The 72,089-nt window shown below is 36.5% G+C and overlaps 3 protein-coding genes across 3 annotated transcripts; 1 reads left to right on the plus strand and 2 right to left on the minus strand.

Moving 5' to 3' along the window:
• Positions 1–12,484: 12,484 nt before the first annotated feature.
• On the plus strand, positions 12,485–14,031 carry LOC145162314 (epoxide hydrolase 1-like). The gene is made up of 3 exons (XM_079081494.1): positions 12,485–13,152; positions 13,336–13,580; positions 13,688–14,031. Exons 1-3 carry the CDS (start codon positions 12,634–12,636, stop codon positions 13,932–13,934), a joined length of 1,011 nt encoding a protein of 336 aa, XP_078937620.1. The 5' UTR covers positions 12,485–12,633; the 3' UTR covers positions 13,935–14,031.
• An 18,313-nt stretch (positions 14,032–32,344) lies between these two features.
• LOC145165650 (epoxide hydrolase 1-like) lies at positions 32,345–33,905 on the minus strand. The gene is made up of 3 exons (XM_079084430.1): positions 33,325–33,905; positions 32,927–33,168; positions 32,345–32,837 (listed from the first exon to the last, which is right to left on the minus strand). Exons 1-3 carry the CDS (start codon positions 33,793–33,795, stop codon positions 32,591–32,593), a joined length of 960 nt encoding a protein of 319 aa, XP_078940556.1. The 5' UTR covers positions 33,796–33,905; the 3' UTR covers positions 32,345–32,590.
• Positions 33,906–40,609: 6,704 nt separating this feature from the next.
• Positions 40,610–42,413, minus strand: LOC145165651 (epoxide hydrolase 2-like). Its single transcript, XM_079084431.1, has 3 exons — positions 41,693–42,413; positions 41,219–41,460; positions 40,610–41,127 (listed from the first exon to the last, which is right to left on the minus strand). The coding sequence occupies exons 1-3, from the start codon at positions 42,161–42,163 to the stop codon at positions 40,893–40,895; spliced, it is 948 nt and encodes a 315-aa protein (XP_078940557.1). The 5' UTR covers positions 42,164–42,413; the 3' UTR covers positions 40,610–40,892.
• Positions 42,414–72,089: the final 29,676 nt, after the last annotated feature.

Genomic DNA, 72,089 nt, shown 5'->3' on the forward strand with positions numbered 1-72,089 from the left:
AATGAGTTCAGTTCGGGTGTTCGGTCGAGTGCGTGCTCGGCTTTGTATGCGTTTCGAATCGATAGATTAGGGGTAAGGCATTGGGTTGCGTTTGTGTTGGGATGAAAGTGTTGTAAGACTACGGGGGATCCGTAGCATTCATTAATGGTCAGTTAGGATGAAAGTGTTGTAAGACTACGGGGGAGCCGTAGTATTCACTAATGGTCAGTTGGAGTGAAAGTGTTGTAAGACTACGGGGGAGCTGTAGCATTCACTAATGGTCAGTTAGGATGAGGGTGTTGTAAAACTACGGGGGAGCCGTAGCATCCACAAGCGGTCAGATAGTGTGGGAAGTGCAGAAAGACTGCAGGTAGCATTCACGGATTTGTTCGGATGGTTTAGGCCAGTGTGGGACAGTTTGCAAGGTTATGAGTAGGTCACAACATAATTGGAATCAGGAAACGGTAGGTCGAAGGAGACCCGGTATGATGTAAGACTACAATTATTCTGGTAGCATTCACCTTTTGCGCCGGATTCAGTGGCGACAGGTTGTCAGCCTATCATGATCGGATGGATCAAATGGATTGAATGAGCCATGAGTGGCAGTATAGATAGTGTAGTTATTGTTAGACGATGTATCCTTCGGAGATCGCATGGGACTGCTACGTGTGTTTTTGGGCCCAACAATCGGTTATGTGTCCGATGCTTCGAGCAGTTGACAGATAAGGTGAGATCAGGGAGGTATCGGCTACCTCTAGAAAGTAGCAAGTGGTGGCAAGAAGAGTTGAGGTGAGTTTAGTGACTTGGGATTCGTGTGTGGAGTCGCTTATATTTAGGATATATTCTAAGTTGTTTGTAGTTGGATTAAATAATCTCAGAGTGGTTGATCTGACTCTGTTACGCAGCTCTCGTCTGAGTCTAACCGTTACAGGGGTGGGTCTCCTACTCGAAGGATTATCTGAGCCTACTGACAAGTGTAGTGATCTGCAGGGATAGTTGGTCGGTGATTCTGTTCCTAACATGAAATCCCTAATATCAGAGGCCGAGTAGTCAGTTGGGACATTTATGGGATGGATTCAACTTGGGTTCAGTATGGGCATCTATCAGGGAGACAGACCATCTCGAGACTTCAGGTCTCAGATTGAGTAAACGGAACTATGTTGCAAGGAATTTGTTTCATCTTTGGGTTTTAGAACCCTACGGGTTTGGTCTTAGTTGCCTTGGAAATGTTGGGTATGCTTGTAGGTGTAGCCGTGTTGCTTAAGTTATTTAGCTTGTCAGGAGTGGTAAGGAATGATTTCGTGGATGAAATCTAATTTAAGTGGGGAGAGTTGTAACATTCCGTTTAAATTAATTAAAATAAATAGTAAACCCGGAGCCCCAAGATGTAAATTTATAATTTATATTATTTTATAATGGCCCTAAAACCAATAATATTTAGTAGAGAGTGGTTTTGGGGAGCCAAATGATATATTTTAGACTTTCGGGGGGTCAAAGTGTAATTTCAGGATGTATTTTGTAAGGATTTTTAGAAGTTAGGGTGTGTTTGGTAAGTATTGGACTTGATTTGAAAGAGATTTCAGAAGGCAGGGGCTAAATCGTAAATTTCAGATTCATTTTGAAAAGATTAATAGAGGGAGGGGCCATTGTTGTTATTATGGGGAGAAGTTTGTAGGGCTTGGGTATATAACCCATACAAATCCTAACCCTAAAGGAGGAAGTCCAGCCGCCACCCACCCTTATGCCTCCCTCACCGGCGCCGTCACCACCCCGTTTCCGATCAGCCAACGACCACAGCAACCACCGGACTTCCACTCTTCTCCTCCTTCTCCTTCTTCAGTCGCTGCCATGAGAGGTCTCATCCACCACCGCTACTTCGCAATCGGAGCACCGCCATCTGTCGTCGTGGGTGCCGCTACCGTCGTCACCCCTGTCGCCGTTCGGCTGCCGATGAAGTCGAGAACGCCAAGGACCATCGTCGTAGCTGTGGGCCGCCATGTCCGGACACGCCTCATCTTCTTCTTCTGTTTTTTTTGTTCGCCATCATTCACGTCGCAGGTGTCAAGAAACATCTGCCAAGGAATCACGTCGTCCGTCGCTGCTGCCATGTGGCTAGCTGTTGTCGTCGCCGTCTTGCGGCTGGTTCATCCGGTCAAGTTCTCCGACGTCTTTCTGCCGCCGTTGGTGGCAATAGTTCATATCAAAAGAAGTCGAGTGTCGCTGCTGCTAAGGGTGTGTGCGCCTTTTCTGTTGACCGGAAGTGGAAGAGAACCACCATGGCCGCCAACCATGGTGGCTGCCACCACGTACCACCGTCGGCCACCACAAGGGTGGCTGTGTGTGTGTGTTTATTTATTGTGTGTGTGTGTGTGTTTGTGTTAGGATTTGGTGTTGTATATTGTAATCGGGATGAAATAATGAAAAGAAAACTCATAACCACCATCGTGAGGTGGTGGCTGCCGCCTCCTGCCGCCACCAGCCGCCGTGTTGGGTGACGGTGTGCTTTGTTTGTGTTTAGACCTCGTTTGGGATGCTTGGACAAAATGGACTAGGACCATAACCACCACCGTGAGGTGGTGGCCGCCGCCGTGAGCCGTCGTGTGCCGTCGTTGACCACCACTACCCGAGGTGTTAGTGGGTGGTGCCCGACTTAGGAAAACCCTAATTGTCCTAATGAAACCCTAATGGGCCTAAGGACTTAGCTTTTGGGCTTAATTGGATTGTAATGGGTTGGAAACCCTAATTAGGGTTTAGAAAACCCTAATTTTGGAATTATTGGTTTGGACTTATCGGAACCCGCATTTTGGACCATTGGAGTGAAGATATGACTCAAGCCCGATTTCATTGTATGTTTGGACTTAATGGATTAAGTCCTTAATGGATTAAGTCCTTAATGGGTTAAGTAGGAACACTTAACCCTAATCGTCATTTTATGTGAAAAACCTTAATTGGATTTGGGTTCTTATTGGGCCATTTACTGGACTAAGCTGTTGTGGGCCTTTGTGGGCTAATGGGGAACACATTTATGGACTAAGGAGATTATTGGGCTTTTGGATAAGACACATTAGAAAGGCTTGGGCCCAATTTGGAAAATTGGGCCATAATTGGGCCTTGAAGATTATGAGCTATTGGACCATCAGAATGCCAATTGTTTGGACTAGAATAAATTGTTGGGCCTTAAAATAAGTCCATGTAGAGGTTTGGGCCCAATTTGGAAATTTGGGCCATATGTTGGGCCTTGGTTGATTATTGGGCTTTTGGGCATTAAGAGTGTGAGTTTGGGCCTTGGTTTTGAACCAAGCTAGGTTAGGGGTAAAATGGTCCATTTACCCCAAGTGTAGATTTATGGTTATGTATTGGAGCCCAATTATTAATTGGGTGTCGTTTTGATGATTGACAGTTCGGGAACCTGTCAACCAGCAACTAGAGTTTTATCCGCGAGACTTCAGCAGTGTCAGGTGAGTCTCCTCACCATACCAATGGGTCTAAGGCACCAAGGCCGGCCTATTCAGTTAATTGTAATGTTTATTGTAGATTCACTACTGATATGTCTGGTATGCATGTATATGTGGTATGCTAGTGATTATGTGGTATACTATTGACTATGTGGTTTGTGGTATGCTAGTTGTCTTTGTGATACTTGCATGGAAGACCATGGGGGAGTCCATGGCACCCGGATGTAAGACCATGTGGAGAGCCCATGGCTTTCCTATTAAAGACCATGGGGGAGCCCATGACACTTGGATGTAAGACCATGTGGAGAGCCCATGGCTTTCCTATTGAAGACCATGGGGGAGCCCATGGCACTTAGGTGTAAGACCATGTGAGGAGCCCATGGCACCCTGGAGTAAGACCCTGGGGGGAGCCCACAGCATCCGTATATGTTTATATGCATGGTTATGTGATTGATATGGATATATGATTGATATGGTTTATGTAGCTGTTATAGCTGATGTGGATTATGTGGTTTTGTGGATTGTGTGGGGTATGCTCTGGGGAACTCACTAAGCTTCGTGCTTACAGTTTTGTTTATTGGTTTCAGGTATCATCGATTTGGAAAAGAAGGGCTCGGATTGATCGCAGTGCACACACCCATGTTTTCCGCATTGAATGATTTTGGGATGAACTCTGGTAAATGTTTTAATTAACGATGTTTTGGATGTTTGGAATAAATGATATCTATGTTTTGACTATATTAAAAATGAAATTTTTACCCTCGATTTTTGGGTCGTTATAATCTAAACATCATTTGGTTTCAGATCTGAAGGTTGGAGACTTGTACTTAATGGATTAGGTTGAAAAAGATGCACTTTTGGGTCCCTTTGAGACTTAAAGACTAGATCTTGTTTGTTGGGACCAATCTAATGGATAAAGTTGGAAACTTTATCCATTATGGAACTATTATGAACCACAAAAATTTGATATTGTCCCTTCTATCCCTTCCACACAAGAGTTATGATGTTTTATTGGGTTAAGAACTTAGGATTTTGGACATTAAGCACTTTATAGCCATGCAAAGTCATAAAGTTGGAAACTTTATGACTTAGGACATCATTTTGGGCTTGGATCTGAGTTTTGGACGTAAGGGCTTAATGGAATAAGCTCTTAATGGAGTTATGGGACTGGGTTGTGTACGTTGGGCGTACCTGGTGGTACGTTGCGTGTACGCGGTCAGCGCCCCGCTGTTGGTCAACATCAGAGTACGATGGGCATACTTTCTTGGTATGCAGGGCGTACTCCGCTAGGAAGGAATATTGACTTTTGGACCTTGACCGTTGACTTTGACCAAGTTTGACCTAATGGCATTTTGGGTAATTTGATTTATAGTTTGAGATTTGGGTTCCTGTTAATTGTATAGGTGACCGGTAGAGATAACTTTTAGAGCAGTGATCGGTGCAACTATTCTTTCAGGCTGTGAGGTGAGTTTTCTCATTGTATCAATGGGTCGAAGGCACCAATTCCGGCCCATTACTTTGTTATGTATAATGCTAGTTGTCTCTGTGATACTTGCATGAAAGACGAGGATGTGGCCCTTCGCAAATTGTATGAAAGACCATAGGGGTAGCCCATGACACTTGTATGTAAGACCGGGATTTGGCCCTCTACATTGCAAAGAAAGACCATGGGGGTAGCCCATGACACTTGTATGTAAGACCGGGATTTGGCCCTCGGCATTGCAAGAAAAGACAACGGGGTTAACCTATGTCACTTGTATGTTATGGTATGTAGTACTTTGGGGAACTCACTAAACTTTGTGCTTATGGTTTTCACTTTATGTTTCAGGTACATCCGGTAATAAGGACAATGGCCCGACGTGATGGCACAGCATCCCCAGAGTTTTCCGCATTGGCAATTAATGATATTACTCAGATGTTTAAATAATATATTCATTTTGATCGGTTTTGGAAAACTCGTTTGTATGACTTATTGTTTTAAAAAACGAAAATTTTACTTTATACTTTCGGGACGTTACACTGTTCAAAGCCTCCAACTACAATTTCCACCACGAACTCTCCCACCTAAATAAATTATAACTACATCTTGCACTAAATTACCAGAAAAAACACTCATCCATCTTCACATCCAGAAAAAACACAAGCAAGAAATCCATTCAAGTTCAAAATCAAAAGCCACTCAAACACAAAAATCAAATCCAAAAATCAAACATAGATATCAAATCAGAAATCAAAAGCCAAATATTTTTTCTTAACTCGGACCAAGAGATCATTCCAATCCAGAAATCTAAGGATTCTTTGACAAAAATGATAGAAATATAGAATCTGATACTAATTTGACGGAAAAGAACCTGATCAAAACATCCAAAAAAACGAGACTCATAAAAATATTCAAAAAAACCATTGTATAGGTCATTACTCAATTGTGGAGAGATCCTCAAAATAAACTCAAAAATCGAATCAATAAACGATGGTTGGTAGATGGGATCGAAAGAGAGGCTTGCTTCAATCGGGTTTACCAAAGTCGGTAGTTTCAGTGGTGAAGGTGCTTGCTAGAATCGATTGTTTCAAAATTCGATTGTTTCCAGAAGTCGATGCTTCAATCGGGTTTCCAGCACATCGGAGACGAAAGAGAGCATCTCGTATCTTGTTACTGATGCTTCACTCGAGTTTCCAAAAACTGATGCTTCAATCGGGCTTCTAAAGTCGATGATTTCTAGAGGAGAAATCAGCTCTCTAGTTACTGTTGCTTTTAGATCTGAGTGGTTGGAATCTGTTTCGATGAAAACGTAACTACCGGATTTCATGATACTAAACGCCATAAGCACACTGGAGAGATAAAGAGATAGATGTTTGAGCAGATGCAAGTTTCAGGTGAAGCAAAAATGGAGGAAGAAGAATGGGTGTATCTTGGTGGAGGCGGACAAGAACGACGGAGGTAAAGGGGAGATATCTTTGGGTTTATGTTACAAACTAAATAAGGGAGTGGAAAAATTGGCCGGTTTTTTTTTTATTTTTGTTAATAAATTATTCGGTAAATTACACGGATGGTCCCTGTGGTTTGGGGTAACCTGCGTGCCTAGTCCCTGAGCAAGATTTTTAACTCGGATGATCCCTAATGTTAAAATTCGTAACCCGTCTGGTCCCTCACTTAACATTCCGTCTAGTTGCTCTGTTAAAACACCCCACATGAAAGGCACGCAGGGGCATTTTTGTCCTTTTAATATTCTTGAGTTACTGCCATGTTGTATACGAAGAGGCGATCATTTTCTCAGTACTCCATCTTTCCGTTCAGAAAACCCAGACAAAAATTTCACAGTCAAGATAAGAAAACCCTAATCGTGATATCTTTGTCTTTGAAACGCAATGGTGTTGTGGCGTATACGTGCAAATATGGAGGAAATCGATGTTGGACGTCGTTACTGTAAGTATTCTTTCACTCTCAATCTTCTATAACTTCGATTTTGTTGAAACCTAAGCTGAAGTGGGTTATTTCACAGGGGGACAAAAGTCAGTGACATGTTCTAAGTGTAACAAAAGTGGGCATAATGCAAGGACTTGCAAGGGACAGAAGGCTGGTGGTTCTCAAACTTTAAGGAATGTTGGTGGATCACAAACTTCAAGGAATGTTGTTGGTGTTGGAAGTGCAAAAGTGAAGGCTGGTTGATCACAAACTTCAATGAATGTTGGAAGTGCAAAAGTGAAGGCTGGTGGATCACAAACTTCAAGGAATGTTGGTGGTGCTGGAAGTGCAAAAGTGAAGGATGAAAGTGCAAAAGTGAAGGCAGGTGTTGGCAAAAAAGGGAAAGGTGTCACATAAATGTGGCTTTTAGGTGCTTATGTATTGTTCTGGTTGATGTTGACAAACATTGTCTTATTTTGAACTAGGTTATATGTTGTCATGGTTGTGTTGATTGCTTTTGAAAAACAATGTTGTAATTATAGTATCTAGTTTTAGCAATGTACTTTGCCTTTGACAAACAATGTAATCTTTTGATTGCTTTTGGCATTGCTTTTATTTTGGTCACCTGTTTTGCTCATTTTTTGACAAACAATGTAATATTTTGATTGCTTTTAACATTGTAGTTTTAGCAATGTCCCAGTATACTTCACAAATTGTAAAATACAATCAAGTTCAACAAAATATCATTTTCATTGATAAAAGGGTACCCTTGATACAAATAAGATTCATTATAATGCATTGTAAACAACTACAACTACATCAATTGATCTTAAACCTAACACTACAACTTGTAAACAATTATCCCAAAAAACAAAAACCAACTGATTATTAATAATGTCTTCAGATTCCGATTTTGGACCTCAAGTTCTTGAATTCGGATTTCAAGCCCCTCATTTTTTATTTCCGCCTCATGACCATGCTTTTCTTCATCTACCCACTTAATAAAGCCAGACCTTGGTCCATGTACTGTCAATGGCTTCGATTAGCACATACACATACTAGGGTTAAAATAGAAAATCCCCCAAAACAATTACAACATCATACCTCTAACGGGCAAGCATAAAATGCCCTACCTGGGTTTCTTTTCGTAGTTGAAGTCCGTACTACGCCTATCGCACCACAATTGCATTTCATCATTTTTAATCGGCTGTGAGAAGAAAGGTGGGAGGAGAAGACTGTGATTGAGAAAGAAATGAGGGAGGAAGACGAATAAACCATGTTTAAAGACTGGGTGATATGAAAAGACAAAAATACCCCCAACGTGCTTATCACGTGGGGGGTTTCTAACCACAAAACAGACAGAATGTTAAGTGAGGGACCAGGCGGGTTACGAATTTTAACATTAGGGATCATCCGAGTTAAAAATCTTGCTCAGGGACTAGACACACAAGTTACCCCAAACCACAAGGACCATCTGTGTAATTTACCCTAAATTATTAAATAAAATAAACAAAATAATTAAATAATAAATAAGGGTATATTGGTTATTTTAAGTCGGTTAGGGACCAAACGCATGATTGAAATTATAGGGCTTGTACGAGTTAAAAAAATAAATTAGGGACCAAATGAACAAATTACCCCAAACCACAGGGATCATCCGTGTAATTTACTCTTCTTTTAACAACATTTCGCCATAAGATTCAAACGAAAACAACTCAATTTGATGTCTATATTATGTAACTTTTTGTTATATATTTAAATTAAATAAAGTTCCTAACTTAAAATGATTAGAATAAAAAAATTAAAAAGGACGAGGTGTCATATGAAATAATAAAATTAATGGTACAATAAAAGCTAAAATTAAATGTGTTAATGATGGGCCGGTTATTAGAATAAGTGATGGACCACGTCCGAACACAGAATGCTCAATCAACCCATATGGATGAGACTTTGTCCACTCGCCCATTTGGCGGCCCCGTTAGCCCGCTGCGAAAAACCATCCGGTGGACTTGCCATAAAGTAGGAATGAGCAAAGGAACCGATCCGAACAGGCCCGAACCGGACCCGACCTGGGAACCGAAGTCGGCCGAAATTAAGAACCGAACCGGACCGCCAGTTCTACCCATTCTTGTCATGTCTTCAATGGTGGAACCGGTCATCAAGAAATAGCAACATACGGTTTCGGTTTTTACCGGTTCTACCGGTTTTTGCCGGTTCTACCGGGTCCGGTTCCGGTTTCTACCGATTCCCGATTTCAAAAATCCACAAGAATATCGTCCCGGTCCCGGCCCGACCGGTTCCATCGGGTTCTGGTTCAGGTACCGGTTCCCCGGTCCAAATGCTCGTCCCTACCATAAAGGATGCTTTAAGTGACATTAATGTAAAGTAAACCGGCACTTTCAAATTATAAATCTTAAAGAGAAATTAAATATCCTCCTACCTATTGTTTCTACCAATCCTCATACCCATTTAAATGATGACATGTGTCATGTTAGTATCCTAAAATATCATTAAATGAACATTAAATGTTACACATGTCACCATCTAATTGGGTAGGATGATATTTAGGAACAAAAAGTAGGAGGATATTTAATTTCTCTCAAATCTTAAAATGTATATTAAAAGAGAAATTAAATATCCTTCTATTTTTTGTGTCTACTATCTTCCTACTTATTTTAGATGGTGACAAGTGTCATTTAATTTAATTTAAATTTGATTGAAATGTTAAATTTGTACACTTGTCATCATCTTAAATAGGTAGGAAAAAAATTAGGAACAAAAGTTAGGAGTAATTTCTCATATTAAAAGTATGATCTTCCAAACCAACCCTTTTCATTCTTGTTTCATTTGTCTTTTTAAAAAATACAAATGGCATGGCAAGCCATCGTTGTAGCTGCCATTCTCCATACATTCCTGAATAAAATGAAATATCATTTTGTTGTGGTTGCTTCAACCTTTTCATTGTCAGATGAAACATCGATTTTCAACTTCCCTACTTTCTTTTTCAGCCAACATGAACCTTTGCCCCGTATTTGATCTCTTCAATGAGGCAACACGTCTTTTGTATTTTGCCTCATAGGAGTTTTCTTTTTTATTAGTTTTCTTTGCTTTGTGGTCTGACCTTAGCAAAGTGTCAAATTTCTCCACGTTTAAAGTACTTGTCTGTTGAAGCTAATTTTTGTTTGTCATCTCGAAGAGGTGAGTCCGCTTCAACTTTCTTGGTCCATATGTAGGATGTCTTTTGGAGTTTTTAAACCTACTATATTTGTAAAAACACGATTTCACAAATAAGGTATGTTGAAGTTTAGTAAGTTTTTTTTTTTTTTTTAATGACCATTTCATTGCTACTTTAGTATTAAATAAGTATCTAAGTGATGTATGTTAAGGTTTTATAGGAAACCCATAAGAAATACATAGAAAGTTGAAGCACTCAGAAGAATGTCTAGTGCTAGGTTCGGTAAAATAAAAAACTACAATTTTTGAGGAAAATTGTGTGAGATATTTTTATTGGGGATTTTTTAATTTTGTTACGAACACGTAGGCGAAAACCTTATCACGAAGGTTCCAAGTCAAAAGATATGGATTTTTAAGTGTCATGGGTCAAAAGTGGGTGCTGAACCGGATTTGGACCGCCGAACCAAGTTCTGGGCCGGCCCAGGCATGAATTTTAGCCGACTTTGACGTAAATTAGCATTTTTGGCTTGATATTTTCACCATTTTCAGTCTTAAAACTCCATAACTTGGTCTCTAACTTTTCTCTATCAATCCCTATCGTTTGTTGTAAGAAAACTTCGTACTTCGGAAGTATTAAGTGAAGATTTTGAGGTAAAAACCCTTAAATTTTTGGTGTTTAGTGTTTTTTAATGTTATGCTTGATTTTGGTGGTGTCTAGCTCCGGATCCTACTATAAGAAAGTTATTGGAATGTTTGTTTAACCTATTTTGAAGGTCTCTTAACATGATTATGTCTTCATATTTGGAAGTATTTTGATTAGCATGGTCTAAACTACATGTGTTCTTGAAGATGAAACTGTAATCCCATATTTGTGCTTGAGTTTTGAACTCTAGGACTTGCTACAAGTTTATAGAAGTATATCTAACATGTTAAGATGTATTTCATAAGGAATACATGGTTAAAGTTTTTTTTTTTTCCAAAATATTTATTTTCTCACAATTTTGGAAAGTTAAACATGTTCAAAAATAGCTTGCGAAGCTAGTTAATTTATGTCAGATGATAGTCTTTGAAAGTTTATACTATGAAAATAAGATTCAAAAAGGCTATTTGATAGGGGTGAGCAAACCCAAACCAAGAAACCGAGAAACCGACTAAAACCGACGAAACTGAAACCGAAAAAACCGAAACCGAAGCAAAACCGACGATTAAGGTTTGAATTTTTTAAAAACCGAAAAATCGGGTTCGGTTTTGGTTTTTACCCAAAAACCGACCCATCCAACCCGATAAACCGACCCATACTTAAAACCGACAAACCGCCCCAAGAAACCGACCCATTCAACCCGAGAAACCGACCCATTCAACCCGAGAAACCGACTCATACTTGATTGTTTTTTGGTTGTAATAGACTATTTCGGGCTTTGGTTCTGACTTGTAATAGACTATTTGTTGTATAACTCATGTTTTTTGAAGTATTTAACTTAAATTTGGTGTTTTTTGAAGTATTTAACTTGTTGCTTCATTTATGAAAAATGGGTTAAAACCCAAAACCCATGGGTTTAAACCCAGAACCCGTGAATGTATGGGTTGAACCCAAGAAACCGAAAAACCGCCCAAACCGACCTCAGAACCCGAGAAACCGAACCGACCAGAAACCGATCCTATTGGGTTCTGAAAACCAGAAACCGACCATTTATGTGTTGGGTTGGGTTTGGGTCCAAAACCGACTCAATCCGACACATGCACACCCCTACTATTTGATGAAAATATGGTTATTTTGAGGACTTCTAAAAAAAAGTCAACAAGGTCAATACGGTACCATAATTCTTTTCACAACATGTCGCCCTAAGATTCAAACGAAAACAACTTATTTTGATGTCTATATGATGTAATTTTTCATTTTTTTGTTTGTTATATATTTGAATTAAATAAAGTTCCTAACTTAAAATGATTAGAATAATTTTTTTTTAAATGACGAGGTGGAATAATTTAGAAGTAATTTAGTATATATTTGTATTTGTCGTTCAAAAAAAATAAAAATAAAAGCAAAAATTAAATTTGTATTAATGATGGGCCGGTTTTTAAAATAAGTGATGGATGACGTCCGAACACAGAATGCTAAACCCATATGGATGAGACTTTGTCCACTCGCCCATTTGGTGGCCCCGTGATCCCGCTGCGAAAAACCATCCCGTGGAATTGCCATAAAGGATGCTTTAAGTGGCATTAATGTAAACCAGCACTTTCAAATTATAAATCTTAAAATGTATATTAAAAGTATGATCTTCCAAACCAACCCTTTTCATTCCTGTTTCATTTGTCTTTTTTAAAAATACCCCGCATTACAGTGTACGGTTTTCTTATTTTTCCAATATCTCATAAGTGAGATGAGACAAACTTTAAATTAAATTAATTTAGATGTAAGAAAGGTTTAGCGACCGAATTGAACATGTATGAATGTGTATTGCTGTTTGGTGGTATTTGTCTTGATACATACTATGCTACATCATTGTCCTTGGATCTAATGCAACGTTGCTTTCCAAAAGCTGCCGGCCGGCCACATATTCTTGGTGTTTCGTATTAGTCATTTTTCATCTTATAAAACATGAATCACATGCATGTCTCATGATCCACAACATAGCATTCAAAGAAGAAATTAAGAACAAGATGGAGGGGATAGTGCACAAGACGATAAGTGTGAATGGGCTCGACATGCACATAGCAGAGAAGGGTGAAGGTCCATTAGTCTTGTTCGTCCATGGCTTTCCTGAGCTTTGGTACTCCTGGCGTCACCAGATTGTGTATTTGGCTGATCATGGTTACCGAGCTGTGGCACCAGACCTTCGTGGCTATGGCGACACAACAGGTGCACCAGTGAATGACCCCACCAAGTTCACCATCTATCATCTGGTAGGTGACTTGGTTGGGCTTATTGATGCGATCACCAGTGAAGGTGAAAAGGTGTTTGTTGTTGGTCATGATTGGGGTGCCGTCGTTACTTGGCACTTGTGCATGTTTAGGCCGGATAAAGTCAAAGCTTTGGTGAACCTGAGCGTGCCCTTTCTTCCCTGGAACCCAATGGGAGACATGATCAAGATGATGATAGCCGCATATGGGGAGGATCATTACATGGTCAGGTTTCAGGTACTTCCTACACCCCATCACGACCACTATCCATCGAATTTATTTTCATTTTGTAGCCTTATGCAATAAGAAAGACCATCTTAATTTTTTCTACCACTTTCTTAAATATGACTTTACTTCCTTACATATATGTGTATATATATATATATATATATATATATATATATATATATATATATATAGGTACCTGGAGAAATTGAAGCCGAGTTAGCTGTAATGGATACTAAAACTGTTGTGAAAAAGTTGTTGACATTTCGAGAACCAGGACCAATTTATATTCCTAAAGGTAAAGGATTTAAGCATTCCCCTATCGATGCCCCAGTTACCTTGCCACCTTGGTTGTCAGAAGAAGATGTTGAATACTTTGCTAGCAAACTCGAGAAGACGGGTTTTTCTGGTGGAGTTAATTACTATCGAGTCCTTCCTTTGTAAGTTCCCCTTCACTCCAGTTTGTTTCCTAATATTGATGTGTAATTTATGTGAGAAGTGAGAATCCATGGTTACATTTACCCTGTAATTGATTGTACCATGACAGGAACTGGGAACTCAGTGCATCATGGAGTGGTGCCAAAGTGACAGTCCCCTCAAAATTCATCACCGGAGACCAAGACTTGGTGTATCACATGCCTGGGGTTAAGGACTATATACATAATGGTGGGTTTCAGAAGGATGTTCCTTTGTTGGAGGAGGTGGTGGTGATGGAAGGTGCAGCCCATTTTATCAACCAAGAGAAGCCTGATGAGATTAACAAACACATAATTGAGTTTTTGCAGAAATTCTGATTTGCTAGATCATCTTAACCCAACCGCCGATATGGGCGCTAAACCAAGATCCATGGCTCTTATATGTCGGGTTTTAATAATTTGGGAAATACTATCTTGAGACCCATCTTTTATTTTTCATGTTATACAATATGTGTGGTTTAGGGTATCACAATGTATTGAACTTATTAAAGTTTAATAGACTCACACATCATCATTTTCTTTTCTATACAAATTTTATATTAATTTTTTTATAATGCATTGAGTTTTTCAAGGTTTAATGAAATATAATTTTAATAATAATAATGTTTTTTTTTCCATTGAAGAGTTCAATGGTCATTGAATTTCATATTTACTGAATCCCAACGTGACATTCCTCAATATGCAATGGAATTATTAGTCATGTCTAATAGTCATGTCACTTCATTCAACTCTCTCATGGAACTATGTAATATGAAAGCTCTTACTTCATAATCTCATTTTTGCATTGACTATGTGAACTTTTTATTTTTAACTAATATTCAAATATCCCTCTATTAATTCGGCTTACCAAAATTTTAAAAGTTTTAAACTAGTTGTAGTCTTCAACACTACTAAAAGCTAAAAATAGTAGGGAGAGAATCCTCGAAACTTTGAGAAAGAAAGCTTGTTTTTATAAGAAAAGACCACATCAATATGGTTACAAAGCCAAAGTTGTAGAACAAGTGAAGTAAACATTGATATTGTATAAGGACATCCACAATGGATTGAACTTCATAAAGGTCAATGGATTGTCTTATCATTTTTTTTATTCCATAAAACTTTATATGTTTTGTTCTACAATGCATTGAAATCTACAAATTTCAATAAGAAATTACAAAAGTTAATTTATAGTATATATTTAAGAAATAAAAAAATTTCTTTTTTGCATTGAAATGTTCGGTGACCATTGAACTTCAAATCAATTGAATATCAATGTGACATCTCATTATGGTATACTTCAATTCATTGAAAGACAAATAGATTTGTCATCTCGTTCAATTCTTCCATTAACTTGCCATTATAGATGTCCTAAGAGTAATGGGAAAAGTTACACATTTAAAAGGGTGATACAAAAAGAAATCAAATGTCGTGAAAACCGAAGACATAGAAGAGGAAGAGATTGCTATCCCACATTGCTAGGAAATTAAAAGTAGGCATGACATTCTTATCAAAGGAAAGAAAAAGACAAAAGTTGACACTGAGGTTTTGGTTTCACTTTTCATATATCTAATATTATCAAAACTTTAATATAAAAAGAAGGATTTCGGATCATATTTTGGTGTATCATAATCGGGGCCAACTTAGCCTTTTGTCGTATATGGAATACAATAAAAAAATAGATAATGACTTAAAATATAATATATTTTTCGATTTGTACACATTTAATTTTTAAGTTCTTTTTGTCTATATTTACCATTTCAACTTGTTTAAATTATACACATTTAGTCCTTATAACCGGTTACTCAATGTAAGTCGAAAAAAATGACATAGTAGGGTAATATATTTCTCAATTTGTACACATTTAGTCCTTGTATTTTTTGTTGCAAAATCAATCATTGTTGTTTTTGTACACATTCAGTATTTATGACCGTTTTTTTCAGGTTTTGTTCACGGCATCCTACGTGGGACAATAATTAATGAGGTGTTCGGAGTTGTTAATGCTTCTTGCCACAGCGGCCTCAGTTGCTTGGTTGCTTAGCTCTTGTGGTTTGACTTAGTTCATGTGTTCTGAACGTCGTAACTTCTTCATATGATCTCGAATTGTAACAATCTTTATATACATGTGTTCGTATTTGAGTCTACTATAACTTTCATTTAGATTTCCCATTAAAAAGTAAAAAGTTATTGTGATGGAAGGCTTTCATTTAGATTTCTCATTAAAAAGTAAAAAGTTGTTGTGATGGAAAGCGTGGCCCACTTCATCAATCAAGAAAAACCTCATGAGATCAACGAGCTCATAATTGATTTTCTGTGGCCCACTTCATCATTCAAGAGATGTCTCATGAGCAATATTTTGAAAACCGAACCGAACCGGCCAGTTCAACCGGGAACCTATGAGGTTACCGGTATTTTATCTCTTAAAAACCGCCTGTATTGTGAACCGGAAAAAACCGAGCTGGTTCAACCGGAATTAAAACCGGTTTATTGAATAAAATATTGTTTTTCTTATATCCAGCTCAAAACAAGCAAGTAGACTCTAAAGAGCCAGCCGGCTAAAACGTTATTTGGCTTGGTCTTCTAAGCGTTGTTGGGCTCCATTTTATAGGCTTAGTGTACCTTTTATTTCTTTCTCACCCACCGGTGTGGGATAACTCAAATATAACTCTTCTACATTTTTTTAAACTACTACTTTCTTTTCAATACTGTAACATCCCAATTTTCAAGGCCAAAAATTTCATTTTTAATTAAGAGACTTGTAAAACAATTTACTGAAAAACAGCATTGGTTCATATCATTTCATAAAACATAGTCACGTGTCTCAAACCATATCATCAAAATAGTAATAAATGTCATAGTACAATCCTATGGATCTCAAAATGCGGAAATCATATGTGTGCGATGCGCTGCTACCGTGCCGGCTCCTTCCCCTTCGCTGAAGAGGTAGCTGAAACAAAACTGAAAACTGTAAGCACGAAGCTTAGTGAGTTCCTCCATCATACCACATACCATAAGCATATACTGCCTATCCCTCGGTATCTTTCAACCGGTATCTGACTGGCATAATCGGAAGCTGGACTTCCCTTCGGTATCTTTCAACCGGTAGCCGGGAGTTGACCTCCCTTTGGTATCTTTCAACCGGTAACTGGGAGCTGACCTCCCCTTCGGTATCTTTCAACCGATAATCGGGGACTATTTCACCCCCTACCACTACCATATAATAACATATCATGAACATACTGTTAGGCATGCATAGGCAATGTCTACCACTTCGGTATCTTTCAACCGGTAACTGGGGACTAGTTCACCCCTACTACTACTATATAATAACGTATCATGAACATACTACTAGGCATGCATGGGCACTGTCTACCCCTTCGGTATCTTTCAACCGGTAACCGATGACTATTTCACCCCTACTACTACTAACACATATATCATAGCATCCTAGAACATAAGCATATCAGATAGCGGCAACCCAAACAATTATCACAAAGGCAATCATCTAATCAAACAACTCCGACTAGCGAGCCGACATTGTGGCCGTAGACCCACTCCTACTGGAAGGTAACTCACCTCAATGTCGTAAAGTGTCTGAACTGTCCTTGCTGCCGGAATCAACCCCTCTCAGATCCTACACATAACAATCTTCCTTAATTACCATTTCCTGGTCAACTCAGGTCAAAGTCAAAGTCAAGGTCAACACCTTGGTCAAAGTCAACTCTAGGTCAAAGTCAACATCCAGTTGACTCAACTCGCCGAGTTGGCCTCACAACTCGTCGAGTTCCGAAATCATGAAAACGCCAAGACTTCAACCCTACTCGTCGAGCCTTACAAGGGCTCGCCGAGTTCTCCTTTAAACAAAGTCGGGACCTTCTATAACTGACTCGCCGAGTTCATCCTTGAACTCGTCGAGTTCATCTTCATCCGAGTTAAGGTGTTTAGTCCTTGACTCGTCGAGTTTATCCTTGAACTCGTCGAGTTCATCTTCATATGGTTGGGATATTGTCTTGAACTCGGCGAGTTCATCCTTGAACTCATCGAGTACGGTGATCTTCAGGTCCATAATGAACCCAACTGGCTGAGTCTTCTTCCAACTCAACACACACTCGCTATCAGAAGGGGTTTTGGGGAAAAATGCGACCTGACTCGCCGAGTCACATAAGCGACTCGCCGAGTCCCTCTATGTCCAAAACTATTCAGTCGATTTTAGATGGTCTTATTGCATCCAAAACATAGATCTGACATCCTAGGGTCCATTTTACACATAAAGCTACGAACTTGACGTTCATGCATGGGGTTTTTGGCTCAAAAGACTCTAAAATGAGGTTTATATGATGCATGGGACTCCCATGGCCATAAAGTTGGCACCTTTTATGCCATGGGAACCCTCAATGGTTCCAGATCTGAAGTTATACCCCCTTAGAACCACAAAATCCCGAAAATGGCTCTACTAAAACTTAGAAAAGGTAGAAACTTGTCCTAACTAGAGATCTAAGAGATAAATGGTCAAGGTTAAAGCTTTTTACCTTGAATGAGCTGGAAATGAATCAAAACCTCTGGATCTACTTGCTTCTTCTGGAACCAACAAGCTTCCACTTCTTTCTTCAAGCTTCAAATAACCACAACCACACAAAAATGGCTCAAGAACACTCCAAATGCTTTAGGGTTTCGAGTTAGGGCTTTTCTGGACTGTGAGAGACGATGGAGGCTGAAGTGGGACAAGATAATATGTTTAAATAGGGTGCAAACCCTAAATATTAGGGTTTCATCCAGGCAGTCCTACTCGTCGATTCGGGCTCCTGACTCGTCGAGTAGATTACTTAAAACCTGCGTCCATAATCCAGTCTACTCGACGAGTTGGGCCTCCAACTCATCGAGTCACAGTGTAAAACATGCAATTACTTATATGGAAAATACATATCGGGAACCGGGTGTTACAAATACACACACATATTACACCATCTTTTTTTACACAGCACACACACATATTACATATATTCACATTCACTTATTTAGGCTAATTGTTTTATACTACTTGCGTAATATACATATATAAAAGACACACACTACGTATATTTAATATACATATACACATATATAATCTATTCTTCTACACACAACACACACACATTTTAATATATATATATATATATATATATATATATATATATATATATATATATATATATATATATATATATATATATATATACTAGCCGTTTACTCGCGCCAAGCGACGGGTGTAAATTGGTATTCAGGAATTAGTTTCTACACCCGCTTACCTTACACCTGTAATCTATGTAGTGTAATCTATCGGCACTATTAGTTTTATTTCGGGGAATATTTTCGTTTCAGTGATTAAAGTGTAACGCCCGTAGATCCGGGCTAGTCAATTTAGAGACGATAAGTATCAAAAGTGACTTTTGATAAAAGATTATTTAGAATGAATAATCTTAACCAAGTCATAGTATATGTCACAAGGTTTCCGAAAATATAAAGAATGCTGAAATCCGAGTTATAACGAAGAAGTTATAACCTGTCGAAATTTCGCGACAGAACCGGCACGACACAGCGCGACGTAAATAGTGAATTTATGATAGAGCGATATTTGGATTTAGCTATCTAAACGAAAGTCATAGAATACGTTAAACCGAGAGCGTGCATGAAAAGAACGCCTAAATCTGACTTCGTATGAGGAAGTTATGATTTTTCGAAGTTTCGGCTTAGCAGTGTACAACCCGAAGTTCGAATATGAGATCGAGCGATATTTAGCCGAAACAATCTAAATGAGAATTGAAGATCTCAACGATAGTAGTCCAACGGTGAACGGACATCAGATGAAGGAGTTATGAATTCCTAACGGAGTTTTCCTGTCCCGGCCTACAAAAAATAATATAAAAAAAGTTAAATTCAAAATTAGCCGTCGGAGTCTAAACGAGAGTTGTAGAGCATAATCTCACCTACGCGTGGATATAAAGAACGTCGAAAACGGAGCTAGTATGCGAAAGATATGAATTTCTAAAGTTCGGGGCGCGAACCCCGACACTATGTCAGAGTTCACGACGTGAATACAGTGTTCACGACGTGAAATCAATATTTATGACTTCTGGAGCCTGACAGACGCAAGTTGCAATGACGCACCTGATGACTACTGAACTCACGACGTGAATATTTGAGATTCACGACGTGAATTCAGTATTTCAGCCCTATAAATAGAAATCGAAGGGCAGCCGATTTTGGTTGTTGCTAGTTTGGCTGGATTTGTTCGTTTCGAAATGCTAGGTTGACATAGAAGAATCCGAAAGGAGATGCATTGAAGAAATGTCAGGGCTATCCCGCTAGTTGGATAGGTGACTTCTCAATCTTGGAAGAGCATCTTGCAAGGGTTAGAGGTTTTGAAGGATGAGCTGGTATGGAAGATAGAAAGCTATTTTCTTACTCCCTCTCTCCCTATACCCTCTCTGGTCATTTTGAAGTACCCCCGAAGCCCCGATATCATCCCGAGACCCGAAGCAAGTCCCGACGCTCCGAAGATCCCGAGGAGAAAAGAGTTTCAAGCCGAAGCTCTGCCCGCGAGAAGCCCGGTGTGTGAAGATATCCCGGATTCACCGAAGAATACTACTTGAAGAGCCGTAGTGCTGTCCGACAATCGTCTTAACAAGTGAGTGTATAGTTACTTTCTTCTAACACATAAATATGAAGTATTTACTATGAAATACGTGCTATGTGTTTATATATTGTTTGTTTATTTGAGATGGGTGTAGTATTAATGTTTTATATAGGTTTTAAATAAGTTAAACTGTATATGCATTTTATATCTACGAATATGTTGGGTAAAACATGGGTAGATAAATGATGAGGTATGAAAGATAATTAAGAATAATATTGACAGATGCACCAAATAGAGAATCTCAAAATACTAGCAGATGCGCCTAAGAATAAAATTGGCAGATGCACCAAATAGTGAATGACGTAATCCTGGCAGATGCGCTTAAAGGATAATGTCGGCAGATGCGCCTAATAGTGTATGTCGTAATCCAGGCAGTGACGCCTAATAGTGTATGTCGTAATCCAGGCAGTGGCGCCTAATAGTGTATGTCGTAATCCAGGTAGTGGCGCCTAATAGTGAATGTCGTAATCCTGGCAGAGGCGCTTAAAGGATAAAGTTGGCAGATGTGCCTTATGTAGCAATGGATTTTGTGCCAATTCCTTAGGTCAATCCTTAGGAATGAATGAATGAAGGATAGTTGATTCTTAGGGTAAAACGTTAAGAAATAAAGAAGATAATGGGGATGGGTAATTGGGTTGATTGTTTGATGATTGGATATAATAATTGTATTATTGTGGGTTGAAAACCCCATATGCTTACCAGGCTCCCAAGCCTGACCCACTCAGTTTTCTTTGTATTACAAGAAGTGGCTCAAGAGCATAAGTTGGTTGACATGACAAGAGATAATGGATTATAGGCCAGTAGTTATAAATAATTGTTGTAAGGTCTATTTTGATCTGTTTATGCTTTTGGTCTGTATCGGAACATGACATCCCGAGATTTTATTATTTAACGAAAAGTACATTCTCTTTGAGAAATGTTTTGATAAAGTTTTATCATATCTGTTTGGGAACAAATTCCGCAACCGTTTTCTTTAAAAGATTACTCTGATTTATAAAACAAATCATAAACAAATCGGTCTTTTCTGGCCGTGAAAAAGGGGATGTCACAGTTGGTATCAAAGCATTAGTTTAAGAGAACTAGGAATTTGTAGGAAATTTCTAGACTTAAACTTAGAATGCTAAGTAATGATCGTGAGGAGTGTGTCTAAAATATTTTAGGTAGTACACCTAAATTGACACGAGCACTAGTTTATTTTAGGAAAGATGCCTAAAATGCCTTTATGTGCTAAATGATATATGCTATTATTTGTTCGGATCTATGGTCTGTTGCCGACCGGATCTGGAAATTTTATGTGCTCAGGTTTCTAAACGTCTAATTACGATATTAGAACTGGCATGTAATTTTTCGAAGTAATGAGGAGGAATATGCGTCTAATGTTAGATAATTATGGGACCACATCATATATATGTAATGTTATCATTAAATCCAGTTATTATGGTAATAGTATAAATTGTTGATGGACCGATTTATAGAATATTTAGTTACCTTGTGGGTTGAGTTCCCGGTTTGACTCAAGATCCTCAAGATCCCTTCCATCTCTCACATTAGGGTTTATCTCCATCTATAAATACATGTGATGAGGAGCAGATCAAGACACACGAAATACACATGAAAATTCATTAGGGTTTGCTGAGAGATTTTAGAGAAAGCTCTTGAGATCAACTGGAAAACCCAACCTAGTTATTCAGATCTGAAGATCATAATGAAATCAGGTATGTAATTGTTATTTCATGTTTAAGTTTTCTTTTAATCAGATTCGAGATTAAAGATCCAAAGTTTATGCTTCCGCGTTGTGTTTTGGTTATGAAAATAGCCAACATCTAAACCTTCCTCTATATATATTCTCGTCTCGATAAATCGAACGACCGCTTTGGTGTGCAGAACATTATGGTGAAGACTCGTAGAGAATTGAGTAAATGGAGGAAATGAAAGGCTTATGATAGTGAATGACACCTATCGGAAGATATCGTAAGAGTGGTATCTTGCCTTTAGAATATGTCTGATAAAATGACGGAACGTTTAGAGGAGTACGGTAAGTCTGAAGTACACATTCGAGTGGCAGGATGATGGAACGATTGGTGTAATTCTTGAAGTTGTCCCATCGTCTGGAATTTCCATCACCAACCGAGTTGAAGTAGAATTGATGATTAATGATACGCATGGAAGAAATCCTAGTAGAGTCTAGGAAAATTTTTATGATTATTTGGACACATTCGTATGTGTTAAATTGTTTTGTGATTTTAGGACTTGGGGACTGCGAGACAATACTTGGGACGAGTATGAGTAGGTGTGAATAGTAGTAGAGATCTATACTACTGGAAGCACAGGACTCACGCTTGGATCAGGGAAAGTCACAAGGTTACCAAGAAGCTAGTAATTGATTCCGTTTTATTCAAGTATGTCATTACCATTGTTTCGGTAATTACTAGTAAGATGGTTGTTATTCCGACCCTAGTGGTCATATCAAATTGATTCCGACTATAATGAGTTTGTTACGTGGTTCGGAGAACCAAGCTCGATGTAACATCTGACTTAAGTCAGAAGGGTGAAATCAATGCGACAAATTGTATTGCGCTCGTTGTTAAAGAAGTTAGTAGCTAGAAATGCTACATGCTAAAATGTGATTATATCATATTAGAATATGAAGGAAGGTATATTCCATTCTGGAATTTAACTCTAAAAGACCTGAGTCTAAGCGTTGCATCATGCGATGAGAGGTCATTGGAGCACGACTCATCGGTCTGTTACAATAGATAAAGGAAAGTATTTATCCTAAGAAGAAGAAGGAGTCCACAATAAGGACTTATTTTGTAACTCGAAGGTTACGATTGAATGTCCAACATAATACGAAAAGCAGATGCAAGATTGAGCATCGTCTGCAGTCAGGAAGCCCTAGAGTTAAATACTCATTCGAAGAAAAAAAATTGAAGTTACGATTATTACCTAGGATGAAAAGATAACGTATGGAATCATTATACAAGTCCTATTTTCGTTGATGATTTCGGGACATAATCATCCTAAGGGGGAGATAATTGTAATGCCCGTAGATCCGGGCTAGTCAATTTAGAGACGATAAACATCAAAAGTGACTTTTGATAAAAGATTATTTAGAATGAATAATCTTAACCAAGTCATAGTATATGTCACAAGGTTTCCGAAAATATAAAGAATGCTGAAATCCGAGTTATAACGAAGAAGTTATGACATGTCGAAGTTTCGCGACAGAACCGGCACGACACAACGCGACGTAAATAGTGACTTTACGATAGAGCGATATTTGGATTAAGCGATCTAAATGAAAGTCGTAGAATACGTTAAACCGAGAGCGTGCATGAAAAGAACGCCCAAATCTGACTTCGTATGAGGAAGTTATGATTTTTCGAAGTTTCGGTTTAGCAGTGTACAGCCCGAAGTTCGAATATGAGATCGAGCGATATTTAGCCGAAACAATATAAACGAGAATTGAAGATCTCATCGATAGTAGTCCAACGGTGAAAAGACAGACAAAAACGGACGTCAGATGAAGGAGTTATGAATTCCTAACGGAGTTTTCCTGTCCCGGCCTACTAAAAATAATATAATAAAAGTTAAAGTCAAAATTAGCCGTCGGAGTCTAAACGAGAGTTGTAGAGCATAATCTCACCTACGCGTGGATATAAAGAACGTCTAAAACGGAGCTCGTATGCGAAAGATATGAATTTCTGAAGTTTGGGGCGCGAACCCCGACACTATGTCAGAGTTCACGACGTGAATACAGTGTTCACGACGTGAAATCAATATTTATGACTTCTGGAGCCTGACAGACGCAAGTTGCAATGACGCACCTGATGACTACTGAACTCACGACGTGAATATTTGAGATTCACGACTTGAATTCAGTATTTCAGCCCTATAAATAGAAATCGAAGGGCAGCCGATTTTGGTTGTTGCTAGTTTGGCTGGATTTGTTCGTTTCGAAATGCTAGGTTGACATAGAAGAATTCGAAAGGAGATGCATTGAAGAAATGACAGGGCTGTCCCGCGAGTTGGATAGGCGACTTCTCAATCTTGGAAGAGCATCTTGCAAGGGTTAGAGGTTTTGAAGGATGAGCTGGTATGGAAGATAGAAAGCTATTTTCTTACTCCCTCTCTCCCTATACCCTCTCTGGTCATTTTGAAGTACCCCCGAAGCCCCGATATCATCCCGAGACCCGAAGCAAGTCCCGACGCTCCAAAGATCCCGAGGAGAAAAGAGTTTCAAGCCGAAGCTCTGCCCGCGAGAAGCCCGGTGTGTGAAGATATCCCGGATTCACCGAAGAATACTACTTGAAGAGCCGTAGTGCTGTCCGACAATCGTCTTAACAAGTGAGTGTATAGTTACTTTCTTCTAACACATAAATATGAAGTATTTACTATGAAATACGTGTTATGTGTTTATATATTGTTTGTTTATTTGAGATGGGTGTGGTATTAATGTTTTATATAGGTTTTAAATAAGTTAAACTATATACGCATTTTATATCTACGAATATGTTGGGTAAAACATGGGTAGATAAATGATGAGGTATGAAAGATAATCAAGAATAATATTGACAGATGCACCAAATAGAGAATCTCAAAATACTAGCAGATGCGCCTAAGAATAAAATTGGCAGATGCACCAAATAGTGAATGACGTAATCCTGGCAGATGCGCTTAAAGGATAATGTAGGTAGATGCGCCTAATAGTGTATGTCGTATCCAAGCAGTGACGCCTAATAGTGTATGTCGTAATCCAGGCAGTGGCGCCTAATAGTGTATGTCGTAATCCAGGCAGCGGCGCCTAATAGTGTATGTCGTAATCCAGGCAGCGGCGCCTAATAGTGTATGTCGTAATCCAGGTAGTGACGCCTAATAGTGAATGTCGTAATCCTGACAGAGGCGCTTAAAGGATAAATTTGGCAGATGCGCCTTATGTAGCAATGGATTTTGTGCCAATTTGTGTTTATAGTTGTATACCATGTAAGGTTCGGTATACTTAGTTCACTATAAACAATAGCTCTGATACCAATCTGTCACACCCCGAAACCTAATGGCGGAAACGTTCCGGGGCGGAGGTGTCGTCATGCGTAGTATCACAACAGTTGTATCATAGTAAGCAAAGTAAACACAACCATTACATTATAATATGAATATTTACATTGTTCAAAACATGATTTATACATAACAGTATATAGCAAAAGTAAAAGACGTGACTTCAGAATGATCCGTCTTCTCCAAAAGTGGGCAAGAGTACCTGTCTATTGATGCCTTGAGAATACAAGCAGTTTTAAAAATATCAGCATAAAGCTGGTGAGTTCATAAGCGTTTTAATTCTGATGAAAGAAATGTTTCTTTGATTCTTTGAAAATTGTTCCTCAAGAAAATCCTATATTTTCTTATGAAGGGTAGTGTTGTGAGAGTATCTATTAGTGAAAGATCAACCATCAGTTTTAGAAATCGTGTTATCCATCTTAGAGGTAGAGATGCCAGTTTAGAAATCTCTTAATACTATCTGTATATATATGAGTGGTTTTATTACTCAAAATAAAACCTCATGAAGGGTAGAATCCGTAAACAAAGTTAGTTTATACTTGTTTGCGAGTCGTATAACCATACTTGATATGACCGAGACACCTTTATAACGTTCTTCAGACGTTAAGCTAAATGACATTTGTTCACCCCAGGCGTGCCCGCGTGACTGTAGCTAGCAGTTCAGGTGTGGGATTGTCAGTCCCGAATAGATCTATTCACAAATCTCACGCTCTCCCTCCAGGAGACTCTGGTTATACTAAAAGGATTTATCACTATACACCTAAGTGCACAGTATTGAAGTAGAGCCTCATAATTCTGTATAATCTAGTTTACTAGCGAGAAACAGTATAAAACAATAATTATCCTTGAATAATAGTACTTTATACTCTCGAGAAAATAAATAACATAAACTAAATCTGCCATAGTTTATATATGTTCATTTATGAAATTTGATTAAGTAGAGACTGCCTAGAGGGTTATCCCAAACTATACCCATTATAGTTTATTAGAGTTGATATGGAAAATGTTTTGTAAAAACCTTTCTGAAAGCTGTGAAGTTGGATTGCCAAAATAGAAGTTTCCCTTATGCTCAACATATTACAAAAAGAGATAAAATATCCGAATATGTTATTAAACGTGGAAATCGTTGGACTGCATTAATAAGTTTAAAACTTAACAAATACTTAGAGTTTGGCTTGTATTCCCTCCCTGAAAACATTAAAAACACGGAAAATGTAGGGGTATGAACTCACTGTTTATCGTAGGATCCGAAAACACAATTGGTTACGAGCGTTGAGTGTCAACCGATGTTTCGTACGCAAGTGGATCCTATTAACATGCGATAACACATATGTGTGTTAGAATTAGGGTATTTCATGGCTAATCATGGCGGGAAATCACCCTAAAGACTTGGAAATGCTTGTCGGGACCCTATATGATCAGATAAAGGAGGTGTACGGCCATTTGAGTGGGTGTGCGGCCAGGGTGTGCGGTCAGGCTGTGTGTGCGGTTGCACACATGAGTGTGCGGCCAGGGTGTGCGGCCAAGCTGCGTGTGCGGTCGTACAGAGGGTGTGTGTGGCCGTACACATGAGTATGCGGCCGTACACTCCTCATTTGAGCCTGGAATGTCGATTTTGAGGTGTTCTTGTACTAATACCAAGTCCTACTAGTGAATGAAGGCCAAACTCTTCACTTTGGAGAGTTTTAGTGTGTATGCGGCCACCTTATGAAGGTGTGCGGCCGTACACCTTCAAAGGATGAAGAACACGAAGAACACTATGAGTTTTAAGCTTAGATTCAGGTGTCTTACCAATATAACAAGCTGAATGATGGAGTGCTTCACGTTTTTGAGGCCCTTAGAGTGTTCTTGGATGATGTTTCTAGAGAGAGAAAGTAGAGAGAGAGAGTAGGGTGCAGCCAAAAGAGGAAAAGAGTGAATGAAGGGGGTCTCCTCCAATATATAGGGTTGGGTGTGAGGCTGGAGGGTGTGTGCGGTTGGGTGTGCGGCTGGCTGGCCGCACACGCGGGTGTGCGGCTGCACACACCTTCTTTGATGTGTTTGGCCCGATTTTGTGATGCTACACACTTTCTAACCCTTCCTAAGACTCATATCCATGTTATACTAAGCCTAGAACACTCATATAGACCCATAATTTCGTTATAAGATAGTAAAATGAAGGCTAACTTTGATAAAAATGAATAATGTACAAGTTAGAAATTTCGGGTTGTCACATCAGTTTTCTTTGTATTACAGGAAGTGGCTCAAGAGCATAAGTTGGTTGACATGACGAGAGATAATGGATTATAGGCCAGTAGTTATAAATAACTGTTTTAAGGTCTATTTTGATCTGTTTATGCTTTTGGTCTGTATCGGAACATGACATCCCGAGATTTTATTATTTAATGAAAACTACATTCTCTTTGAGAAATGTTTTGATAAAGTTTTATCATATTTTTTTGGAAACAAATTCCGCAACCGTTTTCTTTAAAAGATTACTCTGATTTATAAAACAAAGCATAAACAAATCGGTCTTTTCTAGCCGTGAAAAAGGGGATGTCACATAAAGTTTGCGTGGGGGATTATGTGAACGGTCTATATGTAATATCATGATACCCATGCGACTGAAAAATGATTAACGGAATTGCAACATACACAATAGAGGTGTTCAAAATATACGAATCCGGAAAACCTACAAACCATACTCATGTGTTCACCACCAAACCATTTTCTTGTTTCTTTTAGGATTGAAAAAACCGAGAAAATCTTTTATGTATGTATTTTTAATTATTGGTTTTTGTTAATTAATTTGATAAAACTGAAAATTGTAAATGTTTGCAGAAGAAATCAACAAAATAATGAACGAAGACATAATCATGTGGGAATGAAAAACGGATACTTCATTGAAGCGAGTCTCCGAAAAAATCTAAGGTCAAATCCATAAAAACCCACTATGACTTGGTGTGAGGTTGTGTTTGTTTTTTTTTTTTTGTTTTTTTTTTGTTTTTTTGTTTTTTTTGTTCTTTTTTTTGTGTGTGTTTGACAATGGCTACAATGTGTTGTTCAATTGCATCAAAGCATTCATTTGATGTTACATGTCATGTTGAATAAAACATGCAACCATCGGTCGTTTTCTTTCGGCAACATTGCAATTTAGCGACAATGAATAATTTCTTTTTGATTATGGAGAACATGTAATATGTATGTTCGTCTATCCATCAATTTTGTGTTTGTTGGATAGATACATGTTTACATTTGTTGGTTACATTGCGTTTTATTAAAAAGGAAAGTATGATATTAAATATGGTTAAATTAAACAAAAGAAAATATTTGCACGTTTGACAATAAAAAATTGGTACTTTACTAATTAATCAAAAATAGCTACCCATTTTATTATTATTAAGTTTCAAATTCATTTATTTATCTAAGGTTAATGTTTCAAAATATTGTCGAGTTGTTCAATAACAGATATCCAATTCGCTACATCTTGATTTAACGTCTCTATGGATTTTGAATGAGTTGATAAATGATAGCTTTAATGCAGGGTGTGCTTTGATTTAATAGCTTTATAGATCTTAAATGACTTGATAAATGATGAATTTAATGAGGGATGTATTTTAACTTATCTGACACAAATAATCTATATGGTTTACAGGTGGGATTCATATGATCTTATGTCCAAAAAAAATACAAATTAAAGAAGCCATGAATACTTTTACTCCCAAAAGCAACCCTTCAAAACTTAAGTCAAAATGAGATAGAAACTCAAAAAGCTATGACATAATTAAAGCAAATGACCCATAAACTTTACCTACAGATTAATTACAACTTCAATGTTTACCATTTCTATCGGTTAAACTTGTACATAGCTTGAATAGCAAGGTCTCCAACTCCAGCTTCCATTGTATGAATAAAAAAAGTCAACAATAGTTCATAACATTGGCTTATTGACTTATGACCAAGAATAACCAAAGCATAAAAAGTAAACAAAAATCCAAACAAACTGCAACAATGTAAAGAAATGATCAAAACATAACCACAATCACATGAACATATACATAACCAAGTATCGTAATGATCAAAATTGTTTCTTTTCTATTACAACATTCAACTTTCAAAAACCTCCCTATTATAACATTGTACATTCATTTCTCATCGGCATTATTAAACAAACAAAAGTATAATGCTATAAATCGATAGGTTTTTGAAAGTACAATTTTGTAATAAAACAATGAAATTGGTATCTAAACAATTAATCAAAAGTATGTCAGTATTTCTAGCATTTAGCCCTTAAAGGTTTTTAAATGACATTAAATAAAGAAATGACCAGAGCACAAAAAAAATTAGCTAGCAGCTTAAAAGCATATTTTCTTATAATAGCATATTTTTCTTAAAATTCTAACTAATTATAGTAATGTATAGCTGGATATATTTTGCAAAGTATAACACCCTACTGAAAAATGTATTGGAAATACAATGTTATATTTAGTTTTAATTCGTCAAAATATATTGTACTAATAAGAAAAAATAATGAAATTACAATGTTGTGATAAAAAGAATGAAAGTATGATGTTATAGGTTTAAGAGAACATACAATAAGCCCTTCACAGTATGCTGACTCAAAAACGTCCATTGCAACAACTTAAGGGTAGATATGTAAATTATGATTTAAATAACTTAATAAGTTAATAAAAAAAAGATCCAATTGGGTATTTTTAGATGATTCTGGAAATGGGTATTTACCCACTATGTCAAGGTCAAATGATGCTAATACTATGTCAAGGTCACAATGATCCTTATTTTTTCCACAAAACAGAAAACATACTTTCCATTAATATTTCATATAACTCCAAGCCTCTAATAAAAAGAAATCTAATCATAACCCAATCGCAGCTAATATATTGGTATTCATAAAGTTAAAAATCGACAAAATCACCAATTTGGTGTGGTTTCAGAAACATAACTCACCTTTGGTACCTTCAAGGAGGAAGAGCACATGTGGATGCTCCAAGTCATGTGTATGGTCACTATTTTGAAGTGGGTTTCAATGTTATGTTTACATGTTTGATTCCTTAATGACAGGGGTAATTTTTGTCATTTTGCTTTGGGTTCTCCTCATCCTTATCGACAGTAGTGGGGATTAGAGAAACAGCCTCTTTAGATGCCTTCTTGGAATTATGACAACTTTTATACCTGATTCAACTTTGAAACAGCTTCCAACCAAGCCTACCTATATTCAATCCCAAAACCCACATCATCAGTGACGGAGCTTGAACCTTTGAGTTGGGGGGGGGGGGGGGGAGCGAAAGTATAATAAGTATAAAAATTGGAAAACAGGGGGACCACAATCAATTTTTTTAGTCTTAGGCCTAATATGTACAATTTTCAATAGTACATGGACTAGTTTTAAAAAAAACAGGGGGGGAGTACAACCCCCCTTAGCCCTTAAGAAGATACGTCCCTGCACATCATAATGTCTTAGTGTACAAAATAAAATAGCCAAGACTAAAAACTCATAAGGAAGAACGATAACTACCATTTTTTTTATCAGCATCACTGAAACCGAAGAACTCTTGACATTTGTTAAAAAAAATATATGAGTAGAAAATGAAACTTCTAATTATGCTGTTTTCATGGCCATTTGATCTACCATAAAAAGGTAGATGTTCTTATGTTCTTGCATAATCTTTTTTTGTTAGCAAAGATACATGAGGAAACATGAAAATACATCTAACAAAGTTGGAACCAGTTTTATCTTCAAACATCATAACAAAACAACAAAAAGGAATCCAATAAACATAGGCACACACAGTCACAAACACCATTGAACATACATGTAATGTTTTTTTTTTCTGCAGGAACCGAGATAGAGAGCATCAATAAACAAGTCAGAGATAACAAAAAACACAAAACAAAATCTATTATGGGCAAATCTGACAGAACAGAATGAACAGAAAACCAAATTGTACCTAAGATGTAGAGTTGAATCTACTACAACCTGCAAAAACTACACAAAAAGGAAACCATATTCAGATGACTAAATCAAATTATGTGTGCAAAACATATTCAATTTGATACCACTGCGTGTATAATCAACTATGAGTTAAATTGACTTGTATTGAACTAAACTCAATCGTCAATTGTTAGTCAAAAGTAATGAAGAAAGCTTGATTAATGCTCGGAAAAAAAATTGTTACTTAAAAAGTATGAACTCATTAGCATGTTAGCATACCTTGATGACGGTGGGGACACAATGTCTAGGGTTTTAAGAGAGAACGATGAGTGACAGTAACGACACCGGTGGGCAGAGCAGCGAACGGCGACGTAAGGATATAATCACTAGTGGTAAAGGTCGGTTTCTGGAGAGGTCGATGCTAGATCAAGGAGTGAGGGGTTTATATGAACTATGAACATAAACTAAATTTCTGGGGAAGTACTGAGATAAAGAAGGATCCCGGTCAAAATAATAATGCCCTGATAACACTTTAAATCAATGTGTTGACATTATTTTGACATTTTCAAATATTGACCAAACTAATATCCATGATGTGGCAATGCATAAAATGATTATAAAGAATGTAATAAGGCTTGTACAACTTAAAATTCAGCATTTGACCAAAATTGTTTTATAAGGTATAATATATATATATATATATATATATATATATATATATATATATATATATATATATATATCCGGTTTTTAGAAACGGTCCAACCGGTCGGTTGAACCATCGAACCAGTAAAACAACCGGTTCGATATCCGGTCCGGTTTTCAAAACCTTGCTCATGAGATCAACAAGCTCATAATTGACTTTCTGCAGAAATTATGATCAATTTCCAGTTTCGTTCCAACTTATGCATGTGCATTCCATATAAAATTTGTAGTGGTGTTTTGGTGAAGAAGTTCAAAGCTTTGTTGCTTCTACTTTATATAATATGAGGATACTAATGTTTGGCTTAACTAGTAAACAAGTTTTTTCTATGAGATAGTCAAATAGAAAAAATAAAAATAAATAAAAAAAAAGGCATGTTGAAGATGCTATTGAAAGCTTAATTATGCATGGCAATATGTTTCTGTCAAATATGCAACTTGAAAGTGTTGCATTAAACTGTGTTACATTAGCATAGCATTTGTCTTTTATGCAGCCTTTGACTCATTGGTGTTTAAATACAGGTATAGGCTTTTCAAGACAGTGCATAAACTATAATGTAAATGACAGCAATCAATGTTTCCTTTCATTCTACACTTGTCCATGGAATCTCCCCCAAATCAGAACATTAAGGGATATTACAACTTCTGGAGGAAGTCATAAATGTGTTTGTTGATCTTGTCTGGTACTTCTTGAGTGATGAAATGAGCTGCACCTTGGATCACCACAACTTCATCCAACAAAGGTACATATTTCTTGAATCCACCACCATTTATGTATTCTTTGATGCCTGGGATATGATACACCAAATCTAACTCCCCAACAACGAATTTCACTGGTACACTTACTTTAGCATCTGTCCATGGTGCTTCCAGTTCCCAGTTTCTGCAAATAAGATAATCAACATTTCAAATTCCAAAACGTCAGGAACAATTTCATACCAAATAAGAAGAGGGAGTGGAAAAAAAACTTACAGATCCATACAACGGTAGTAGTTTATTCCTCCTGTGAATCCAGTTTGCTCGAACTTTTTGGTGTAATAATCAACATCTTCTTCGGATAACCATGATGGCAAGATGACAGGAGTATCGTGTGCATCTCCAAAGGGCTTACCTTTGGGGAAATAAATTGGATTGATATCACGGTGTGTCAAGAATTTCTCCACAACTTTCTTGGTTCCAACACTCGCTAAAACAGCTTCAATTTCCCCTGGTTTCTGCAAAAAAATTAAAACGAGAGCCAAAAAGATTGAGCCCAAACAGATGAATATAAGACTAAAGTTTTGGTAATAAATCAGCATATATATAGCTCAAATTAATGGGTTCAACAGCATTTTCCTATCAAATTAAGTGAAAGGAAGAACAAATATCACCTGAAATCTGCAGATGTAGTGATCATCTCCATATGCAGCACGCATATTCTCTACCGTTTTACGTTTAGGGTTTCTCGGGCTAAAGTGAACGCTCAAATTGACCAAGGCTTTAACTTTGTCAGGTCTAAACAAACACAAGCGCCAAGCAATCATGGCGCCCCAATCATGCCCAACAACAAACACCTTATCTGCACCAAGAGCATCGATGAGTGCTACCATGTCGCCGACAACGTGAAGTGTAGTGAACTTGGTAGGATCGTCGATAGGTGCACCGGTGGTGTCTCCGTAACCACGGAGGTCAGGGGCGACTGCTCGGTACCCGTTGGCGGCGAGGTAGATGATCTGGTGGCGCCAAGAGTACCAGAGCTCAGGGAAGCCGTGGATTAGTAGCACAATTGGACCTTGACCCATCTCTGCGATGTGCATGTCGATGCCGTTAATGCTTATCATCTTGTGCTCTATCCCTTCCATCTTCGTCTCTACCGATTTGGAACACAACTCTGCAAAGTTGTACAATGGAGTATATTTCAAGAGAGTCAATATCTTTAAGCATTATCCATCCACGAGATTCATGTGCGCATTATTGATAGTTTGTCAGACGATTCTTTTCCAAAAATGAAAACATGTCATTTTTATGTAGGGATAATGATTAAAAGGAACTTATTTTTGGATTTGTACAAATTTAGTCATAAATTTTTTTTTTTCTCTATATTTTTCCATTGAACTTGTTGAATTGTTCAAAAAGCATCCTTATGACCTACTATCAGAGTATAGCCGGTTTCCGGCGTCTTTGACAACTAAACATTATTTTTCCGGCGACAAGTAAAAACCCATTTTTTTTCCTGAAATCACACACATGAATTTCTGGATTCGTGTTTATCTAATACATATACAGATTTGTAAAACAAATCCATCCATGACAGATCTAGCAAAACACAAAATCAATGTAATGATTTTTAATTTCTGAAAACAAGGGTTGCAATTTCTGATCTAACACACACACACAAACTTGAATCTGAAGAAGCTCTCAAGAACACGATGAACAAACCTTAATGAACCAGACAAAGATTTGAAGAACATCATGAACAAACTATCTAGAAAAAGCCTAGATTTCGAGTTTATATATGAAGAACCCACCTGAAAGTCAAATTCTTTCCAGATTATGCTCACAAACTCAGCCCTTCAGGTAAGTTATTTTTCAGAAATCGATTTTTTTTTTAAAAAAAACCACCTGAAACCCTAGATTTCGAGTTCACTTTCAGATGTGGAAATCGATTTAGTAGTTTTTAAATTCTAACATAGATGAAAATGAATACACATACACACGATGAACACACATACACATACCTTCGATCTGTTTAAACACGAACTCGAGGGTTTTCATGACGGGTTTTGAGCACAGATCTTGAAAATCGATTTCTGGGTTTGAGTGTGTTCAAGAACTCGTCATACCTTCAAGCTCGATTTGAGTGTGTTCATCTTCAAGGAACTCAAAACACACCAAATCGATTTCTTCTTTGTTCTTGGAAATCGATTTCTGGGTTTGAAAACCCCAACTCGACTTAAGGTTGTTCTTGAGTTCGATTTTTGGTCTTTGTGTTTCTGGAAAACACACACAGAACAATAAGTATGGTTTTATGTTTGTGTTGAAGATCGTGTGTGTGTTCATCTGACCTAGTGTTCTTGAGTTTGAAGAAACAACTAATATGGGGTTCTTATGTTCATATGATATGGGGTTTTTGTGTTTATCTGATTCAAAATGATATTTGAAGAAATAACTTACAAAAAAAGATGCAGATGAAGAATGACTTAAAGGGAGAAAATGAGTTTTCACTTGTAGCCGGAAAAATAATATTTCGCCGGAGAAGATGAACGGAGCATCTCCGGAGTTGTCAGATATGCCGGAAACCGGCTATACCTCCTAATGCAGGTCATAAGGGTATTTTTTTAAACGGTTCAACAAGTTCAATGGGAAAATATAAACAAAAAAAACTCAGTGACTAAATTTGTACAAATCAAGAAATAAGTTACCATTTTAAGTCATTATCCCTTTTATGTAATCAAAAGTAATTTGAAATAGGTTAAATATAAACATTAAAATTATATTTCTACACTTTAATTTTTAAATATAATAATTATTTGTTATAACATTTTAAAATATTATATAATTAAATTTATCCAAATATTAATTTTATTACGTTATAACATTTTTAATATTTTAAAAAGACAAAATTGCAAAAATGGTCCCTGTGGTATGCATTTTTTTGGGGTTTTAGTCCAAACCCCGACTTTTTTGGCTTCGTGGTCCTTTTGAGCTAGTTTGCTTGTGATTTTGGTCCCTCGGAAAACTGAAAAGACTAAAATACCCTTTCTGATATATTTTTTATGTTTTTTCATTTTAATTTAAAGGAAAAAGAAAATAGTTAATTAATTTGGGCCTCTCTCTCTCTCTCAAACGTGGATATCATCTCTCTTACCCATACATCTTTCCCTCCCTCTTTCTTCCCCAAACTCAAATACCTAAAATCACTAGACCAACATGAATCTAGTAATCATCTTCAAGATTGAGGAACTTTCGAATTCAGGGGAGGAAAAACAAGAAGGGATGGGGAAGAAGATGGTACTCACTCTCTCCCTAATCTGATGATTTCTTCTCTCGCAACCAACCTTCTATCTACTTCGCTACTCTCTCATATATGGACAGCAAACAACCCATCACATTCGATCTACTTCTGTTACGGGAGATTCTATCACCATAAAGAGATCACGAAGATAATGACATGCCTTATTCCTCCTCGTTACTCTGATCTGCAGACGGGGTCACAAACAAGCGAGAACAGGGGACGAAGATAGTGATAATCGGTAGTTGATGATGGTCTCGTTAGGAGCTAATAATGAAGATGATGGGGAAATCGAGTTTCAGGTTCCATAAATCAATGTTTCAATCAATAATGTACTTATGGCAATTCCATTTCCTTTCAAAAAAATTTAAAAGAGATTCTAATTGGAAAAAATGTGAATCTGGGTTATCTTGTACATATTATAATGGCTAAAGTACAAACATCATAAACTTGTGCCCATTGACTCTGTGGGTGTAATTTTTAATATTCAAAGTGTTGTTGTAAACCTTTCATACACGAAACATGTTCTATGCTTGATATAATCGTTGGTAAGCATCGACTTATAATATTAAGTTCAAGATCTGGGCTAATTTTGGTGTTTAGTATTGTATGAGGTTTGAAGAACATCATCTGAGTTTCCAATAAACAAAAGAGGGAAGAGTGAATGTTGCAGTCTGAACCTTGATCGATTAGAGAGAGAGAGAGAGAGAGGGGGGGAGAGGGAGAGGGAGAGGGAGAGGGAGAGGGAGAGGGAGAGAGAGAGAGGGGGGAGGTGGGCCCTTCTTATTTTTTTAATTATTAAAATAAATAAATTAGTGTTAGATTTAAGAAGAAATGAAAGAAAAATAAAAAATAAATACTTCAAAGGGTATTACTGTCATTTCACTATTCAGAGGGACCAAACACACAACAAAACTAGCTCAAAAGGACCACGAAGCCAAAAAAGTCGGAGTTTGGACTAAAACCCCAAAAAAATGCATACCACAGGGACCATTTTTGCAATTTTGTCTTTTAAAAATTGAATACTACCATGTGCGATTGTGAAATCCGCAACAAATCTTTCATTGTCCGAGAAACAATAATATCTTTTGACAAAACTTCAAAAATGGTCCCTGTGGTTTTTGAAAATCTGAAGTTTGGTCTCTAATCTTTAAAAACCTCACAGATGGTCCCTGTGGTTTCAAAACTTTTAATAAATGGTCATTTTCGCTAACTTCGTTAGCATTTTAACCGTTAAGTGAAGGGCATTTTTGTCATTTCACAACCACAGGGACCATTTATGATAGTTTGCCTTATTTTTTTTAAAAAAGAAAAAAATATAATTATTTAATATTAAATGGCCCCACCCCTCTCTCTCTCTCTCTCTCTCTCTTCACGTTTTTCTTCACCACCGGCCAAGAAGAGGTTGCCTCCATCCCGACGGTGTAGTAGCCTACCTCACCCCCAGCTCTTCCCTTTGTGCACAAATGGTCCCTGTGGTATGTCGAAAATTGCCACTTTGGTGCAAAAAGGTTTGGACTAGCACCAGTGGTCCAAAACTTTCATTTTGTTGCGTCTTTGGTCCAATATGTTCTGATTTTTTTCAAAATGATGGATCTGCCCCTGTTAATATATTTTATCTTTTTTCTTATTTGTTTTCCTGATTTTTAGATTTAAAAATAACAATAAAATAAAAATAAAAATAAATCTCTCTATCTCTCTCTAAAAAACAAGAAAATAAAAATCTCTCTCTCTAACACACACACACTCTCTCTCTCCCTCTCTCTCTTCTTCTTCTTCTTCTTCCCCAATATTTCTCCTTCCCTCTTCGTTTGTTCTTCATGGCTCAAAAGAACACTTCATAAAGCCCAGAAACCGGTGCCATCGTCGGAAACCGGTGTCACCGACGGAAAACACCGTCATCCAAAATCATTGTCGACGCCACCACCGTCTTCGTCGTTGGCCCCACCGCCTTCAGCCCCAATCGTCTCTGTCACCAGCAACCTCCAACAAATCTGAAATTCGTCATCACCTACAACAAATCCTAATCGATTCCCACCACCGGAGACCCTTTTGTCACTTTCTTGGTTCGTCTTCTCCACCGGAAACCATATCCATAACCCCGACTTTTGACAAAAACCATCACCAACTTCTGAAACCCTAGCGCCGCCACCTTATCTCATATGGATTAGGGTTTTCAACGAAGAAGAAGGATGTCGTCGATTTGTGAAGACAACGACGTCGTCGATCTTAAGGGTTTCTAGACGAAACCACCTCCGAGAATCTGAAATGCATCCTTAGAAAGCCTGAATCGACAGATCTGGTGGCGACGATTCAGATCCTCCTCCGCCCAGATCCTCCTCCGTCCAGATCTGGTAGCGGGTTTATGGGATACCACCGTCAGAAGCAAACATATTGCCTCTCGCCGCCTTTCATCTTCTCCTCCGACTTGATTGTTCCTCAGCAAAACCTAGCTCGAAGCAAACCCTCATTTGCAGATCTGTTTCCATCGTCGGAGAAGAAACAAAGAGCATGCTGGTGAGAGAGAGAGAGAGAGAGAGAAGACTGAAAACATGTTTCTTTTTTTTTCTTTTTTGTTTAATTTAAATAAAAAATATAACAAAATAAAAAAATAGAAAATGAAATTAAAAAAAGGCAAATCTGTCATTTTAAAAAAAAATCAAAGTAAATTGGATCAAACTCGCAACAAAATCAAACTTTTGGACCACTGGTGCTAGTCCAAACATTTTTGGACCAAAGTGACATTTTTCGACAAACCACAGGGACCATTTGTGCAGTTTAGTCTGCGAGAAACAATAATATCTTTTGACAAAACTTCAAAAATGGTCCCTGTGGTTTTCGAAAATCTGAAGTTTGGTCCCTAATCTTTAAAAACCTCACAGATGGTCCTTGTGGTTTCAAAACATTTAATAAATTGTCCTTTTTCGCTAACTCTGTTAGCATTTTAACCGTTAAGTGAAGGGCATTTCTGTCATTTCACAACCACAGGGACCATTTATGATGTTTTGCCTTATTTTTTTTAAAAAAAGAAAAAAATATAATTATTTAATATTAAATGGCCCCACCTCTTTCTCTCTCTCTCTCTCTCTCTCTCTCTCTCTCTCTCTCTCTCTCTCTCTTCCTTCCCGTTTTTCTTCACCACCGACCAAGAAGAGGCTGCCTCCATCCCGACGGTGTAGTAGCCTACCTCACCCCCAGCTCTTCCCTTCGTGATTACGACTAACCCCGACCTCTCATACCACCCTTCGAGCTCACCACCGTCGCGTAGCACCCTCCCTTGGTCATTGCTGTCTTCCCTCCGTTCCCACAGTCCCATTGTTGGGTTAAATACCAAGGAAGAAATGAACTCGTCGGAAAAACGGGATCGCCGGTCTCGGCAACAGATCTTTCACACCAAACCTTTTCTACTTCCTGCGTGTTTTTTTCGCTTCTCGAATTGATGAAGACGATGACCCCATCCCCTATTAGTTGTAACCTGTGAATACAACCTTGTAAATATGATTTGAGGTTTAACTCAAGTTTTGCATAATGTTGTCGGCGTTCTGTTAGCAACGTAATAAAAAATAGCAGCAGACAGAATATTTCAGAAATCAAAAGAACTTTGATAACTTACCTCATCGGCATCTTCAATCGGTTCCTTGAATCGAAGTGAAGGTAATCATATCATCAGATTTCTAATCAAGAAAAAGAAACGATTGATTGAATGATCGGTTGCTTCATCAAGTGTAGATTCACAGAGTGGAGTGATCGATCAAAGTGGAAGGAATACAATACGATATATGGATCAAATTAACCAGATCTTCCAAATTGAGTGAATTACTCACGAATTCCACAACATGAAATCTCAATTTTCGAGACTAGGATTGAATCGATGATGAGCAGTAGTAGTAGAAGATTGATAATGATAGTTGAAGATTTGATTGAAGACTCACAAATTCCACATCATGAATCTAGATTAGGAAGCAGAATCGAGAAGTCGAGGAAGGAGGTGACACCGTCTGGAGGCGATGCGACAACGGGAAGAAGGAATGAGAGATTTCAGTCACCATTATTTCTTGTGTGGATAACGGAGGCGGCTAAGTAATTCCGGGTTGTGGTGCCTTTTAGGATCTGATCGAGGGTTTAGAGAGAGAGAGAGGTCATTTAATATTAAATAATTATATTTTTTTCTTTTTTTTTTAAACAAGGCAAAACATCATAAATGGTCCCTGTGGTTGTGAAATGACAGAAATGCCCTTCACTTAACGGTTAAATGTTAACGGAGTTAGCGAAAATGACAATTTGTTAAAAGTTTTGAAACCACAGGGACCATCTGTGAGGTTTTTAAAGATTAGGGACTAAGCTTCAGATTTTCGAAAACCACAGGGACCATTTTTGAAGTTTTGTCTATCCTTTTACTAATCTACACATGAAACATTGTACTGCCCATATACATACATACCGGCTATACAAATATTGTTCTTGAAATGAAATAAGATGCAAGTCTGAATGAACCTTACTTTATAGTTCCTCCCCCCCCCCCCCCCCCCCCCCCCCCCCCCCATGCACCACAAACACCTCTAAAATATGCAACTACCTATGTTTTGGTGAAGAGGCAGATCAACAGAAAAACATACAACTCAAGGGTATGAATTAAAAAGGTTAATGACCAAAGGGAAAATGAATGAATAAACAATAAAGCTATAAATAAAGAGAAGCAAAAGACAGACCCATAGGAAGACAAGCACGGGGCTACAAGGACAAACAATGTAACACATACTAACAATAAAAGCCAAAGTAAGATATCACTAGGTATTGTAATTTAACTCCTTATGTATGCTGAATTATATATGTATGGAGGTGATTACTAATCCCCTTTACATATTACAATTGGTGTAATCAATGTTCCTTAATTTCATTCTACACACCTCCATGGAATCTCCCCCAAAATCAGAACATTAATGAACGTTAGAACTTCTGCAGGAAGTCATAAATGTGTTTGTTGATCTTGTCTGGTATTTCTTGAGTGATGAAGTGAGCTGCACCTTCAATCACCACAACTTCCTCCAACTGAGGTACATTTTTCTTAAATCCACCACCATTTATGTATTCCTTATTATACACCAAATCTAACTCCCCAACAACATACTTTACTGGAACACTTACCTTAGCATCTGTCCATGGTGCTTCCAGTTCCCAGTCTCTACAAGTAAGATAATCAAGATTTCAAATTCCAGGAACAAATGAAGGGTAATCCCTGATTTGAATTCTCAAAGAATTATAAAGGAACTAACAGGTCAGCGCAACGATAGTAGTTTAGTCCTCCTGTAAAGCCAGTTTGCTCGAATTTTTTGGTGTAATAATCAACATCATCTTCAGATAGCCATGATGGCAAGATGACAGGAGTATCATACAAAGCTCCAAAGGGCTTATCTTTAGGGAAATAAAAAGGATCACGATCCCTGTATGTCAAGAATTTCTCAATAACTTTCTTGGTTCCATAACTAGCAAACACAGCTTCCATTTCCCCTGGTTCCTGCAACAAAGTTAAAAACGAGAGTCAAAAAGATTGAGCCCAAAGAGATGAAAATAAGACATGAAAGCTATTTCAAAGATTCAACGCCTACATACACTAAGTTATGGTTCTTGACATTTGGGTAAGAGTCTTTAATCCGTAACAGCAGAAGCGATAAATCAGCATAGCTCAAATTAATAGGGTTGACAGCATTTTCCCATCAAAACCAAGTGAAACGAAGAACAAATGTCACCTGAAATCTGCACATGTAGTGATCATCTCCGTACGCAGCACGAACATTCTCTAAAATTTTCCGTTTAGGGTTTCTTGGGGTAAAGTGAACGCTCAAATTGATCAAGGCTTTAACTTTGTCAGGTCTAAACAAACACAGGCGCCAAGCAATCAAGGCGCCCCAGTCATGCCCGACAACAAACACCTTATCGGCACCAAGAGAATCGATGAGTGCGACCATGTCGCCGGCAACGTGAAGTGTAGTGAACTTGGTAGGATCGCCGATAGGTGCACCGGTGGTGTCTCCGTAACCACGGAGGTCCGGGGCGACTGCTCGGTACCCATGGGCGGCGAGGTAGATGATCTGGTGGCGCCAGGAGTACCAGAGCTCAGGGAAACCGTGGATTAGTAGTACAATTGGGCCTTGACCCATCTCTGCAACGTGCATATTGATACCGTTGACGCCGATCATCTTGTGCTCTATCCCTTCCATCTTCGTCTCTGTTGATTTGGATCACAACTCTGCAAAATTGTGCACGGGAATCTGTTTCGAGATGGTCGAAGTATCTTGAAGCCTTTGATCCATCCTTGAATTTCACGAAATCTGAAATATTTAATAGGTGCCTGGCCTGCTGTCTACTATCGGTAGTTTGGTTGTACATTATATTACCCTTCCATCATTCTAAAGTAGACGAGCTTCGTGGCGGGCAGAGATGATCGGGTGTTTGTTAACAACCATAAAATTAGGATCGTCTACTATACATTGAATATATAGATTCTCAAATGATCCTAATTTAGTTATCGGTTTCTCATGAATATATAGATTATATATACTAGGTTATAACCCGTTAACCCGTAGTCACTATGGTTGACAAATTAAAATAACTAGGGTTTGGACAATCCGCGCGTTGCTGCGGAAGCTCCGGTATGTTAAAAAACGCAGTTTGACACCATATATACAACGAAGACGATTAAATCATATAAAGTGGAGCACAAAAATATCAAAATAAAATATGGATACAAACAATTGACTTGAAAGTGTATCTTTAAAAAATTAATAAAAAAAAGATTATTAAAAAATTATATAAGGGACCAAAATGTAACTTTAAAATATAATAAGGGACCAAATTATAATGTATAAAATACTAATAATTTAACTTTAAAATTATAAGGGTTGAAACTGTTAAATAAAAATTAATTAATGAGAAAGAATATAAATATATATAAATTTTAAAATTATAAGGATAAAAATTGTAACATCAAAATTAGTTTAGGGATACAAAATATAAAAACAAATAAAAGTAAAGGGAGAAAAATGAAAAAAGAATTGAAATTATAATCATTTTGTTGGCTTACCTGGAATGAACAGTGAATCCTCTCACATACAAATTTTAGTAATTAATATATATATATAATATAGATAACAAAAATATAGTTATTAAGCATAAATTTGCAAACATTTTTTGTATACAATATTCCATTAAAACATTTCATTGTTCTAAGATTCCCAAATATAAAATATTCTTTTTACTAACTATTTTTCAACTAAATACTCCTTCCCTGTTCAAAATATTTATAAAAAAAACATTTTACCAAGTAGGATGGTATAAATGACAGTTTCTAGAAAGTAGAATGCTATAAAATAAGATGTTTTTAAATTTTCCATTCCATGTTGTAAACACTATTTTACAAAGTAGAATGCTATAAACGATAGTTTCAAAAAAATAGAATACGTTAGAAGAAAAAATTTATTTATTTATTTATTTTTATTTTCTGATCTATGTTTGAAATTGAGAAAAGTACATTTACAAAATAGAATGTTATTATGAAGGATTCCATAAATTATAAACTGTGAAAGTAGATGGTATTTCGTGTATTTACGAGAAATACTAAAAAAGAACATTTTATGAAAGTAGAATGCTATAAATGACATTAACATGAAAGTAGAATGATATAATTGAAAATGAAATAGAAATAAAACATTATAATCGACATTAAAATGAAAAGTTGAATGTTATGAATCACATTAACATGAAAGTAAAACACTATAATTCATATTAAAATAAAATCATCTTATAATTGACATACAAAGGCTATATCAATATTAACATGAAAATTGTAGGTTATAATTGTAAAAAAAAAAAAAAAAAAAGTAAAATGTTGTAAACACCATTAACGTTGATCTAGAAAATGCAATGATTATTTGATTTTATAAGTTTGAGAATTGAAATATACGAAAGACACATCAGGTTTGATCACGTCCAACTCTTACATTATGTCACGACGGTATAATTAAGTGACACTTGGATGACGCATTGATAAAATTTAACTTGTATTCAAGATTTGAAGTAAGAAATTTTAGTGATGGAATGGCTTGGTTCATCGCATTGTCCCTCATAAATTCATAATATTTATAACTTGTATACTATACTACATATAGTTGAGGTTTTATTCGTACACAATACTAAAATGACTCGTATACCTCTTATTAACAGCTAAAACTTTAAGCTATTATTTCTAGGGACTTGTACCTAGATCATATTACGATTTAATCACGATTGCCAACTAAATTAGGCTAAAAGTGTGTATAAATTTCATAATTAGTCATGTAAATTATATTAAGGTTATGGGTTGTCAAATGACATCAGTTGTTGTGGCCCGTACGGTCGCATGGCCTACACCTGCTTTGGGATGGGCCTGGAAAAACATACTTGAAATGGTCAATTTATCGTTTATATTTAAAATAAAAAATAAAGTACATTCATATATATATATATATATATATATATATATATATATATATATATATATATATATATATATATATATATATATATATATATATATTATTTACTACAAATTAAATGGCAATCACTCTGCATGTAAAAGTACATTGCTACAAATGATAATGCGGCCCTTTAATGGTGATTAATGAATTTTTAGAAAACAAATGAAAGTGTGTTGATGTAATTAACAAACTCTTTCATGAAATGAAGTTTGTAATATAATTTGTAATGAATGTACATGTAGAAACACGTTCAATTTATCTTTGGAAGATGATTTGTTGATGGATTGCTTCTTAAAATCCAACAGGATGCTCGGTTCACTTCACTGGTTTGTAGTTCATATCAAACCTTTACATTACATCAAAAAGAACGAAGAAGCTTAAGATTCACTCAGTTGTGTTAGCGGATTTAGGCTGCTTGGGAAACTTTAAATTATAAGAATGTGAAAGTAAAGCATGTGCGATTAAATTTTCACGCGCAAAGTTATGAAGGACAAGGTTAGCAACATGTTGTTATGCATCTCTTTTAGCCAATACACATCCCAACCCTAACTTTCTCACCTATCAACATCACATGCATCATTCACACATATTAAAAAAGATTAACAAAAACAGTAATAAAAAACGACTAATACCTAAAAAAACACCCAATTTATAAAACACAATAATATATATCAAAAGATAATGTAAGCAAAATAGAAATAAGGCTTTCAACGTAAGGTACCTTAATAATAACATAATGGGTTTTCCAAAAAATTGGCCAAAGTACTTGGTTTTTCATAAATTTGGTAAAGCAGCCTACTACCTTTTATTCACAATCCAAAATCATATAGTCCATTTCTTGTATGGCTCTCTACAGCAACAAAGAAAAAAATATTAAAGAAGAGATACTACATTTGAAGGTCACAACACAAAGAAAATAAAACTCCCTGCATTTCAGAAGGCAATCAATGTGATTATAATAGCAGAATAAACTTGTAATATCTATATGAAATGAAATATAAGAATCCTTCTCCTCACCAATCTTCCCAATTACCTAAAAAATCTAGTTTAAAATAAATTTTCCAAACAAAAATAATATAATAAGTGTCAAAATAAACATAAATAAGAGTATTGGACAAATATATAATAATATAATACCACATATATAATTACTTACAGTTCCAAGGGTTAGAAGACTTTTGTTTATCGATCAATACATCTGTGATAGAACAAAGATTTATTATATTGTGCCCTAAAACGTTTTATCTATTGCTCCACATATCTGGATCAAGAATATGACTGACTACATCAATGTTATGAATCCACACACCTGCATCAGATTTTACTCATATTACATACACATGACATACAAGATATTTTACATACACATTACATGCATAGGATTTTACACAAACCCAACGACCTACAATTTCGATGATTAATACCAAAACATAACACAAAATAATAATTTCACTTGCTAAAATATGAAAGTGAGCTCTACTTCTACAAGAGATCGAGTGAGGCAGAGAGTAGTGTTCATCATCAAGGACCATTTGTCGAGTGACGGAGAGAGAAAGAATAGAAATTAAATGGAATCACAAAGATTTTTAAGCAATTTACTCTTAATTGACTGACTTTTCAAGCAATAAAACCATTATATCGTTACATAAAAGCCTTAGAATCAGACGAATCACTTCACTATTCCAAACCAACTATTCGTCAAATAAAAAAACCCAAGAACTCAATGGTGTGTGCATTGAACTAAGATGGAGAACAAAGATGAATGAGAGAAATGGGAACATCGGTGGTATTAGTCGTTGCTCAATTGATGATTTTTGAAAATGAAACCCTAAGCGATGATAGGAGTAAAGAACATGTTACCTTTTAATTGAAAATTCGGATGAAAAAATTGTCCCACGAAAAGATGAATTCGGTTTCTGTAGAAGGAAGTGAAGAAAATCGATTTCAGTTGTGAAACTGTAAACATGTAAGCCGTAAAAAAAATCAAAGAATATATGAAGTCGATAAGATTCAAAATTACATAAGATTTGTTCTTGATTTTATGAGATTATGATGAAGACTGATTTGAAAATCTTTGTGTGATAAAAGGAAACCGAATAAGGAAAAAATTATGCCAAAGAAACTAACAAAGTGGGGATAGATAGGGTATTGGTTTGTGATTGGGGATAACTGATGAAGTCAAATAGCGCCCGATTAAAAGGGATCATTAAGGTAACTTTTTAAAGTTATTCAAATTATCAGAAAATTTTGAATTTTAGTCAATAATATGTTATCAATCAATCAATATCAATATCAATCAATATCAATAATAATTAGTTGCCAAATATATCTTGTAAATTTTCTTGGGCGGGAAAATGAAGAAAATGTGGTTTAGGAAGGTGCCATGTGGAATGAAAAAGGTCTAAGAAGGTGTCACGTGGCATGTAGGAGAGGTTTTTATTATATATATATATAGGAAAGATCATTTGACAATCTATATATTCATGAGAACCCGATAACTAAAATTAGGATCATCAGATCAAAATAATAGAAGGTCAAGATGTCTTGTGGCATTTTTGTAAATAAGAGAAGAAAAAAGAAACGGGGGTATGTTTATAAAATGACATAAGGGACATTTAAGGAACAACATAATTCATATCTCTTTAATCAGATTAAACTTGTAATCTCCTCTTCCGTCTTCTCACACACACACACTCTCTCTCTCTCTCAAGACACGATCTGCCATCATCTTCCGACGACTTGGCCTCCGGCGAATTGATCGTCGTTGTCTTCTCTATTCGGAGAAGCTCTATTCAAAAATCCTTCGGTCTTCACCTACTGGAATCTGTTGCAGCAAACCCTAGGTTGGACGAGTTATGGATTTGTTTGGTAGTTCCAGAAATAGAAGTTCACAAGAATCAAACGATCTGCAAAAGTTTATAGCAATCAGATCTAAGTTATTCTCGAGGTCAAACTCATGATCTCTTGTGTATATTCTGAACTACAGAAGTTTACATCGATCAGATCAACTACAATCTCTAAAATCGAAAAGCTATAATGAAATCGATAACTCTCTCTCTCTCTCACTCTCACTCTCTTTATCTCTCTCTCTATCTCTCCACTAAAATTCATTCATGATTTCAGTTTCATTTAATCTCGTCGTTGTCAATCATCTTCCCCCATAGAATGAATCTTCAATTGGCTACCAGATCCTCTACTTCAGTTGCCTGATCCTCTACTCCACCTCATCAGGTATACACAAACTACTGTAAAAATGTCTTTGTTTCTTGATTATATGTGTTTTATCGAGTTTATTTTGGAAAAAACTTGATAGCTTAGCTGTTAAAATGTCTCTGTGTCTTGATTATATGTTTTAAAATGTCTCAGATTCGTTAACATGATGTTAACCATTGGTACTTGTGGCAACCCGATATTTCAAGTCAATATAATGACCTAAAGTCAAGTATGGTAATCTATTTTGATATAATAAATATAGCGTTAAAAATGAAATGTTCAAAAGTCTCAATTGGGTTGCATAAAATGATAGATATCGTGTCAAGGTTTTCAGAAATATAAAGAACACTCAAATCTGAGTTATAACGAAGAAGTTATGACCAATCAAAGATCCGCGTAAAAACCGGTAAAACATTGTTAAGCATAAAAAGCGAAATCTCAATAAAATACTTTTTGGCCTTAGGTATCTAAATGAAAGTCGTAGATCTCATTAAACCGTAAACATACATAAAAAGAACGTCCAAATCTGACTTCGTATGAGGAAGTTGTTATTTTTCTAAGTTTCGGATATACTAGTAGAGAGCTAAAAACTCGAAATAGAGATCGGGCGACTTTTAGTCGACGCAACCTTAACGAAAATCGAAGATCCCGACTATAGTAGAAGTACGTAAAAAGACAGACGAAAACGGACGTCAGATGAAGAAGATATGAATTTTTAACGGACTTTTCCTGTCCTGGCCTGTTAAAAATATAATATTAAAATTTAAGTCAAAATTAGCCGGCGGAGTCTAAACGAAAGTTGTAGAGCATAATCTCACCTACGCGTCGATATAAAGAACGTCGAAAAAGGAGTTTGTACGCGAAATATATGAATTTATGAAGTTCGGGACACGAACTTCGACACTATGTCAGAACTCACGACGTGAACACAGTGTTCACGACATGAGCAAGCTGATTGACTCTTCCAGAGCAAGTTGACAAATGACGCAAGCCATGAGCGAATCGGGACCAATTCACGACGTGAGTTATGCAAAACTCACGACGTGAGTTTCGAAATTAGGCTATATATAGAAGTCGAAGCCTTTCGGTTTTGGTTGCTCATTTCCATCCTCTCTCCTATGCTTTCTCACTTTTAAACACCTCTAAGCCACCCCGAAGCCCCGGTAACACCCCTAAAGCACGACGCGAGTCCCGACGCCCCGAAGTTCCCGAGAAAAAAATTCTTTACAGTCGAAGTGTTGCCCACGTGAAGCTCGTTTCTTCACCAGAAACCCGCGGTTACGTCAAGAAAGATCATTCCTAGAAACGACACGCTGCCCGATTCACCACTTATCAGGTGAGTTCATACCCCTACATTTTCACGTCTTTTTCATGTTTTAGGGGGGGAGGGGGGGAATACAAGTGAAACACAAGAAAAACTTATGTTAAAATACGCATCGTTACATATGGTTTTAAATGTTTTACCTACATCTTATGTATAAATGTTAAATACATAAAATAACGTAACTACTAAAGTTAAAGACTACTTTTCATGCAAGGTTGGTAATAAGCCAAGGTTTTTCATCCTAACGGAACACCCTTTTTAAAACTATAATAGGTATAGTTACGAGATATTCATGATATTTTACATACTATAAACAAAAGAGGAAATACTTATATTCACAAAGAAAATGGACTTTTCATACGTAAACCTGTTGATACCAAATTTTGTGAGATATCTGAATTCATCGAACCGTTCAGTTTGCAGATTAAGTCCTGTTTTATAAGCCATAATCTCTTGTAAGGGAGAGCGTGATATTTGTGTATAGATCTATATGGGACTGACAATCCCGCACCTAAACTGTTAGCTACAGTTAGACCGATAGGTCTGGGGTGACAAACGTCATATCATTCCAACGCCTGAAGAACGTTGTTACAGGCAGTCTAGGTCAATAGCACGATTATAAAAACTCACATGGAGTATTAATATATCTCGGTTTACAGGGTTGTTAAACGCCTTAGTGATTATATATACTTATATAAATCTATTTATACTATTTAAAGTGTGGAAAACACTTATACATTCAGCCTTTTGGAACTTCTAAAAACACCACTCTCTTATAGAAAATATTGGATTTTCTATGAACAAACTCAGTTATTTTACACTAAAAAGGATACTATTCTTATACAAAAACGCTTATGAACTCACCAACTTAATTGTTGACACTTTTTTAAAACTACTTGTATTTCTCAGGGATTCAGTAATACAGGTAAATCATCAGCTTTTGGAGAAGGGACGCTAAGACGTCAGTCTTAAAACTTATTAAATCATCATATTGTAATTTATTTTGAGACATGTATTGTATTCAACAATGTAACTTTTAAATTATATTTATGATGGTTGTGTTTACTTTCTTTACAAATATTCAACTGTTATGATACTACATGAAGTCATCCACCCCCGAATGTTTCTGCCATTCTGGTTTGTGGGTGTGACAGATTGGTATCAGAGCATTGTTTATAGTGAAATAAGTATATCGAACCACATAAGATATACAAACTATAAATGCAAAGGGACTAAAACTCTCTGACTAAACGTTTTCACAAACTATACTTTTAAGAAAATAAAATGTTAGTTTTATAAAAGTATAAGTACATGCATGCATCGGTCTAGTATCATAGCCAAAATTTTACAAAAGTATTAAGACAAGTTGAGACGCTACGATTAGACCTCGGGGTATGTAATCAAATCGAGAATAAATATAGTCTGATCAACTATATTTATCCGAGATATGACCAACGTATGTCGGGGAATGGTCATAGTGATCAACAAGTCAAAAACTTACCAAAGAAAACACTAGAATCAAACTTACAAATTTAAAATACTATAGGGGTATTTTATGGTATTATAAGAACTGAAATAAACGTGTGAACATCGATATTTTGTTAGATCAAGAAATCGTCAAATAAATAAAATCTTACCCATAAAAACAAAAAACAAAAAAAAAAAAAAACCTTTACTGGCAGGTCTATAATTGCAAAGCGCATACTTTAAGGTTGCACATGATTGAGATTTTATAGGCTTAGGGTTTATGATTTCGCTTTAGGTCCTTTTCCTTGTGTGGATGTGGACTTAAAGTGAAGCTACTTATCTAACGGCCTATTCGATCTTGATTGTATGTGATTCGTATACACTAGGTGGTTATAGAAGGACTCGGTGTAAGGTCTTGTCATAAAATTTTCTTTTTACACTCAAGCTTTATATATATTTCTCTTATCTCTATTCTCGATTAGAAGCAAATGGTTGGATTCCATCCTCCTGGAGATCCATACTTTCCTAATCAAGGGAATGCTGGTTGGCTCGGTGCTGAACCAGAAGATGAGCCTGCAATTCCCCTAGACGATGATTTTTACTGAAGACTTTCTAGAAGACGACAACTCCGGATCAGAAGCTTATAATCCACCTCCAGTTGCTCAGAACCCTAACCCTCGTCAGAACTTTCAAGGCTCGACGCCTCTGTGGGCCATAAACCTAGAAAGGTGGAGTCAAGAACAAGGTCAAAATTTCCCCTACCAAGGAGACCGAAACTTCTACAATCTAGAAGCTGGAGGTTCAGCAGATGGAGCACTTCCTATGCTGGTTCGTCGTGTTTCTCGCAACACGGAACAGGGAGGAACTATCATCGACTGAGTGGAACAGATTGAGACTACCACGGGTGTCGACGTTGTTCGTCTTCGCAACCTGGAAGACAATCATAACGCAACAAAGGATCGTACCAACTTCTTATAGGGAGAACTAGCGGCTTCGCAAGCCGAAGTGCAACAATTGCGAGAACATCAGGTTGTACAAGACAGGCGTATATTCGAAATAGAACACCAGTTAGCCAAACCTAGGGCCGAATCTAGTAGGAAGTAGATCATACTCTACTCGCCCTCTGTTTACTCTTTTGGTTATAGTCTAAGTCTTCAGAGATGTCTTAGAGTTATTTTTCATACTTTTTCAGTTCGACCGCGAAAATCCATTTTCGGTAGGTCATTTTAATGTCGATATTTTTCCCAAAATTATGGTGTATTATAGACCTGTTTAAAGTCAAGTTTTCCCAAACTCTATGTACTTAATACACCTATACAATCGACATTTACTTCTTACATTTTGAAAAATAACCACTCAATTCCACACTATTCTGTTACAAGTCGTACTTATATTGAACTTCTAATTCCAAACAAGATCCCTATCGCACTAAGTGTTTTGGTTATGAGATATCAAATTCATGTTCGCTCTTGATATCTTACAATCGTTTCATCTTTTAATCTTTATAGTAAAAGATGCCTCCGCGTAAAACCCGAACCAACTTAAGATGTTAACGCCAATGCTCTGTCTTAATAACTTAAATGTTTTTACAGTACTATAGAAACGTAGCAGAGATGTAGGTCGAATCATCGAGAACAGTATAACAAAACGAAAAACTCGCATTCGCATGACTCCCCGGGATTCGAACTCTTCATTATGAAGTAATGGAGATCGGTGTAAGAATCGGAAGTAAGACGGCACAGAAATTCAATATACCTACGAAGGAGAAGGACACCCTATAAATATCAGGAGAGAACAAATCATTATCACCCAGAATAAAACGGAGAACGGAGGAGGACCACGCATGTTACACGCGAAGTGTTTGAGTGCCTTTTCGTCACAATAATAACTAATAAATAATGCAACCTAGTGAGTTAATGAATACATTACTCACATTAGGTTTCGAACTTATCGTCTTTTCCTGTATTGGCTAATAACAATAATTCGGATCACGAAACCTCAATCAAGAGTGATTACTTCTCAAATTCATAAGTCGATTTATTGTAGACTCTATTATGAATTACTTTCAAATCTTTTCGTAAACTGAATCATAGTATCCACCAACCAAAGATAACTTCGTTCGGATGACACTCGTCTGGTAACCATTCTAGAAACTTCATTCTACTCTTTTACCATGACTGCGTCATAGGGATGTAGGTCGAATCTTTGAGATCAGTATAGCGAAACGAAAAATTTATATTAATATAAATGATTGGAATATATCTAAAGCCAACCATAATCGCTCACGAGCTCATTTTCTCATCTTGTAACAGAATCATGCCTACGAAGAAACGTAAGCAACCCTCCGATAAAACACCAATCCTTTAGATAGATGTGGCTACGTTTCAAGATGCAGTCACCTCAGCCGTAGCAGCTGTCATGGCTCACCTTAATGCTAACAACACAAATGTTAGTAGAAATGTGATCGGCAATCCCGATCATGGTGATAATCAATTTCAGCAACAAGTGCCTACTTGTAAAGACACTCCGAACCTCAAACCTAATTGTCTGAAACGAAAGTTCGAGAACAAGAAAGGGAGTTGTTCAACTCAAGGACCTACAGAAGGGCAACAAGCTGGGGCAGTCAATACCCCCATCAGCCCTGCTATCCCAACACCGACCACACCGTACTTAGGAAACCTCCCACACTGCAGCAAGTGCAACTACCATCATCATGGAATCTGCCGAGTACTGCATTGCAATAGATGCAGCATAAAGGGGCACACCGCCCGTTTCTGTAGGACTCCGGTCAAATTCATCACTTCAACTACCAACGTTGGAACAAGTCCAATATGTCATCTCTGTGGTGATAAAGGACATTACAAGAGGGACTGTCCAACAGAGAAGAACGACGGGGGAGCAGGAGGAATTTGACCCCAGAGAATGGGGAAGCATAAAAGAACCCTGCTATAGTTTGGTACGCTTCCAAACCCCAATAATTTATTTATAATTATAACTACTCTCTCATTTGAACCAAATCACAGCATTCATATAAAACTGAGAACCCTATCAGGTAAGATATGATGGCTTAGTGTAAGCATTAGGGACATTTATAATTAAGATCTGTAGATTTAAAGTGAGTGATCCCGCCTCATTTCATGTTCCTTGTTTGGTTGTGGATTTAGGGCAGGGTTGCTCAGTCAACTGTCTTACCAATCTTAATTATACATGACTTGTGTACACCAAGCAATGATAGAGAGACCTAGTAGGAATCATCCCATGAAAGTTTATAGTTTCAAAATTTTCAGAACCCTCGTATTAGTAGTATCCGCCAATTTTGAATTAAAAAGGGGATTCGTAGCAAAATAACAGAATAAAACTGAAGACGCTGAAAACTTATGTGCATAGAATTGTTCATTATCCTAGTAATCATCTCTTCCAGAATAACTTAATATCTACTTCGTTGAGAAGTTCCGACATCCTCATCCGACATGGTTTGGCTTAATCCTTAACATGCAAAAAAAAATTTCTGCCGTGTAAAAGAACTTTTTCCTTAATCAGTTGTCATATGAAATTCTTCCAATCCATAACGCAAACCCTTATATCGTATATCACTTCAAAACTTCAGAAGTACCCATGCGAGGGGTACCACACCTTCTAGCCTACTCAATAGATAGAAAACTTGAAACAGAAAGCACCAAAGAAGTCTCGGAAGTCAGTAACCACCCGTAGCATACCCAAGAGATCTCCGAGGAAGACCACTTGTACTGCAGGTCAAGTTCAAGAATAGAGTATAAGAACTCATTAGGTTAATCTATCGCTGCTAGTTGTATATGCAAGAGTGGCATATAATTTAGACTCAACAAGATTTAGGATGTGTGATTCCGCCCTACTTCATGTTCCTTGTCTGGTTGTGGACTTGGGGCAGAGCCACCCAACCGAAAGTTTTGTCGATTTAAATTATATACAACTTGTATACACGAGGTGAGGATGGATGAGCCAAGGATGAGTCTTATCATGAACTTCGGAGCAAAAGCCCGCATGCTTACTATAACAACTGGAGATACCTGGATGGGAGTGGTAGCGGATTGCAATGGGCTTAAAAATCAAGTTACCAAGGCAACGAGTGGACTTGATGCCATTTTGGGTGATCGTCGACAGATTAATCAAATCCGCACGCTTCCTACCAACAAAGGAAACAGACAAGCTGGAGAAACTGACTAGAACATACATCAGGGAGATTGTGCGACTGCATGGTGCACCAATATCCATTATCTTGGACATGGATAGTAGATTCACCTCGCGGTTCTAGAAGTCACTACAAAAATCTCTAGGAACGAGACTAGACAAGAGTACCGCCTACCACCCACAAACCGACAGACAGAGTGAGAGGACCATTCAAACCTTGGAAAATATGTTAAGGTCTTGTGTGATCGATCTTGGTAAGGCATGGGATACCCATTTACAATTGGTCGAGTCCTCGTACAACAATAGCTATCACACTAGCATCAAGGTTGCTCCATTCGAAGCCCTCTATGGTCGCAAGTGCAGATCACCTCTGTGCTGGAGTGAAGTGGGTAACACGCAACTAGCTAGAGGACAAGTACCTAACAGCACTCTCACTGGCCCGGAAATCATAAAGGAAACTACCGAGAAGGTTTTCCACATCCGAGAACGATTAAAGGCTTCAAGAGACAGACAAAAGAGTTATGCGGACAAAAGACGAAAACCCTTGGAATTTCAGGTTGGGGACCGAGTACTATTCAAAGTCTCACCCTGGAAGGGATTAATACGTTTTGGAAAACGTGGGAAACTAAATCCAAGGTATATCGGACCATTCGAGATCCTTTCCAGGATTGGCCCGGTAGCATACAAACTTCGATTACCACAGGAGCTCAATAACGTACACCCTACCTTTCATGTGTCAAACCTAAAGAAGTGCTTGTCCGATGAGACCCTCGTCATCCCTCTGGACGAAATTGAAATCAACGAGAGTCTCCACTTCGTAGAAGAGCTAGTAGAAATCATGGATAGGGAAATTAAAAGAACAAAACGAAGTCACATACCCATTGTGAAGGTCCGTTGGAATGCCAAGCGAGGACCTAAATACACTTGGGAGCGTAAAGAGCAGATGAAACAAAAATAGCCGCATCTCTTCCCTAGTCCATAAATGCCTATCTTAGACCTAATTTCGGGACGAAATTCCCTCTAACATGGGGATGATGTGACAACCCGATATTTCAAGTCAATATAATGACCTAAAGTCAAGTATGGTAATCTATTTTGATATAATAAATATAGCGTTAAAAATGAAATGTTCAAAAGTCTCAATTGGGTTGCATAAAATGATAGATATCGTGTCAAGGTTTTCAGAAATATAAAGAACACTCAAATCTGAGTTATAACGAAGAAGTTATGACCAATCAAAGATCCGCGTCAAAACCGGTAAAACATTGTTAAGCATAAAAAGCGAAATCTCAATAAAATACTTTTTGGCCTTAGGTATCTAAATGAAAGTCGTAGATCTCATTAAACCGTAAACATACATAAAAAGAACGTCCAAATCTGACTTCGTATGAGGAAGTTGTTATTTTTCTAAGTTTCGGATATAGTAGTAGAGAGCTAAAAACTCGAAATAGAGATCGGACGACTTTTAGTCGACGCAACCTTAACGAAAATCGAAGATCCCGACTATAGTAGAAGTACGTAAAAAGACAGACGAAAACGGACGTCAGATGAAGAAGATATGAATTTTTAACGGACTTTTCCTGTCCTGGCCTGTTAAAAATATAATATTAAAATTTAAGTCAAAATTAGCCGGCGGAGTCTAAACGAAAGTTGTAGAGCATAATCTCACCTACGCGTCGATATAAAGAACGTCGAAAAAGGAGTTTGTACGCGAAATATATGAATTTATGAAGTTCGGGACACGAACTTCGACACTATGTCAGAACTCACGACGTGAACACAGTGTTCACGACATGAGCAAGCTGATTGACTCTTCCAGAGCAAGTTGACAAATGACGCAAGCCATGAGCGAATCGGGACCAATTCACGACGTGAGTTATGCAAAACTCACGACGTGAGTTTCGAAATTAGGCTATATATAGAAGTCGAAGCCTTTCGGTTTTGGTTGCTCATTTCCATCCTCTCTCCTATGCTTTCTCACTTTTAAACACCTCTAAGCCACCCCGAAGCCCCGGTAACACCCCTAAAGCACGACGCGAGTCCCGACGCCCCGAAGTTCCCGAGAAAAAAATTCTTTACAGTCGAAGTGTTGCCCACGTGAAGCTCGTTTCTTCACCAGAAACCCGCGGTTACGTCAAGAAAGATCATTCCTAGAAACGACACGCTGCCCGATTCACCACTTATCAGGTGAGTTCATACCCCTACATTTTCACGTCTTTTTCATGTTTTAGGGGGGGAGGGGGGGAATACAAGTGAAACACAAGAAAAACTTATGTTAAAATACGCATCGTTACATATGGTTTTAAATGTTTTACCTACATCTTATGTATAAATGTTAAATACATAAAATAACGTAACTACTAAAGTTAAAGACTACTTTTCATGCAAGGTTGGTAATAAGCCAAGGTTTTTCATCCTAACGGAACACTCTTTTTAAAACTATAATAGGTATAGTTATGAGATATTCATGATATTTTTACATACTATAAACAAAAGAGGAAATACTTATATTTACAAAGAAAATGGACTTTTCATACGTAAACCTGTTGATACCAAATTTTGTGAGATATCTGAATTCATCGAACCGTTCAGTTCGCAGATTAAGTCCTGTTTTATAAGCCATAATCTCTTGTAAGGGAGAGCGTGATATTTGTGTATAGATCTATATGGGACTGACAATCCCGCACCTAAACTGTTAGCTACAGTTAGACCGACAGGTCTGGGGTGACAAACGTCATATCATTCCAACGCCTGAAGAACGTTGTTACAGGCAGTCTGGGTCAATAGCACGATTATAAAAACTCACATGGAGTATTAATATATCTCGGTTTACGGGGCTGTTAAGCGCCTTAGTGATTATATATACTTATATAAATCTACTTATACTATTTAAAGTGTGGAAAACACTTATACATTCAGCCTTTTGGAACTTCTAAAAACACCACTCTCTTATTGAAAATATTGGATTTTCTAGGAAGAAACTCAGTTATTTTACACTAAAAATGATACTATTCTTATACAAAAACGCTTATGAACTCACCAACTTAATTGTTGACACTTTTTCAAAACTACTTGTATTTCTCAGGGATTCAGTAATACAGGTAAATCATCAGCTTTTGGAGAAGGGACGCTAAGACGTCAGTCTTAAAACTTATTAAATCATCATATTGTAATTTATTTTGAGACATGTATTGTATTCAACAATGTAACTTTTAAATTATATTTATGATGGTTGTGTTTACTTTCTTTACAAATATTCAACTGTTATGATACTACATGAAGTTATCCACCCCCGAATGTTTCTGTAATACCCATAAATTTCAAACCAATTTAAACTTTCAAAAACAACCCAAGTTCCATTAGTTATTACAAAAAGGTTTCCAAATAGTTTATTATCAGAGTATCCCAGAAACAAAATCATGAAAAGTGAGGAGTTGTACGATCACACCTTTGCCTTGCCACGATCTCCTGATGTACCTGAAACAATAATCGATAAATGTAAGCTCGAAGGCTTAGTGAGTTACCCCCAAAATACCCATACACATACAACCATACACATACAGAAATGAACAGCATACTATGGGTCCAGTCAACCATCTGGTTGGAATACCCCTGGCCCTCAACCATCGGGTTGGAATGCCAACATACTACGAGTCCGATCATCCTCAGGATGGAATACTCTCGGCCTACAATCATCGGGTTGGAATGCCCACACACCTACACATACAACAACTACTATGGGTCCAATCATCCATCAGGATGGAATACCCCAGGCCCTCAACCATCGGGTTGGAATGCCCACATACTATGAGTCCAATCATCCTCGGGATGGAATACTCCCGACCCACAACCATCGGGTTGGATTGCCCACACACTATGAGTCCAATCATCCTCGGGATGGAATACTCGCGGCCCACAACCATCGGGTTGGATTGCCCACATAACCAATCAAACATATGCACCTATATCAGATAATCATATAACAGTCTACCAGACAACATACTAGGGCCCTATCATCCTCGGGATGGAATACCCTCAACTAGCATAACAAGCATGTGCACATATAACAGGTAATCTCCTACCAGCATACAGACAGTCAGACCTAACTATAGGTCACTAAACATAACCACATCTGATCTACCAGGATACTGACCTAACCGATCGTACTAACCCGTAACCATCCTATCTACCAGGATACCGAGCTATCATATCACAATAGTAACTATCTCAAATAACAAATCAAAGGGTCGGCCTTGGTGCCTTAGACCCTTGAGTATAGTGAGGATAACTCACCTCGCAAGTAGCTCGGAAGGTAGTGTCAAGCTCCTCTAAATGTAGCTCCAACTCCGACAATATTCACCAATGTCCATTGCTATAAATATCCAATTTATCAAAATACCCTCAGAAGTCAACTGATCAACCCTTGGTCAAAGCCAAAGTCAACTGTCAAGGTCAACAGTCCATGTTGACCTTAACTCGTCGAGTACCCTTAGCTACTCGCCGAGTTCCTTGCATTACTTGCCAACCCGCCGAGTCACTCGTGTGACTCATCGAGTTCCTAGGGTCAGTGGCCGAAACTCCTTGGCCAACTCGCCGAGTTTTCCCTTTATAACTCGTCGCGTCTAAACGTGTCCAAAGGTTGGGAAAATCCTCGCTGACTCGCCGAGTCACTCAACTAACTCGTCGAGCCCACGATAACCTTCGTCAGACTCGCCGAGTCTACGACAATCTTCATTGGACTCGCCGAGTCGTTCATACAACTCGTCGAGTCTCTTCAGTCATTTCTTCATACAGACGATTTTAATCCATGCTAAGGCTCCAAATTGTAGATCCAGCTTCCCAATGCACATTTATCACGTAAAGTTGCAAACTTTACGTGCATGCAAGGCTTTAATGACTCATAATGCCTAAAATAAACTTGAAATGGAGTTTAACTCAAAGGAAGGGTTCATGCTTGCTAAAGTTGGAGACTTTATGGCTCTAGAGTCCAATATGAGCTCAGATCTGAAGTTGCAACTTCAGATCTTAGCCCATACCCAAAAATGAATATCACCCATGCTATAAATGCCCTAATCTTGAACATGAAGAGATCTAGAAAGAACAAGGTCAAGGTAATAACTTGTTACCTTCAGACTGATGCCACTGAGCAGAGAGAGCGAATCCACCAGCTCCTCTATGAACAAATCTGCTTAAACTCCAAGCCTTCTTCTTGCAATTGCCTCAAAACACACTTTCCCTCCTTCACACACTCAAAATGGGGGTTTGGATCGGTTAGGGCTGCCTCTGGACGTCAAGGGGTGATAAGGGGGCTGAGGTGAGCAATTAAGGTCCTTTAAATAGGGTGCAAACCCTAAAATTAGGGTTTTCTCTTCCCAGCACCAACTCGTCGAGTCCAGCCGCCGACTCGGCGAGTTGGTCACTTAACACGTGACCAAAACCCGCTCCGACTCGACGAGTTAAGACACCTACTCGTCGAGTCTACTCCTTTATTTACACATAGCACCCCGAACTTATATTCCTGAATTTGGGATGTTACAGTTTCCGCCATTCTGGTTTGGGGGTGTGACAGTACTGGGTTGTTGTTTTAATTTTAAGCTCCAGTAACGTGCAATGATCTGTGTTTATGTTTTATAGGAAGACATATTAATTGAAATCCAAGTAAAGAGACTGGAGTTCATAATATGACACTAGGAATCAGAGAGATTAAATGACATTCCATTTCATGGCTAATTGATGATGTATTAGAAGCCTAAAATGCCATAGTTGTCAGATCATGAAAAATGAAACTCTAAATCATATTTATTGTCTTTAAAATGTTGACTAAAAATTATTCTTATTTTATTAGGTGTTTAGGTGTGCGATCAGCCTCATCTTTTACATGTGAAAAATATGTTATGGAATGTTGTATAAGGAAAATTTAATGATGATTGTTCTGGTATGAAGCAACTTTATGATTTGGGATATTCACCAACTGATTTCACCACTACCCTTTTCAGAATCATAAAGAATCATGACATGGCAGAGTATCTGAAGCCGAAATTTATGAAGGTAACAACTTCAATTTTTAAAAATGTTAAAAGCTTTATTTATAAAATATAAAAAATTGAAGGGAACTAGATTTGCACGTATGAGGATTTATGAGGGAGTTGGTTCATATCTTCAACTATGTGGTCTGCTTTCAAAGCTCTATATTTCTTGTATTACAGCTAAAGCAGCATAAGAGCAAGGCAATGACAAAAAAAAACTTTCTTTCATGTATTTTCTTTATTTTTTTATTTGACATTGCCTCTTTTTCTAACGTTTGTAAGTGATCTCAAACTCTAAATCAAGATTTTATTTATACAAAATGAATACCGCAGATTGCTGCAAAATTAACATTTATGTAGTTTATTCATTTCTTGATTTAATATTAGATTTTTGACTACATTCATTACCTGTTTATTCATTTCTTGATTTAATATTAGATTTTTGACTTTTGACTTTTATTTTCTCATGGCTTGGGATTCATTACTTCTATTATCATGCTACTTTAATGTTTGCAGTTGTTTTAAATTATCATCGAATAACTGCAGTAGCTTACATTCTTCTTGTTGTGGTTTTGTATCACATTGGAGACTTCAACCAGGTCTTGATTTATTATTTTTATTAATACATAATGTAGATATACTATTTTGTTGTTTTGTCTGTCTTTCAAGCTCTCAAATTCATTGGATTGAATTGCAGGCCACAATCTACCAACAGAAAGCTTTAGACATCAATGAGAGAGAACTTTTCATGGATCATCCCGACACCATGAAAAGTTATGGTGACTTGTTATGTTTTATTATCGCCTTCAACATACAAAGTTGGCTCTCAAGTATGTTTTATTTTCATATTTCTGCTCCCTTTATACAACTTGGTTTTCTTACTTACTACAATATTAGGTATGTAGTGATTCACATGTAAATCACAAGTGAATCATATATGAATCACACGTGATTCACATGTAAATCACAAGTGAATCATATATGAATCACACGTGATTCACATGTAAACCACACGTGATTCACATGTAATTCACATATGAATCACATGTAAATCACAAGTGAGTCAAATATGATTTACATGTGATTCACATGTAAATCACAAGTGAATCATATATAAATTTCATGTAATTCACATATGAATCACATTTAATTCACATGTAAATCACAAGTGAGTCAAATATAAATCACATGTGATTCACATGTAAATTACATATGATTCACATATTAATCATATTTGATTCACATATAAATCACATGTGAATCAGGTGTGATTCACATATGAATCACATGTGATTCATATGAAAATCAAATGTAATTCACATATAATGTCATATGTAAATGTGATTTATATGTGAATCGCATATGATTTATATTTGAATCGCATGTGATTCATATGTGAATTACATATGATTCATATGTTATGCACATGTATTTTTGTGAGTGTTTTTGCATCAATATTTTTTTTTAATTTTGTTGTAGATTTAGAAGAAATCGTGGTGAATATTGAAAATGTGAAAATGATAAATTGAAGAAAATAAGGAAATATTGACACGAAAACATTAAAACGCTTTGAAATTTGTAGTATTTTTTATATTTTTTATATTTTATTTTGTATCGAATAAAATACTTGTACTATTACGTTTATAGATTAATTAATAAAAATGAGATTTTTTTATGATTTACTTAAGAATATTATAGTATTTTATTGATTTTTAAAAAATTATTTTTTAAAACAAATGCAATTTTTTTTAAAAAATTGCAGTTTTTATTAAAATGCAGTTTTTGTAAAAATAAATGCATTTTTTTTTAAAAAAGTACAGTTTTCCTTAAAAAAATTGCATTTTTTTTGAAAAATTTACAGTTTTTTTTGAAAAAAAAAGCAGTTTTTTTATTTAAAAATATAGTTTTTTAAGAAAAATTGCAGTTTTTTTTTTGTAAAAAATGAAGTTTTCTTTAAAAAAATTGCATTTTTTTTTTAAAAAAGATGCAGTTTTTTTTAAATGCAGTGTTTTTAAAAAAAATTACAGTTTTTAAAAAAAATACTTTTTTCAATTTTTTTTTAAATTCATGTTTTCTGAAAAAAAAAATCTCCATCTAAAAAAAAATTTTGAAATTTGATTTATTATGTTAATTTTTAGAAAATTTTATTAATACTTCCAATAACAAAAAAATTAAACATTAAATGAGATCGGTTAGATAACAATCATGTCCTTAATGACTTAATTTTGATCTAACGCTCCACATTTTAGTTCTCGGGTTCTCGGGAAACTATGAGTTCTCAACCGATCTCACCCCTATATATATATATATATATATATATATATATATATATATATATATATATATATATATATATATATATATATATATATATATATATATATATATATATATATATATATATAGGGAAAGATTATTTTGAAAACAAAAAAACCCTAAAAATCATAAAATGCATAAAAAAATACTTAGAGATCACAAAACTTTTTTTTGAATTTTTTTATGAAAAAAGTGCAGGTATTTTTATAAAATCGCTGAAAAAAATTGTTTTTTTTTTTTGGTTTTTTTTCAAAAAAATTTTCAACGAAATTAAAGTAAACAAGCGATTTTTCTATATAAAAAGTCAAAAAAAAAAGATTTGTGGTCTCTAAGTATTTTTTTTATGCATTTTTATGATTTTTAGGGTTTTTGTTTTCCATAGAACCTAAACCTATATATATATATATATATATATATATATATATATATATATATATATATATATATATATATATATATATATATATATATATATATATATAGGGAAGGGTTATATGGAAAACAAAAAAACTCTAAAAATCATAAAAATGCATAAAAAGAATACTTAGAGTGTAACGCCCGGACTCTGGTACGCATTTATTTACAAATTATTCTTGTTTGAAAGGCTACTCGACGAGTCTGGAGCTTCCAACTCATCAAGTAGAAACTAGTCTGGGACGCGGGATTCAGCCACCTACTCGACGAGTCAAGAGATCTGGACTCGACGAGTAGGCCTGGCAGAGTGAAACCCTAATTTCGGGGTTTTGCACCCTATTTAAGCATCTTAATCCCCACCCCTTGGCCTCATTTACAACATCCTCTTCCCAAACACTAATCCACGAAACCCTAGAGCATCTTGTGAGTGTGTGAGCCATTTGTAAGCAATCTTTTGTGTTCTTGAGGCTTGAAGAAGAAGAAGGAGTTGGAAGGCTCAATAGGAAGGGAGTAGATCCAGAAACTACACTTCTTTGGCTACATTTTCTGGTAATCAAGTCTCTAACTTGATCACTCCCTTCTTAGATCTATTTACTTCCATTTTATGAGGGTTTTGGTTCAAGAACCTTGGTCTTTGGGATTTGGACGTCCCAAGTGACTTATATCTCAGATCTGAAATCTATAAGGGGTTCCATGACATAAATGTGCAAACTTTATGACCATGGAAGCCCCATGTAAGCTTTTAAGCATTTATATGGCCTTTTTAGCCCTAAGAGGCCATGCATAGAAGGAAAGCTAGGAACTTTACGTGTCCAACTGATGTTCAGAGCCTAGATCTAGTATAGTGTGCTTTGTTTTAGGGTATTATGGCTTGTGGACCAAGATTTATGTTCTAGAGAGTTAGGGTTTGAGTTAAACCCATAGAGGGACTCGACGAGTTGATATGGGTTGTCCCGTTTTAGCTTCAGGTAGAACTCGACTAGTCAGTGAAGGGACTCGGCGAGTTAAATCGGTAGATCGCGACTGTGAGTAGCTTGGAAACTCGATGAGTTAGGGAGAGACTCGACGAGTTAGATCACGATTTCAGGATCTAGAACTCGACGAGTTGATGGAGCAACTCAACGAGTTGGGTCAACCAGAAGGTTGAATTTGACCCAAGCGTTGACTTTGACCAGGGGTAAAATGGTCATTTTACCCTAGGAAGGATTATCAGATTTTGATTAAGGTTTTTATGAAATTGATAGTCACGGAGTCGCCGGAGCAGCAGTTAGAGATTCTTCACTCGAGTTTTCAGCATTCAGCCTTGCGAGGTGAGTTTCCTTTAGTAGGAACGGGTCTACGACACCAAGGTCGGCCCGTATATGTGATATGTTAGTAGTTGAGTGTGGACGGGGCCCAAATCTTATAGCAGCTGAGTGTGGGCGAGGCCCGAATCTCGTAGTATTATTTGAGTATAGTTATGTAACTATTTGATAGGAGTAGATCTACTTGTTGTCTGTGTGATACTTGTATGCATGTTAGACAACGGAGTGTGGGCGGGACCCGAATCTCCTAGACAACAGAGTGTGAGAGGGGCCCGAATCTTCATGAGAGTGGGCAGGGCCCGTATCTCTTAGTTGCATGTTATGTGTATGGTATGTGGTAGTTTGGGGAGACTCACTAAGCTTCATGCTTACAATTTTCAGTTTTGGTTTCAGGTACTTCCGGTAGCAAGGGGGAAGGGCTCGGGATGATTGCAGTGCACACACCATTAATTCAGCCTGGGATGTTTACACCCATGTTTTGAAAACCGGACCGGACCGACCGGTTCGACCGGTTCAACCGGGAACCGGTCCCGGATCCGGTTCTTAAAGGCCAAAAAACCGGTATTCATGTGAACCGGTAAAAACTGGTCGAACCGGTAAAAATCGGCCCGGTTGAACCGGTAAACCGCTCAAAACCAGAAATTTTAAAAAATATTTATTTTTTTATTTTTTTGTATTTTTTATATAATTAAATATAATTATGACATCATCCGGTTTTTTCTGTTTTTGAGACCGATTCGACCGGTTGGACCACTTGAACCATCGAACCAGTAAGATAACCGGTTCGGTCTCCGGTCCGGTTTTCAAAACCTTGGTTTACAGTCTGATATTTTGATATACATTTGATATGATGTTTGAGATATTGTGACATGTGTTTTGGATGACTAAGGTTTTATTAATAATTAAAAACGAAATTTTTGGTCTGTATTTTTGGGATGTTTCATAGAGATCACAAATATTTTTTTTGACTTTTTTTTACCAAAAAATCGCAGGTATTTTTACAAATTCGCTGAAAAAAAAAACGATTTTTTTATTTTTTTATTTTCTTTCAAAAAAAATTTCAGCGAATTTATAGAAAAAGTAGCGATTTTTTGGTAAAAAAAAAGTAAAAAAAAAAAGATTATCCCTAAGTATTTTTTTTATACATTTTTATGATTTTTAGGGTTTTTTGTTTTCCATAAAACCTAAACCTCTATATATATATATATATATATATATATATATATATATATATATATATATATATATATATATATATATATAGAGAGAGAGAGAGAGAGAGGGAGGGAGAGAGAGAGAGAGAGAGAGAGAGAGAGAGATCAAATGAGAACACCAAAAAGGTTGAGAACGCGATAACAAAGTATATTCATTTGCGATTCCATGTATTAATTTGTGGAGAAATGATAAATTTTTACGCCTTTAATTTCAATTGAAGAGAAAATGCGTATTCATGTTGATTGTGCCTAAAAATTTATCATTTCTCCACAAATGAATACATGGAATCACAAATGAATATACTTGTTCTCGCGTTCTCAACCTTTTAGGTGTTTCCATTTGATCATTTCCATATATATATATATATATATATATATATATATATATATATATATATATATATATATATATATATATATATATATATATATATATATATATATATATATATCAGTTTTTAAGCAAAAACCAAGCCAAGTTGATAAAGCTAAAAATGCTACTTCGGTCGATCGGAATCCGTACGTACTGATGTCTCTTTGCCATAATTAAAACCTCTTTGTTCTTCAATACTGCCAAGTCTGAGCAAGAATATGACGCAACAACATTCTGCAAGGAAGTAGAAAAGTTAAATAATCTTTATGAACACCCTAACGTCCATGCATTTGATAACATTGTAAAACAAAGAATTAATCCAAAAACCACACACTAACGAAAACAGAAATAAGATTGCATACAAAGTATATTCAATCACATCTGTTAAAACCCTCACATCTCGTTCCCAAGTTCAACTTAACGAGAGAAAAGAAATGAAATAGGTGGAACCGTGGAAATGAGAAGAAAATATAAAAAAAAAAATTGTTGTTCCCGAGTTTCATTAAAGAAAAGAAGTGGAAGGAAGTGGGTTGTTATCATACACAAATTTATAGTTTTATAAGTTTTAAACGATAGTTTTTTAAGCTTTAGAATAGAAGTATATGATGTTATTAACACACAAATGAATGTAAGTAGGTTGTTATCATACACAAATACACAGGGGTGAAGCCAAAAAAAATTAGTGTGGTCCTCATAAATTAATTAATTAATTTATATATATATTCAATAAAAAACTAATTAATGACTAGGCAAATGAAGAAGAATACAACAAGTTTAAGATAAAAAAAAATAACATATATCATAAATATTACTACATATCTTATTTTGAAAAGCAAAAAAAATGTGAGGGTGGGTCTGGGCCTACCCTGGTCCTAAGATGGCTCCGTCCTTGTAAATATGCATATGACACAGACATACGGCGCACACATCAGACACACACAAACACAACAAAAAGTAAATTACTATTTTTTATCCAATGTTGCAAATACGTTACTATTTGCATACAAGTTTTTGAAAGTGTGTTGCTATGATAAGTGGAAGAGATAGCAACAAACTTTACACTCTTTGCAAATGAAGGCAATGTATTTTTTTTACCCATAAGATTGATCTGTCTACAATTCTTTATTAATTGAAAACTCCCATAAAATTTAAATTTGGTAAATATTAAATAATATGCATTTGAAAGTTTAAAAGGAAGAAAAAAGAAACCTTACATTTTAAGGCAACCAATTTTTTATCAACTCAAAACTCCCATAAATTTTAAATTTGGTAAATATTAAATTATATGCATTTAAAAGTTAAAAAAGGATGAAAAAACCTTACATTTTAAGGCATCCAATTTGATATGCCTCATTTGTCTACTCCAAGAATACCAACCTATAGACATTAAGAAATTGTCATATTTCTAATTAATAAAAAGAATTTGAAGGCTTTTGAGAATTTGTGTTCGTTTGTGACTCGCCTAAGGTGAGTTTATAGTGGCACATAATTGATTTGAATTTCGAACCTTGTGGTTGTTTTGAAAATTCCTTGAGAATTTAGTGGAGATAGTCAGGTAAATCAATGCCTCTTGGAAACCTTAAAGGTCATAACAGCCAAAGTGATTAACTCCTTAAGCTCGTTAAGTTTAAGAGAAACAACTTGTCATTAGTTATATGTTGTTCTAACCTGAATAAATGTCAATTAAAGTGTTATTGTTAGCTCTTCCATTGTTCAAGAGAAACAACTCATGTGATTTGTTACATCTTCCATTGTTTACACAATGCTTTCTTCCTTATTTCACTTCAATAAAACATTTGATCTGCAAAATTATGCTACAACACACACAAAAAGTAATTAAGATACGAATTAACCAAAAAAACCCAAATGAAATAAAATAATTGTACCTCAGCTTTGAAAAAATCAACTGTAAAGCCATTTAAACAATTGATAACAGACTGTTACATGTCTAAACTAAGATTATCAAGAATTTTTGTCACAGAAAGCAACATCCCTGGGCTCCGGCTGCAAAACACATGTATATTCATCACCCGCCCTTCTCTTTAATTGACCTCAATAGACAATTTACAACACAAAACATCATCCATCATGTAAATTAATTGATCCAACACATCCGCATTGATAAAAAGCTTTGTGTATTTACCCTAATTGATTGTGTGATATGGGAGAGGGTGGCAATGGGTAAACCTGTTGGATTAGTGTCTAAGTCCATAACTATGTTTGGTATGTACTTGACCCGATTCGGCATGGTCCATTTGGGTTGCATGGCATCATGCATTTGGATAGACTAAAATGAGAGAAATAACACTTAAGGTTTGGTAATATATTATAAGTTCTAATATATTAATAAGATTATTTAATTAGTATTGATCAAGAATTAATTTGGAATTAATTAAGTGATCAAAAGGAGACTAATTAAATATATGGGTTGATTGTGTAAATCATCCATACTTATATAGTGGGCTAATGCTCCATGGAATATCAAGTTGGGCTAAAACCTATAGGATGCTCCATGGAGGCTCCATGGTGTTTTTGTACCCATGGATCATGGAAATGAAAGACCATGACAATTAGGGTTTCCATGGTGTAACCCTAATTGTGACAAACTATATAAGCATCTTATTCTTGTCGAAATCGGCCACCATGAGGCGACCATGAAAGACCTATGTGTGTATGGTGAGGGCTAGCCGATTTCATGAAGTGTTCATTTCTCTCTAAGTTATTCCAAGTGCATTTGATGTTATGTGAACCATTTGAGGTGTCACACTTGGGGCATTCGTCTCTTAAGCATCAAGGATTCAAGCTACATAAAAAGGTATGTCTTCTAACTTGTTGTTATTACCCAAGTATCAAAGATTGTATGCTAGATAGGGTAATACCTTGGAATATTCATATTTGCATGTATAATAGATAAAACATAGATCCAAGGTATTTAGGGTTGCATGTACACTTAGGAGTGTTAGAATGCTCAAAACCCAACAGTGGTATCAGAGCCTAGGCTTGTTTTCTTGTTATACTTGCAAAATCTGCTTAAAAATCGAAGTTTTTTGCTGTCTGGGCAGCTGACTCGGCGAGTCCATCAGGAGACTCGACGAGTCCATGCCTTAAAAGTGTTCAAAACGATCCAACTCGTCGAGTTGGTTCATGCACTCGACGAGTTGGACCCCCTGACAGCATATCTTCGAGTTTTTTTGGCTGGAAATGGACTAGGAACATTACCATAAGCTGTTTTTGAACTTATAAACCTATTTTTGATGTGGTAATGTTCATTCTAATCCAATTTCAAAGATAATTGTCAATAGATTCATGTTTTGTATTAGTTTAATGGTTAGTCTAATTACATGAAAAAGTTTGATTGAATTATCTTGTTCTTATGAGTTGCTTAGATTAATAAGAATGTTATGTGAAATTGTTGTTTTTAATCCAAATTAATCTAAGAGTTGATTCTAAAATGTGTTTTGTAACTTGTCCTCAAGTTAGATGAAAAGTCACATTTAAGATTCATAAAACTCATAAATATTTCCATAGGTTATGAATAAAGAAAAGTCACATTCTTTAATGGTTTAAAGTCTTCCATAACTTGTCCTCAAGTTATGGAACTTGAAGAGTTTGTTGAATTAAAACTACTTTAAACACATAAGTTATGGAATTGAAAAGTTTTCTTTCATGAATACTTTAATTCCAAATTAAGTCCTTAGGATTTTAAAAGTTAAAATTTAACCCTTATACTTTATAATATTATAAGTTAATAATATATATATATATATATATATATATATATATATGTATAAGAGCAAGTCAGTCTTACCGTTAGTAGGCCTCATTCACGAAGTCGGTCTATAAGGGGGGTATAAGGTTACTGCCTATAAAATGGCAGTTTAATGGGTGTCCACTCTCACCCACCGCTTCCTTGACTGGTGGAGGGTCGTTAGCCGAACGGGTAGGGCAATGACTATAATTCTCCCTTCATTAAAAATATTAATGATAAATACTAAGTAACTAAACACTTATAAATTCCCAATCTTAGTTACTTAGGAAAATGTGAATAAGGTGCTAACCCATGAAATTACACTTTGCACTTTGCTTAAGTCGGTTAGTGGAGCGCGTGTGGTTAACCGGCACACTAGCTTGATTTAACAAGGTAGGCAAAGGGTTTCTTAAAGTTTATCATAGGTCGGTGGAGCGTGTGTAGTTAACCGGCACATCGGTTGGGTGATAACATTTAAGAGTACCAAGTAATTTGAATGGTTACTTCACACCTTGTTTTGTGATCCTCGGCATCCCAGTCACAAAACTGAAGGGCACACTCGATATTGAAACATGCCATTGAAAAGTTCAATGAATCTCAAAAGATCTAGGAGTTTCAAATCCAATTAAAACCTAATAAATTATTTCGTTTTCATGGTGGAAATTGGTGAATCGTCATTCACCTACCTTCAAATATTCTATAGCTTGGATTACGGCATCCCTCTTCCAAGTTATAAAATATTGTGTTGGGTCCTAGCCTTAATATTTCATATTGGGTGTTATATTAAGGACCTTGAATCAACTTTCTTGAATATCTCCCAAAAGATGTCTAGTTCAGACATCTGTGATCTTCCCAAATCTCTTGGAACTTTACTTCCTCCACTTTCTCCAATTATTCTCCCTAACCCACAAGTTCAAGGTCACTCAAACCCTATTGGCAAGCAAGGTCTATGTGTGCTCACATCTTGGAGATGAAGTCACATATTGACAAGCCGGGAGAGTTGGGTGTCAAAGTCTTAAGAAAGTTGGATGCTCAATCACTTTCTAAGTCACATAGTAAGTTCCTTATGGACTACTATGTAAAGGACTATGACATGACCCTTTATGATCTTATCTATTTGCTTTGTGTTGCTTAATCAGCAATGATTTGGAGCACTAGCAGAGCAAATCTGATTAGTATATCAACTTTCCAAACCTTCAATGGACATTGACAATGGTAACATTGGATACCCAGTAAAAGATTTCTCTTCCCAATGAAAAGGGATCGGCCATAGTCAACTCGGTTGACCAAATGGTAAAGAGAATGGCTAAGTCTGAGAGAGTCCTACCAAAGGGTCCATATGTGTCTATTGACAAAGGAAGGGGAATTAATTGTGAAGCTGCCTATTTCTCTGAAAGATCATAAGGTTGATCAAGTCAAGAAGTTTGACTCTATTTCAGGTAAAGTCCATTATCTAACTCTGTTAAGTTTTTATTCTGAGATTCTTATTACATGATGTGACTGGGTCACATGTTGATGTTTAAAGGATCAAAGAAAAGTGAAGAAACTTAAAGGAAGTATATGCTGATTCTGATCGTGAAGATGGATCTCGATCGCATGGTTTAGTGATCAGAATTTTGAGCTGTTGCTTAGGAGTTATGATATATTGCTTAGGAATAGATAACAACAAGCTTTTCATATGCTTTTGAACTGTAAGGATAAGTTTTTCCGCAAAGTTTTAAAACTAAAGGAAATTTTTGATTTTATTTATTTTAAGTATCCTTACAATGGCATTTGTGAAAAATTGTTGCTTATATGATTCCATTGATAGCAATAATGGAAATTGGATTTGTTTCTTTCATCTGTGGTAATGTATAATTTACCAAATAAAGAAAGATTCTCATCACCCAAGGTTTCAGTTGGAGAGAAACTTGGAAATCATACAAGTTGTATAGTATGATGAATGAGAATTTTCATCTTTGGAAAATTAAGATTAATTCCTTGTTCACATGTATATGTGAAGGACTAAGGGATCGAGTACACATTCTGGTGTACTGATCAAGTCCACCACAAAAGATCGATAAGA

The sequence above is a fragment of the Lactuca virosa genome, chromosome 3, assembly GCF_052849685.1.
Source record: "Lactuca virosa cultivar CGN04683 chromosome 3, Lactuca_virosa_CGN04683_v6, whole genome shotgun sequence".
NCBI lineage: Eukaryota > Viridiplantae > Streptophyta > Magnoliopsida > Asterales > Asteraceae > Lactuca > Lactuca virosa.

What these genes read in the sequence shown, in the direction of transcription:
- LOC145162314 (XM_079081494.1), top strand. Translation starts at nt 12,634, where the DNA reads ATGATCCACAACATAGCATTCAAAGAAGAAATTAAGAACAAGATGGAG. An exon ending in ATTACATGGTCAGGTTTCAG is followed by an intron (nt 13,153 to 13,335) that starts GTACTTCCTACA and finishes ATATATATATAG; the next exon opens with GTACCTGGAGAAATTGAAGC. An exon ending in TACTATCGAGTCCTTCCTTT is followed by an intron (nt 13,581 to 13,687) that starts GTAAGTTCCCCT and finishes GTACCATGACAG; the next exon opens with GAACTGGGAACTCAGTGCAT.
- LOC145165650 (XM_079084430.1), bottom strand. Translation starts at nt 33,795, where the DNA reads ATGGAAGGGATAGAGCACAAGATGATAAGCATTAACGGCATCGACATG. An exon ending in ACTACATCTGCAGATTTCAG is followed by an intron (nt 33,169 to 33,324) that starts GTGATATTTGTT and finishes ATTTTTTTGCAG; the next exon opens with AAACCAGGGGAAATTGAAGC. An exon ending in TACTACCGTTGTATGGATCT is followed by an intron (nt 32,838 to 32,926) that starts GTAAGTTTTTTT and finishes TCTTATTTGCAG; the next exon opens with AAACTGGGAACTGGAAGCAC.
- LOC145165651 (XM_079084431.1), bottom strand. Translation starts at nt 42,163, where the DNA reads ATGGAAGGGATAGAGCACAAGATGATCGGCGTCAACGGTATCAATATG. An exon ending in ACTACATGTGCAGATTTCAG is followed by an intron (nt 41,461 to 41,692) that starts GTGACATTTGTT and finishes ACTTTGTTGCAG; the next exon opens with GAACCAGGGGAAATGGAAGC. An exon ending in TACTATCGTTGCGCTGACCT is followed by an intron (nt 41,128 to 41,218) that starts GTTAGTTCCTTT and finishes TCTTACTTGTAG; the next exon opens with AGACTGGGAACTGGAAGCAC.